The 70,427-nt window shown below is 45.1% G+C and overlaps 3 protein-coding genes across 8 annotated transcripts; all 3 read left to right on the top strand.

Annotated features, from left to right (window-relative positions):
* The first annotated feature begins 15,257 nt into the window (after positions 1-15,257).
* Positions 15,258-25,286, top strand: PRRG3 (proline rich and Gla domain 3). Of its 3 annotated transcripts, none has more exons than XM_084790468.1 (4): positions 15,258-15,323; positions 18,851-18,888; positions 19,527-19,687; positions 20,059-25,286. In XM_084790468.1, the coding sequence occupies exons 1-4, from the start codon at positions 15,274-15,276 to the stop codon at positions 20,584-20,586; spliced, it is 777 nt and encodes a 258-aa protein (XP_084646594.1). In that variant the 5' UTR covers positions 15,258-15,273; the 3' UTR covers positions 20,587-25,286. The 3 variants fall into 3 exon arrangements, with proteins under 3 accessions (XP_084646594.1, XP_084646595.1, XP_084646596.1); XM_084790469.1 differs by lacking the exon at positions 15,258-15,323 and adding an exon at positions 15,559-15,852; XM_084790470.1 differs by lacking the exon at positions 15,258-15,323 and adding an exon at positions 15,993-16,119.
* A 14,523-nt stretch (positions 25,287-39,809) lies between these two features.
* FATE1 (fetal and adult testis expressed 1) lies at positions 39,810-42,209 on the top strand. The gene is made up of 4 exons (XM_084789119.1): positions 39,810-39,980; positions 40,532-40,638; positions 40,911-40,986; positions 41,331-42,209. The coding sequence occupies exons 2-4, from the start codon at positions 40,547-40,549 to the stop codon at positions 41,460-41,462; spliced, it is 300 nt and encodes a 99-aa protein (XP_084645245.1). The 5' UTR covers positions 39,810-39,980; positions 40,532-40,546; the 3' UTR covers positions 41,463-42,209.
* Positions 42,210-44,656: 2,447 nt separating this feature from the next.
* Positions 44,657-62,084, top strand: CNGA2 (cyclic nucleotide gated channel subunit alpha 2). Of its 4 annotated transcripts, none has more exons than XM_084789118.1 (8): positions 44,657-45,096; positions 54,265-54,400; positions 55,342-55,477; positions 55,861-55,956; positions 56,805-56,975; positions 58,034-58,141; positions 59,555-59,661; positions 60,025-62,084. In XM_084789118.1, exons 3-8 carry the CDS (start codon positions 55,368-55,370, stop codon positions 61,422-61,424), a joined length of 1,992 nt encoding a protein of 663 aa, XP_084645244.1. In that variant the 5' UTR covers positions 44,657-45,096; positions 54,265-54,400; positions 55,342-55,367; the 3' UTR covers positions 61,425-62,084. The 4 variants fall into 4 exon arrangements, with proteins under 4 accessions (XP_084645244.1, XP_084645242.1, XP_084645243.1 ...); XM_084789116.1 differs by having other exon boundaries at positions 55,292-55,477; XM_084789117.1 differs by lacking the exon at positions 54,265-54,400.
* Positions 62,085-70,427: the final 8,343 nt, after the last annotated feature.

Genomic DNA, 70,427 nt, shown 5'->3' with positions numbered 1-70,427 from the left:
TGCAGTTCTCTCTCCCTGGACAGAGTACTCCTTAACACACACATGCACAGCGTTGGTGACTACAACTTCATGGAACCATCTTTTGTCAAAGAGGATGGAAATCAGCATGTTGCCAAATATTTCATTCACTCCAATGTTCTTCTCAATATTGAAGGGAACCAGACTCAGAATTTAGTTTTATGTATATCTTTTTACACCTGAGGTGATCTCTCCTCTCTCTCTCTCTCTCTCTCTCTCTCTCTCTCTCTCTCTCTCTCTCTCTCTCTCTCTCTCTCTCACACACACACACACACACACACACACACAGAGAGAGACCTCTTCTCCTAGTATAAGTTATTACTTGTAGCTACTTACACTTTACCATAAAATATAGATGCCTGAATGGCCTTTCAGTTGTAATTTGCATGGAAGAAAACTTCACCACTTGCCATTATCCTGAATGTTTCCACAGATAGAACTGGCATCTTTCCAGTTACATTACTTACAAATGTAGTTTCATGGTTTAAAAGTATGTTCATGAAATTCTTGTGTAAATACAAAGCCCAAGTATGTCAGGAAGTGGCCTTATTTGAAAATCAGGCCTCTGTATCCCTACAGCACTCTTCCCTTATCCAGAGAGGAATGCCCGAGGACCTACAGCAGATTCATGAAACCATGGACAGAAGTTGCTACGAAGCCAATACGGTTTTTACAGCCTCCAAGGCTTCATTCTGTTGAAATGCATTCCCCATTGTGAAGTATAAAAGTAGAAGCCTAATCTGAATACATTGTTTAGGTGACTTTTTGAGGTGATTAGAAACAGATAAACTCATTAAGGTTCAACATGTTGGTGAGCACTGTGATCTTACATTACTCACAGTGTGAATATGGCCAAGGGTGACCACTCCACACCTCTTACCAAGCCATCCATTCACTGCCAAGAGACTCTGCCTGCAAGCTCAGCACTCATTTCCTCACCCTTGCATCAAAAATGTGAGCCTACATCAGATTGCTTTCTTTGCAACTGATGTGTTTGGTGATAGTCTGTTATCAACAGAAAATGGAACAAATTCAGTTCCTATCATCCAGCTTGGGTGTCTCACAGCTGCCTCTACCTCCCGCTCAAGGGAATCTTGACACTTTTGTGGTTTCTACTCAGACCTGTATGCATATCCTCTCTCTGTCTCTGCCTCTGTCTCTCTGTCGCTCTGTGTCTGTCTCTCTGTGTTTCTGTCTCTCTCTGTCTCTCTCTCTGTCTCTCTGTCTCTCTCTCTCTCTCTCTCTCTCTCTCTCTCTCTCTCTCTCTCTCTCTCTCACACACACACACACACACACACACACAGAGATACATACATACATACACACATAATAAAATCAATCTTATAAAGCAAAGAATGTGTGTGTGTGTGTGTGTGTGTGTGTGCGCGCACGTGTCCTGAGGTTTTGCTATATAGTACAGTATCAATCTGTCTTTTCATGTTCTATGTCCTGTGGCTTCTTTATGTCGCTATTCCTGATGCTATAGCATTGACAATGTAAATACGATGGACATTCCCACCTTGCTTAGGAAATCATGAGATTTTTCTCAACATATTCTGAATAGCACACAGACCGAAACTTAGGAGCTGTGGGAAGAAGCGTAGGGTGGACCATCCCCTGCACCCTCAGAACAACCAATGTGATGGGAGGAAGCTCAATGTCAGGCTAGCCTCTCGACCTGCAATACAACACCTTCCTCTTCCACAAAGCCATGGGCTAAATTGTGAGCTTCAACTTCCAATGTTTTACTGCGTTTGTAACGGGATCTTTGAGCAGGTAATTATGTTAGGTGAACTCAGAGAAAGGGGGCCTTAATGCAGTAATTAGGGTGTGCACAAGAAAGCCGTATTAGCATAAAAACTTGGTGCTGGATACAAATCCTAATCAGGAATGATACTTGTGGACGCTGTGGCCATGGAATTCTAGCATTTAGCAGCACAAGAAAGCACATTACTACTGCTTGAGTCCCTCAATCTGGGGTATTTTATTAAATGTCCCAAACTAATAATTACAGCTGCTCAGTAGGTAACAGTTAGGTGGCTCAAGGAAAGTAGTACACCTAGGATATCTCTGGATGCTTCCTTTTCCTTAGCTCCAAACAGCCAACCACAAGGTATATCCTTTTGGCTCTGCCTCCAAATTCCGATCTAGAACCTGTCTGTACTCTATCTCTATAGAGCCATTGACATTGTTCACCTGTGTTACTGCTATTTCTGCAACGTTTCTTTGACACAGGGTCTCACTGTATGACCCTGGCTGTCCCGGAACTCGCTATGTAGGCAGGCTGTCCTGGAACTCACTGTGTAGACAGGCTGTCCCGGAACTCACTGTGTAGACAGGCTGTCCCGGAACTCACTGTGTAGACAGGCTGTCCCGGAACTCACTGTGTAGACAGGCTGTCCCGGAACTCACTGTGTAGACAGGCTGTCCCGGAACTCACTGTGTAGACAGGCTGTCCCGGAACTCACTGTGTAGACAGGCTGTCCCGGAACTCACTGTGTAGACAGGCTGTCCCGGAACTCACTGTGTAGACAGGCTGTCCTGGAACTCACTGTGTAGACAGGCTGTACCGGAACTCGCTATGTAGACAGGCTGTCCTGGAATTCGCTATGTAGACAGGCTGTCCTGGAACTTGTGGAGATCCTCCTGCCCCTGCCTCCTCTGGAATTCTGGGATTAAAGGCCTCTGACACATTGCCCAGGAAGTTTTGTCACTTTTAAAACAGGTCTCTTCCTACAGATTATGGCATTTAGAGATTTTTTTTTTATTAATTTAAAGATTTTTTTTTTTTACTTGAAGCATGTCAGCTCCTACCAATACCCTCGGCCAACCTCAACAACAATGATGAGCCTCATAAACTCTCCCTTCTGTGATAGCTTCATTAATGGCAAGCTAGCTATTAGGCAAACATGCCTCAGCTCTATCTACAGACAACATGCTGTCCAAAATGGACAAGGCTTGGACACAGGGTGAGTTGACTGCCAAGCTCTGCCATGACAACGTAAGCAAGCCTTTCACATTTCCTGGTTCTCGATTATGTCTGCCACATACACTGGGCCAGAAGGATGAAGATGATGCTCCAACCTTATAGAGAGTTTTGGGTGACTCTTCAGGCAGTAAACTGCCCCTGTCGTCTCCTAGTTCTGGAATCTGTTTGTCTGCACTTCCAACTTAAGGAATAATTTTATTCCTTGAGTAATCTCTGATGGGGTTGACTACTGGATAGTTATAGTTTCACAGTTATGTTTAAGTTGTGTAGGATTTAAGAAAATGTGTTAATGTCCAGATGTTATTTAAGTTGTTAAATACATGATAGAGAATGATTTAGGTACAACACTTTAGACCCACCTAGGTAGGATAGATAGTATTCAAGGTTGCCAAATACAATTGAGCTAAACATATTGAATGTAACTTTTACATATGGCTTTCCTGATTCTTTCATAAGTGTCCTTAATGAATGTAGTTTACTGTAAATAAATAAAGTCCATATGCATTTGGAAAGAAAACCTGGTCTCTTTTCTTTTCCTTCCTTCCTTCCTTCGTCTCTTCTTTCCTTCTTTCTTTTTTTTTCTCTAACTCTTTCTATATTTTAATGTTTTATTCTGACCTCAGTTTCCTCTCTGTCCTGTCCTCTTACCAAACCCTTCCCCAGATCCCCTTCATTCACTCCTCCATTTCTCGTCAGAAAAGGGCAGGCCCCCTCTGTCATATCAAGTTGCCTCTCCTATTGAGGCTAGATGAGGGAGTCCAGTAGGACAACAGGGTCCCAGTGGCAGGCAACAGGGTCAGAGGCATCCCCTGCCACCATGTGATGAGTCCCAAAAGAAGGCCAAGCTGTACAGCTGTAACATAGGTGCAGGATTCCTAGGTCAGTCCCATGAGGGCTCCCTGGTTGGCAGTTCAGACTCTGTGAGCCCTGTGCGCTCAGGTTAGTCGATTCTGTGGGTCTTCTTGTGGTGTCCTTGACCCCTCTGTCTCCTACAGTCCTTCCTTCCCCTCTCTTCCACAGGATGCCCCCCAAGCTCCACCAGATGCTTGGCTGTGGCTCTCTGTATCTTTTTTCATCAGCTGCTGGATGAAACCTCTCTGACCATGATTTTAGTGAGCTTTGCAGTCTCATTGACTATATAGTACCCAAAGCGATCTTTATGAAGCCTGCCATATGACTTCTTTGTCTGACTCTCTCCATAGCATTGTGTCATACTGACCGGTTATTGATACTCTCGCTAAAATTTTTCTTAATTTTCAAAAAATCCCTCAAGTTTTGTCTTGTACTACTTTCAGTATGTGTGCCTCTTGCCTCTCGTTCAACTCTTACCACATTATTTTAAGTATGGTTCCTTCCCTGATCAAAAAGCATCCTAAGAACCTAAACAGCATGTCTATTTGCACATCTGTTTCGGTTTTGAATAAGTAAACAAGCAAATGCACTTAAGCAGATGGGCTATGTGACTAGTTCATGCCACACTCTGAACTAAAAGCATCATCAAGTGAGAGTACAGATTGGTCCTTTCTCTCTCTAAATTCCAGAGAACAAGCTGGATGATGGGCACAACATTTTTGTTGTTGTCGTTGTTTTAGTTTTACTTTCTTCTTCTTCTTCTTCTTCTTCTTCTTCTTCTTCTTCTTCTTCTTCTTCTTCTTCTTCTTAAGAATGAAAGACATAAAACTATAATGGAAGCTCATAGTAGATTTAAACTGAAGGTAAACATGACGGAAAGGCCATTTCTAGCTAGATTTTGCAGGCTTTTCCCGGATTTAGACACAATAGCAATATTTCAAGGAAAAGAAGCAAGGTGGGCTTCAGAGGGAGAGGCTATTTCAGTGAAGGCCCAGGAGCTGTCAACGTGCTATGAAGCCCGCATGCCCTTTGAGCTGGTATGCCTTTGAGTTGGCTGTTTTCTCCAACTTTAAAGGCAGGTAACAAACATCTTTCTGAACTTTGAATGGAAAGACAAGACTTTCTATGTTTAATATAAACATTAAGACTTACCATGGAAAAGCAAAGTAATGCATTTATCTACATTAAGATCATTAACAAAAATATTTTTTTAAAAAGCCAAAAGAAAGAACCAGATGGTTGTAGTACATGCCTTTGATCCCAGCATCTGGGAGGCAGAGGCAGATGGATCACTGTGAGTTTGAGGCTAGCCTGGCCAACAAATCGAGTCCAGGACAGCCAAGGCTACAGAGAAACCCTGTATCAAAAAAATCCTTTAAAAAACAAAACAAAACAAAAGAATGTCAAGGAAAGCTGTTACATATGTGCTACCTTCTGTATAAAAAAATTATGAAAAGCCAATAAGGAACCTAGATTATTTAACTAAGGAATTTTAGCCAGGGGATCCATATTCCTCTTTAAGAGGTAAATGTATATATACTGTGCATTATCCTAAACATTAATGAAAAATGGAAATACAAGTTGCATGGAAGCCTCTATGCAAAGGAATAGTTTATAACCATCTTAAAAATCTTTCAAATAGGAGAGATAAGCTCAAAGTACAGAGTATACCTATACTAAAGTATTTTTTGTATAACCCAATAGTATGTACAATTTATACTGACAAATAAAATTTTGTACATTAAAAATAAAATCCTTAATAACTGGGATTATTTAATAAAATATTTGTAATTTAATTATTAGTATTAAATTATGTGTATACATGATATTTTAGTATAGATGAGGAACTTCGTCATTATTTGCAGAGTCTATGATCATATTTTCAATAATCAAAGATGAGTATAAATTATTTTTACAAAATAAAATGTTTCTCAAATCCAGAGATAACTAAACTGGTAAGAAATCTTACAATTGTGACAAACATATAAATATATGTATATATCTTAATTATATAGAATACATTTTAACATTAAAAAAATTTAGTGAAAGACTTTAAATAAGATGTGAAAATTCTAAGGTACATTATGATCTTGATGGAAGGGAAATGTGTGTGCGTGTGTGTGTGTGTGTGTGTGTGTGTGTGTGTGTGTGTGTGTGTACATATATACATGCACACCTGTCTGTGTATTGGAGATATATTAAGACAGGGTCTTGCTATGTAGTCCTGGTGAGGCAGAACTTTGCTATGTGAACCAGGCTGACCTTGAACTTTGGTGATCTTCTTGTCACTGTAGCAATGACTGGGAGCAAGAGCAGAGTGGTTGCGGCTCTCCAGATGAGAGCAGCTCTGTTAAAAAACCATGGCCTCTTTCTTTGAGTGCCACCAGGCCTCCCCACCAAGGGGAAGTGGTCAAATATGGAGCACCAGAGTTCATGTCAGAGTCAGTCCCCACTCTCCACATAACTGTGGAGAATGTCCTGTCCATTGGGTAGATCAGAGTAGGGGTTCAATGTTTACTACTTGTATTAACCTTGTTTAGTGCAATAGTTTGAGCAGACCCCCCTGGGCCCCGATCCACCCATCATGATATTCTTCTTGTAGGTTTCTAGGACCCTGTGGGACCTTCTATTTCCCCATTCTCCTATATTTCTCTTTTGATAGCCTATGACCATATAATGGGGGAGGAGGTCCCCCTCAAGAGGGGAATAGAGTGAAAATGGGAGGGAAGGAAGAATGGCAGGATACAAGTGATGAGATAACAATTGAGTTGTAACCTGAATAAATTAATAAAATTAAAATTTAAAAAAACCCATGGCCTCAGCAGGCTGCTGCCAGCATAAAAAGAAACTGGCAAATACCATCAAGCTAGGTGTTGAAATCCGGAAAGATCAACATTTCTAAAGTCTTACGTTTACTAAAGATAAAAATCCCAAATATCATAGTCTGGGAAGATTAAGAATCTTGGATACTAAAGTCCTGCAAGGTGAAGCCCTGAAAACTGCAAATTTTGCAGTTTTAAATAACAACAACTATATTAGAGTGTTGAGAGCTGAATTTCAGAGAGGTAATTATGCATTTTCCATTTTATACAGAATAATTGCCCGATTATTTAATAGGGAGCTAGTTCAGTCCCTCCACAGAAAGTATCATACTTGCTTGAGGAAACAAACATACAACAAAAACAACAAATTACCTTTCAGAGTGAAGCTAGTCTAATAAGCTGAATGACCACCTAATGTTTTGAAGTCCAAGAAATGTTCACCAGTGCCAGATTAACATGTGTTGGGAGGCAGGCAGATCTCTGTGATTTCGAGGCCAGCCTGGTCTACAAAGCAAGTCCAGACAGCCAGGGCTGTTACACAGAGAAATCCTGTCTCGAAGCCCCCAAAAGCTAAAACTAAAACCAAACCAAACCAACCAAACAAACAAAAAGGAGTTTGTTGAGATGAAAGAAGACAGTTGTCCTCACCAGTGAATCCGCTTCTTCATTTTGGTGTTTTGTTGACTGAACCCAGGCCTCATGTGTGCTGATCAAACACTGCCTCACATATCTGTAGCGTCACTCTTTGTAGGCTCTTCTCGGTTTTCAGATTTATTTACTCTATTACTGTATTTGTGCGTTCTTCCTGCATGCATGTCTATGTACCACATGCATGCCTGCTGCCCAAGGAAGTCAGAAGAGGGAGTTGGGTCGCTCCTTCCCTCCCCTCTCTTCCCCTCCCCTCCTCTCTCTCTTCCCTCCCCTCCCCTCTCTCTTCCCTCCCCTCCCCTTCCCTCCCCTCCCCTTCCCTTCCCTTTCCTTTCCCTTCCTCCCTCTCTCTGAACTCCCTCCATTTTTTCTTCTCTTCCCTCATTACCAGTAATGCTTCTGCTAAATCTGTGTCAAAACAACCAATTGACACTGCTCACAGGACTGGAAACTTTAGTAGAGATTGCTCACACCCATGCACACTGATCCACAGAAACTCTTCCAGAAAGAAGAGCTCCCGGCACAGACTGCTGCTTCTGTTCACTGTACAAAGGCCCTGGTATGTCCCCCAGTCCTTCCTGGCCTCTAGCTCTTACAACATCTCTACCTCCTCTTCAAAATGGGGCTCCCATAGGTCAATGCAGCCCTCTCGGTTCTCATCAGAGAGCGTTCTGCATAATCTGTCCTAGCTGACTGTGAAAAGAAGCTTCTACGATGAGGGATGGGGGCAGCACTCGTCTATAGCTATGAGGACAGGGAGTTTTAAGACACCTTGACACTATGTCTATTCAGCAGAATAATAGTGGTGGATGTTTCCTTTGGTCCTACAATCCCCTCATCCCCCAGTTCTTGGTCAGGTTAACAATTCCGGGCACACGTTATTTTTCTCAGTAGAGTGGGCCTTAAATATAACTAGAAAGCTGTTGATTAACACGTAACAGTCAGCATCCCTGCATGGGTTGAGGAGGGACTAAGGAGTTCGCTTACCTGAGAAGCAATTGGCAGCTGATGACTGGAGGAGGGAGAATACATTTTCTTCGGGACTGTGACCCATGGTAGTTACCCATGCTTCAGTGGATGGCTCCAAGTCCATGCACACACCAACAAAAACTACCTACACACAGGAGGTTATAGAATGAAAAGAAAGAAGACGACGACATGAGGTTAGCAATGGAAAGAGAGATATTTCTTCACGGCACAGGGAGGGATTGTGAAAATCATCTGCCCCTGTTGCCTGCTTTCATGCCATTGCCCTTTCTGTGTCTCTGTAATGCGCCCGACCACGTTTTTCTTTTGTTCTGCTATTTTAAATAGTAGATATTAGCTTATGCAATGTGCTATAGTATGCATTTCATCTTTTCATTATTCCCACTATTTGAAGTGTGCACTGGAGAAGGACTTTTAGATAGCCCTAATTTCTTTTTGTGCTTCCCCCCCCAAACATGACATGTCAAAGGTGCATTACCACAATGTTGAATTAGTGTGCAAGAATTCCAGGATTTCCCTGTTAAGAAAAGATTGTATCTTTCAGGGCTATTACCCAGACGCCAGACTAAAATCCTCCCCAAGTAATATAAGTAAAAAAAAATCAACAAAAGTCACCCATAAAATTACAAAGATAATATTAGAACAAATAGTTTAGAATTTCTTTTTATGCATGTTTGTGTGGAAAAAATGTATGTGCATGAAAAAACATACATACAGGAATATAAGCCACCATATTACAGGGTTTTTATCAGATTATAGCACTTAGGGGCTTTAAATTTTGTTTTAGTCTATTCTTCTTTGTGGATATGGTGTGTGTGTGTGTGTGTGTGTGTGTGTGTGTGTGTGTGTGTGTGTGTCTGTGTGTAGGTGTGGCAACCAGATGGCAACTTTGTGACTGATTCTTTCCTGCTGTTCTTTATATGGGCTTCAGGGACAGAACTCAGGTCTTTCAGGCCTGTGCAGCAAGTGACCCATTTTTCTGGCCTATATGAAACTTAATGTGATATAAATATCACACTTAAATATTTCAATATTTTTTAAATATTATGTAATTCCATTATTCCCTTCTTTACTTTCCTCCCACTAACCCTCCCATGCACCACCCTTGCTCTCTCTCAAATTTGTGGCCTCTTTTAAAAATGTTTATTATATATGTATATATGTTAACATGATAACATGGAAGGAGGAAAACTTGTGGGGCACCAATCCTAGAAAAAGAGCTACAGGCAGCTGGAGGACTTTGAGCATGGTCTTCATGTGTTCATATAGAAATTTTTTTATAATTTGTACTTTGTGACTATGTATTGTTTGTTTTTATATAGTCTCTTGTATCCCAGCTCAACTTGAATTTTCTATGTAGCCAAGCATAACCTTGAACTTCTGAGCCTGCTGTCTCTACCTCCTGAGGGCTGAGATTAAAGGCTTGTGTTACCTTGCTTGCTTTGTGGGGTGCTACAGATCGAGCTCAGGGTTTCCTGCATGCTAGGTAAGTACTCTACCAACTGAATTACATCTACTGGTCTGTGTCTTTTTACATTAGAGAAAAAAAGCAATAATATAACATATTGCCTGATTGTTAATATTTAATATAGATTTATCTTTTAATAAATCAGTGGTTTCTCTTTAACACAGAGAGTCTAGGATGTATTCAATTAGCCTATAGCACAATGCTGTGCAATAATTACTCCATCCTAAACCTCCCAGCTGGTCTAGTTTCCTGTCATTCAGATTTCTCACGCTGCACTTGCTTTTTACTCATATCCTAGGTCTGGCTCATTGCTCCGGATGTTTCCTGGTCTTCTCCACATGCATCCCTCCTGTCCTTCCTGCTCTTTCCCCACCCCTCACTCCCCAGGGTGTCCCACCCTGTTCTCTGTTTTGCTCAGCATTGGCCAGTTGGCTTTCATTGGCAATACAGAGAACAGCCTTGGGTCATTCCACAGACAGTCCTGGACTCTCGAGGCCTTAGCCCCTCCAATGAAGGCTTTCCAAGGAGCACTATAGGCCACACGTGTGGAATGAATTGTTGAAAAGTTATACAGTAAGGACTGGGAGAGGCAAAAGCTGACCTAATAACAGTAACCCACAATTTCTACTTCCTTGCCTCTTGAGCCTACTTATTCTACTACTAGTGTTTGTCAAGAGAAGCTCAGAGCTTGTTGGTGGTATATCAAAGCCAGGCAGTGGGGGAAAGTAGAAACTCCCCCATACCTCCAATGACACGAAGTCTTCCAGGCTTATTTGAAGGCTGCGATATCAATAAGGATTACAGATGCCATTGTATCTTTCAGCCAGAATGGAAGAAGGCAGATACTCTGATTTTACACACAGTAGGTATCAACTAGAAGTGTATGGGTTTTCCATTTCTTGGCTATTGTAAACATTGCTTCAGTAAATATGAAATTACAGGGAGTTCTGTTGAGTATACACCCAGTATCGTTATATGCTATGGAGGATAGGACAATTCATGCAGAGCTATGGAGAATATTTCAATTATTGGAGGTGACTCAGTAATGACTCAGCTAATTTATAGTCCCATCTACAGTGTTTGAGAGGTCTTCTTACTCCATGTCCTTCCCAAACTTGTTATCAGGACTATGGTGTGTACACACAATGAAATACTAGTCATAAAAAAGAGGAAATCCTACCATTTGCAACATAAGGCATGAGCCTAGGAGAAGTTATGCTAAGGAAAAAATGCAGGCACAGAAAGAAAAGTATCACATGCTTTAACTTATATGTGGAAACTAAGAAAATCAAACTTACAGAATCCCTTAGAGTCTAAAATGGTGGGTACTAGGGGTTAAGGTGGCACAGGAAAAGAGAATGGACAGATGCTGGTCAAAGGGCACATGGCTATTTTGGTGTTGTTTTTGAGAGGAGGAATTATTCTGGGCATCCACAGTGTGTCCTGGTAAGTACAGGCAATAATATGCATTGTATCCTCACCATATACTGGAAAATGCTAATAATTAACTTTAAGTGCTCTCACCACAAACAATTAATTTATACATTAGCTTCATTTATTCATCCCTTGTGTATATTATTTGCTATATTATTCATTTATTTTAAAAAGATAAAAAGACTCAAGGGCATGAGTGAAGAAGGGATGAGAAGTGCAGCTGACGGAGGAGCTTATGTGGTGGTAATGCTCAGTGTTGGGGTGATGGACAGGGCAAAGGAGCTTAAGGGAGCAGTGAGGCTGTGGGGTAAGGGGACAGTCATGGGCGTGGCATCTCTCAGCTTCGCAGTGAACCCAAGGCATGGGATGTACAATTTCCTGGTGATTTTGTGTTGACACATGCTTTGTGGTCCTAGTTGGCAGCATACTTCTCTCCTCACTACCACAGCTGCTTTCTTCTCTGTTCTTCCTAGTTTCCATTCGGCTCTCCAACAGCCAGGTACAGATTCTGGGTCTGGTTCACCAAATCCTGGCTCTTACCAAATTATGGCTTGGACCTTAATTATGCAACCAGAAGTCGACACATAGTTGTTTGAATGTTTTCCTTGAATCCACATACTTTTTTTTTTTTTGGCAGTCCTGTGTCATTTCCTTATATTCATCTGGAAAAACCCCAACTCTGAGTCTGCACCTGTGCAATTGAATGTGGCTGCAGAAACCCACACAGACACCCTGAATAAATACTTTCTCTTTAAAGTAAGGGCCATTAATCCTCAAGTGGGTTCTTGATGTAGCCCTGCAATCATGCCAAAGTTCCAGAGAGCAACCACCCTTCCTTCTCCCAGGAGACTGTTGCAAGTTTTCTCCCCTCAAATCACTAGACTATACCCTCCACTGCTGAATATCTGCCTGGGTTGGCACTCCTACCAAGCCCAGGGTATTCTTAAAGTCAACCACCTGTATAAATCTCCCAAGGGAGGGTTTCAGATTACAGGTGCCTCTCCTTTCCCCAGTCTTCATTCTACCATTGGTTGGTTTCCTCCATATCCTGGTGGTTTCACTTCTTGTCAGCCCATCCTTTTGCATTTCCTCCTTGTCCTCTATTCTGCCTTGATATGTACAATTGTTCAGGACCTAGTTCTGAAGGTGCTTCTCTTGTATCACATACAGGATCTTGCCAAGAGCCTGTCTTGTGGCTTAATATTAATTAAATGATAATCTTCCATTCCCACTTCCAGCCATGATATTGACTCAGGACTCTAGACCTTTCTATGTAACCAGCTCTACCCTGTCTTCCTCATCTCAGTCCAATCACCTCCATCATTCATGTTTCTTTGACTAATACTCTGAGCACCCTCCTTGACTCCAGTTTGTAAGTATTCATTAAATTTCATGCTGTCATCTAATATTCACATTTCTTCCATCAAACTCCATCTAGAATTTTATTTCCTTCCCACTGTTTGATACAAGTCAGTGTCACGTTTCTCCTGAATTGTTCCAGCAGCCCCCCCAAAAGTTTCCTAGCTTCCATGCCTGACATCTCATTTTCAGTAGGAAATAAGTCTGACGGTTACTTGAAAATAGAAAAGATTTTGGTGCTCCCTCATTCATAGCCTTCAGTTTCTTTCCATGCCATTTAAGCTGATGGTCAAAGTCTCCTGTGATGGCCTGGGAGGCTTTGCATGATTCCCACCCCTACCTTAAAACATACTAGAGGAAGCTGTGCTTTGGTGGTGCTTACTCCTGTAAGTCTGTGTATCCAGAACAAGATAGTTCCTGTCCTTCAGATTTCAGCAAAAAGCGCATCCTCTCAGTAGAGCCCTCAATGGCTACCTTACTCTGCTCCACTTTTCTCCATACAGCCAGTCTTCATTCACTCTCCTGCACCAGTGGTCGGCACCTAGCTACCAGCAATGTAGCAGCTCTGCCATCTCTGTGCCTGCCTTGATCAGCAGTCAAGCCCCAGGCATTCAGTGGTGATTCTTCCCCAGAATAAATGGAGCCTCAGAAGATCAAGGTAGAAGGATGGCGTGAGCACAAGAGAACCAGCCAGCCAGCTGACTTTTATTTATACACCTTGGGCAGTGGGGGAGAGGTCTGAGGGTGAATGTGCCAGGGCACTTGATTTACATGCAGTGACACAGTACCTCAATTACATGCAGTAGCATGCGGTCCTATCACAAGAAGGAAAACACAGTACATAATTATCCTATGGATGGGGGGGGGGGGAGAAGAACTTCGAGGTAAGATTGAAGGTCATTTGCTGGAGGCTAGGATCTCCTTAGCATAGGGTGGGTTAATCTCCAGGTGCTTGCTGAACAGTTTCTTACCAGGAAACAGTTGTGTTTGTAATCTCCCTGAGGGCTACATGATACTCCTGAGAGGATCTGTGGGTCCCAGATCAGGGGAAGAGAGAACCCCACTGAGAAAGGGAGTCCAGTGTAATGGACTGAACTCAGTTGGATATCCAGATATGCCAGAGCTTGACCTCTCCAGTAGCACCCCACAAGCCCCGGTGCCAGATTCCAGTGATGTCGAAAGATACATGGTCCCTATTTCCAAGAAAGAGGAGGCACCCAATGTACAGAATGCAAGTCAGAGTCACTGTGTCTTAAGCTCACTGGTAAACACCAGGCCAGCTTTAACTGATCACTTCACAGACTCACTGAGCAACTCTTTGAAGCAGGCACTTTTAGCCTTGTTCCTATTTGGCAGATAAACAAACTGAGGCACAGAGATGCCAATTCACTGGCTGAAGATCAGAGAGTAATATGTGGTCCTGCCAAGAGTAAGGTCTTGCTCTTGAGGTCCCACTTGTCCTTCCCCTCCTTTGCCATAACAGAGCTCCCATGCCTCTAGTCCCTGTAGATAATGCTGAGAACTCAAAGGTCAGTGTGGGAGCGGGTGGAAGGCCTGGCCAGGATGCTAATGGTGCTATGTGGGCAGAATGAACGCAGTGCCCTGACTGATGGTGGGAGGATAGGCATTCTGAGTGGAGAAGGAACTAAATGTAAGCTGTTGTTGCTGGAGTATGAAGCTCCAGTGCAGGTGCTGGTGGGGGGGGGGGGACGGTAGATATCACATACTCGATTTGTACACGTAGCTATATTCCACCCTGTCACCTCCTTTGGGTTTGTGTACCCACGGGCCTGTGGTTGAAATGAGACTAGGAGCATGCTGATGATCTGAGAGACTAAGGTTAGCTCTGAAACTGCCTTAATCATTTTCCCCACTGACCATGATTCCATGCAGCACTCTCAGCCAGCCAGCACATCTACACACAGTCGTTTGCACCAACCAAAGGCATTCTCATCCCCAGGGCATCCGTCCTGCCCTTCCAAGGTGTAAAGGTTACAGAGGTTCCTCTGATGAGTCTAGGAGGCAGGTGAGGAGTAATGAGGGTGGGTCAGGAAAGAGAGAAATGTAGGTCCAGGAGCAACAAAGAGTCAGCCCTGGAAGCTGGAGCATCAGGGGTCATGGGACCTTTTCCCATCCATTGTCTCATAATCTTGGACCTATTCTGACCTACTTTTATTAAATGCAGAGCCTGGGGTGGTGGTGGTGATGGCAGCCCTAGGTGCAGGGCTGTGCCAAAAAGATCTCTCGTTGTTAGCCCAGTAAGGCACATTGAACACCTAAGTTTTCCAAGATCCAGACTCTAACCATCTTGCCTCTCTCTGTGGTCCAACCTCAATTCCTAGAATAATGCTTTTCTGCTACCAGAGCTTTCTCTAGCCAGGCTGAACCTCCCACAGAAGGGATTCAGGTGTACTCTGCCCAGTGCTCATGCAGGCCCACAAGCTTGTGTCTTTTTCTTTCTGCTCCTTTTCGGGGGCCCATTTCCCCCTCTTTCTAGCTCTAGACCTGTGAGGAAAGCAGGATTCTCCTCATTTCTCAGATTTCACAAGAGAAAAGCCTGCATTCCCAGGCAAGGGAGGCGGGATGTAAGTGTGGAAGCCAAGTCACTCAGTCTCTGGCAGAAGGAATGGGACCTCAACTAAGCCTGTTCTCTGAGGACCCAGGAGTCTCACTAGGTGTCCTGGGCCCATGGTCACATGCGCTCTCTTATCCACCGGCACCAGGGCCAAACTGGCTGGAATGGCAGGTGAGCCTGGGTGTGGCCCAGGAGGCAGTTCTGACTGTGGGGCTCCAAGATGCCTGGAGCGTGGGCCTTGAGCACCGCAGCTACTGAGCTCAGTCTTTTCAGGGCTTGTGCCCTGAGTCACCACTGGGCCACAGAGGTGTCCGAGGGTCCTTAGAGAGTTCCAGGCCTGCCGGTCAGGCCCCGCCCCCCCAGCTACACGGGCGCGGGCAGGGGCGGCGCCGGCGGAGTTGGGCGCGGGCGCGCGGTGCTTGGTGCGCGCCACCGCCCCTCGGTCCAGCTTGCTGGCCTTCCCTACCTAAGCCCTTGGCTGGTTCAACCGGCCCCACCCCTTCTTCCCTTCCTGTCCCGGAGGCCTGGTGCGCGGTGCAGCGCTACGATCGCGGCCTGGCACTCGGGGCAAGGCGGTTTTGGCGCTGGAGGGTGGCACTCCAGACGCGGGGCGCGAGGCCAGAGCTGGCTCGGCAGGGTGCGGGGGGGAGGGTCCGGAGGAGCCCCCAGAGGAGAGCAGGGGCAGGCAGGGGGTGCCAAGGTAATGGGCAAGGCCTGCGTGCCTGGTTGCGAGGGGCGGGGGCTCCAGGCGCTGTTTGGCCCGGGCCTGGCGGGCTCTAGGGCGCCAGGGGCGGCGGGAGGGAAGTGGGACAGGGAGGGACTAAGGGAGGAGACCGCTGGGATGGGCCGGGGGCTTGGAGGACAGGAGCAGGTGGGCGGGGACAGGGGCTCTGCTTGAAGAGGCGCAGCAGAGAGGTGGCGGGCTGCGTGAGCAAACAGGGCGGTTGCCTCCTGGGCCTGGAGAAAGGTGAGGCCATTTGGTTGAATGCCCCCAGCCCCCAGGGTATGGTTAGGTGTTCAGGGCCACTGAGCTGGGAACTGAGCACTGTTGGGGAGGGAAATTTGGAGGTCAGGCTGGCCAAGGTGTTTGGAGTCTTCAGTAGATCCTGAGAGAAGTGTGTTGCTGGGCCAGAAGCAGGAGTTCTTCACCAGGGCGCTGGTGTCCATCAAAGATGGGGAAGCCAGGCACTTTTAGGGCCTGCATGAGTGAAAGGGGACAAGAGACCCCAGAGTTTGAGTTTGAGCACAGTCTAGGAGTTGCCTTATTACTGGGTAGATTGATGAATCATAAGATTTGAAAAGCGCAGAACCCTTTCCTGGCATGCAGTTCTGAGTGGTGAAAATCATAGGGGCTTAGGATTTGGAGAAGTGATTTTTGGAGGCCAGGTCTGGGGACACCAGGTGCTCCAGAAGGCCACCAGTCCCTGTGGGAGGTACTTTAGGAGTTTTGACCCAGAGAGCTGGGATTTAGAAGCCTCAGCCTGGGGTGGGATTAAGGAAGGTCTTTGTTGGTAGCAAGTTTCCTGCCTTCCTTCCTTTCTAGAATGTCAGGATTCAGCTGTGTTCCTGTGGGGAGTGGGTTAAAAATTCTTTCAGCCTACAGTCAGCTGTATAGTATCCACCAGGGGCTGGAGGGTCATATACATGCGTGACTGCAGCTGCGTTTTCTATAGTGGATTCCTCATGCTCCCTCACTGTTGCCATAGTAACTGCCTATTGATGGTGTATTTATAGGGGAAGAAGCAAGCGATATATTTTGGGGGAGGGAGGGGGAGAAGCCCTCGTAGCAGCAGCAGCAGCAGCAGCAGCAGCAGCAGCAGCAGCAGTAATGGTGGCTACAAAATTGTTAATGGAGTGGGAGATGCCATGTGAACTGTCTGGGGGGGGGGAGAGTCTGGCTTTTCTGAGGCTCAGAAATGAACTAATGGCTTTTCCAGGCCAGGATAACACAAACATGGGGCTATGATGCATGTGTGTATGAATACACGGAAGTTCATGTGTTTGATTGAGACCAAAAATGGCTGTATGTAAAGCTATTATATAATTTACCATGTAGATTTTCTTGAAAACTCCGCTGTTCACTCCAGTAAGCAATGAGATGTGTTTGCTTTCTTATTAGTGAAAGCTTTGCTCATTCTTTTCAAACTCTGATATGACCACTTCATTTTTTTTTTTTTTTTACCAAAACACCCTGTTCCTAATCCAAGTTCTCACTGCATCCTCATCATAAGGACTCCATAGACCTTAATGAGGCCAGGTTTTGCAATAGTTCCCTGGTTGTCATTGTGAAAATAGTATTTCAGTGATGTAATGACTTGTTGGTAGTTCTCCATGAGTCCTAAAGAGAAAGCCTCTTGATACAGTGATTCTTCAGATGTCTGATTGGTCACTTTCCCCATCATTTAAATTTTTTTCATGATTTTTATCTTCCTTATTTTCCAAACAGACTAGAAGCCATATTTTTAAACACACAATAGGAATAAGACTCTGGAAGAATAAATAGAAGACCATACCAAGTTGTGGGGAGAAAAGCATATGTGCATAACAGCTGGTCTTCCAGAGCACTTGTATTCGGCCATCAGTGTTAGCACTGAACTTCCTGGCAGCCTAGGCAAACAGAGGAGCATAATGGGCAACAAAGCTCATGTGTCTTACATCCCATTAGTCATAAAACATGAGCTTCTGCTTGGGGAGGGGAGCTGAGAGGTGATTGCTCCCAGATGTTGATGGCGTAGACGATGCTTGTGAGTATGTGTATTAGTAGGACTGTGTTAGCAGAAAAAAGGCTTTATGGCAATATTTCTCAATAGTGGCCTCTCCTCTAAGTGACCTTTGCAGACATATTGTACTGTACTGTATTGTTTTTACGTGCTTGTGTGTTGTGGTCCAGAGTCTTAGATATGCATAATAGATGCCATATGAACAAGCTATACCCCCAGACCTGTGTCTTCATACTGATCTTTTAAATATGTGTTTATGAAGGTTCTCTGCTGCAGTACTAGTTTATGCAAAGAGAAAATATGTGATTGCTTCCAGAGAAGTTCAAACATCTCATCTCTCTATCTGGGGAAGATAAGCTGAGAAAATTGTCTGAGTCTGGGTCCAGTGGATTGGACCAGGAAGTGTAAGAATATGTCTATGTTGTAAGTGCTGGGTCTGACCCTGTACAGCACATATCCATAGAAGATTACTGTAGATCAGCCTCAGCTGGGCTGGGACATTTGAGATGGCTGTTGCTACTTAAGTTTGGTGTTCAAGGAACACAATCATCTATTGAGGTATCTGGGACTCATCTTCACCCTCAAATTCAACTCCAGGTCTTGTCTCTGTCAGTTTGCTTAACCTAGCCCCTACTCAACTTCATATCTGGGCTTGACTTCTCATCTGTCTCTGGGCTTCTTTCCTTTCTGAACGGACAGACATCCATTGAAGGGATAGGGAGTAGTAGCTCAGTCCTTTAACTGTTGTTCTTTGAAACTCACAGGAGTGTGTGTGTGTGTGTGTGTGTGTGTGTGTGTGTGTGTGTGTGCGCGTGTGTGTTTGAGAACAGGGCTCTGCTGGGCTTTGGGGAGCTCTGGAGGTCTTTGGGAAGTTAGGAGTGGTGGTATGAGGGTGCTGTGCTTTTTAGCCAGATTGGTGGGAGATCACATTCCAGACTCCAGTGGGTTTCACCACAACTTTCTTTTCCCCCTTGCCAGGCAAGTGATACCCTGGAGCAGAAGGAGCATCATGGCTGGTGAGTGCTTCTGGAACCATCTGAGTTACGCAGGTTCATGCAAAAGCAGCACATCCATCTTTTCAGCTTTTCTTTCCTTGGGTGGCTCTGGGGTGCACTAATGCAACAGCTCATGGATCTTGTGAAAGAGGGCCACAGGCCACACCTGTGAGCCTGGGCATAGAGGGGCATCACTTCCTGTGGGGAGTAAGCAGTCTTACCATTGGGTGATTGCTTTCACCCTCCAAAGCCCAGCTCCTGCCTGTTTTTAGTCCCACCCACCGCTGACAGCCTGGAGGAGGGGCAAGTTCTCATGGTAAGAGCTCTGTGTTTCCCTTTTCAAGACAGAGGCAGAAGCTACTGGACATTTTCTATCCAAGCCTACAATACATAGAATTCTTGCTGATCTTTCTTCCTGTTCCATGTGAAGTTCCTTCTCAGTTGGGTCTTGGTTTCCTTTGTATGGTGAAGGACCTGGCTCATGTTGGGACCCTGAGGTCCTGCTGGAGAGCACAGAATCATAGAAAGTCAGCCCTCCTATCCCTATTGCAATAAGGCCAGGTTGGAGTCCTGGCTTTAGGCCTGCAGGATTTGCCCAATTTCCCGTCATAATTGGGCCAGTCTGGTTTGTAAGGACAGACTTGCTGTTCTCTCCTCAGTGTTTCTGGAAGCCAAGAATGCCCATGCAGTCCTGAAACGGTTCCCTCGTGCCAATGAGTTCCTGGAGGAGCTGCGTCAGGGCACCATTGAGCGGGAGTGCATGGAAGAGATCTGCAGCTATGAAGAAGTCAAGGAAGTATTTGAGAACAAAGAGAAAACGGCACGTACTGCCCCGGGGCTGGGTTCTGGGAGGAAAAATGAAAACAGGGTGGAAAGAAGGGAAGGATACTACCCCAGCCTGCATCCTGCCTGTTGGAGCCTGAAAAGAACACTGGGTGTCCCTCTAGGTCTGTTGCATGGTTCATGTGGACTTCCTCATCTGAGAACTCCGTCTTTCATCCTTGCTGGATTCCCTAAGCTCTCTGAGGGTTCTTTCCAGCCAGTAAGCTAGCTCAGGGTGGAGAAGGAGTCACAAGCTTGTTCTTGGGGCATGACTTGTTGGAGGCCTCAGATGTCTAGAGCATGGATCTTAGGGGAACATCACCTTGTGTCTGGCTTCCTCAGCAGTGAGTGGCCCTTCTTCTTTTGCAGATGGAGTTTTGGAAGGGATACCCAAATGCAGTCTACTCAGTCCGAGACCCCTCGCAGAGCTCAGATGCCATGTATGTGGTGGTGCCCCTTCTGGGGGTAGTCTTGCTGATTGTCATTGCCTTGTTTATCATCTGGAGGTGCCAGCTGCAGAAAGCAACTCGTCACCACGCCTCCTATGCTCAGAACCGGTACCTAGCCAGTCGCGCCGGACACAACCTCCCCCGAGTCATGGTTTACAGGGGCACTGTGCATAGCCAGGGAGAGTCCTCTGGGCACCGTGAGGCAGGGAATAACCCACAGATAGTTCTGGGGCCCAGCCGGGGAGGCAGAACCACTGTCAGGCTGGAGAGCACCCTCTACCTCCCTGAGCTCTCTCTCTCCAGATTGTCTAGTGCTACCCCTCCCCCCTCCTATGAGGAGGTGACTGCACCCCAGGAGGGCAGTGGTGAAGAGGCCAGTGTCTCTTACAGTGACCCTCCTCCAAAGTATGAAGAGATTGTGGCAGCCAGCCCCAGTGCAGACAAATAGCTAAGCACAGGCCCCAGCCTGTATAAAAGCCTCTGCCAGAGGTAGCCTGCTTCCTTTTGGACTTCTGAAAGACTGTGCCACCACAAAACAGCCTTAGCCTCTTTGTTGCCAAATAATTCCCTAACCGTGAATTTGTAGAAAGTCAGTTGGTAGAGATAGTTGGTGTGTGTGTCCTCAAGAGTGTGTGCGTGTGTGTGTGTCGGGGTGGGGAGCACATAGGGCAAATACCTGATCCCCCTGGGAAGAGCTACAGACTTAAGAGCCCAGGTCTTCCAGACTGCCCCCCTCCTCCACTAGCAGTCCCCACTATCCTCCCCTCTCAGTAGGGACTGGCTTCTCTTATGCCAAAGGAACCATCCCATGGTGTTGATTATGGCTAGATTGGCCACAGGCTCATCCCCTGGGCCTGTAAGGCTTATCGCGGATCTCTGCATGTCTGAGGACCTAGGACACAGAGATGAGGGGGTCAAGCCAGCCCTACAGTTCCTCCTTTCTAAACAGTTCCATGCTTACTGTTCTCACTTATATTATGAGGACAGAAATAAGGATTGAACTAGGAACAAAACACAAGTAATAAATAACCATAGATGAACCATAGATGAAAACAAGTGCACCTGGACCATTTTAGCCCTCCAAAAGAAATCAACTAAACAGACCTTGGCACAGCCTTCCTCCAACACCCACCTCTCTGCTCCCGAGCAGGGTGAAATATTTATGTAAAGCAACCTGGCAGGAGGACAGGGCATGGGAAGGAGGGGCACTAGGTGGCAGAGCTCCTTTTTCCAGACCAATCAAGGGGCCCACTTGAACTCTGCCATCTTGTTTCTGATGTGTACCAGCTGTGCTAAAACCACTCCTGGCTGGCATAAGCCCATGTGTAGCTTTGGAGTACTCTGTTGTGTGGGAAACTGATAACCCCTTTCCCCATGGAGCCCGGGGCCCATCCTTGGGCTGTTACAGACTGGCACAGGGAGCTCAAGATTCCTCCTTTATGAGGTTGGTAAATCCATAGGAGAGTTAAAACCATGAGCTCCACCTCCTTGGCACTGTGCTATCTGACTTTGAAGTTTTAGGATAGCTCCTGTTTTGTAAATAGGTGCACTGAACTTGAACTTCAGATTGTGATTTCTCCTAATGATGGTGCCCATACAGGGAGAGGTTCCCGAATTGTATCTTAATATTTCTCTTTGTGGGGGAGCCCATGACCTGGGGTCTAAAGCCCACCTGGGATTTGCTCTGCTGTGGCTGGGTGCTGTTCTATTTTCAATGAGGCTTTGGAAGACATTAGGCAGAGGTGACTTGCTATTTACCTGTCAATGATGAAGTAAAAGACACTTTTGATACCATCTCTACCCACCCAGATCTATTCTCCTGGCCTCTGTGCCATATCATTTTCCCTCTGTGGTGCTTTTAAAAATGTAGCACATTTTTGTGGGGCCCAGAAAGAGTGCAAGCGTGGGTCTGTTGGCAACTGTAAAGGCTTCCAACCCACAGAGTTGATAAGCTTCCTTCTGTCTAAACAGCCCTCCAAGGCAGACGCTGAGACACATTCCTTGAATGCAAACCCTGCCTTGAGGCCACAGATGACTTTGAGGGCTGTTCCAGTGCTAGGGACTTCCCCTCGGGTGTGTTTCTACTCAAGCTTCTGTTCTTACCCCAGTGAGGCTGCCAGCTTCACTGGATAACCCAACCCTATGGCTCCCCTACCTCACCAGCCCATTGGAAGTGTGTGGAGCTAATGCTTGTGAGGGGCTTGAAGCACCACGGAAGCAGTGAAGTTTGCCCTTCACAAGATTCTCCTAGAAATAAGCAGTACCTGTAAAAGGCTGGTTCTAGCCGAGGGCTTCCATGCCTCTGCTGTTCATTTGACCCTCAGTTTCCTGACACCAGAGATGCTCACTGGTGGCATTTTTCCTACTTTCCCTCCGTGTTGACCTCCTTCTTCTGTCCCTTCCTGCTTTCTTTTCTTCATGTCTTCCCTCTTCCCTTTTATTTCCTTTCATTTTTTTTTCTTTTTCTTCTTTGTCTTCATTGGTCTTCTAGTATTGCACTCTTGCCTTTCCTCATAAAGGAATTTGGGGCCCAGAAGTCCCCTGCTTTTTCATGATGGAGATGGGGATCAATCTCATCCAGACATGTTGGAGATACCAGGGAAGCTGGGCCAGCCCAGAATCTTCCAGCATTTTGTTAAGCTGGTGCCTGGCTGTGACCCAGATGCTTCACAGAGCTCTTCCAGGTAACTTGTGCCAAGGCCTCTGCAATGGTTTTTGCAGCACAGTGTTTAGTACATATAAATGGGCAAAATTCCTCAAGGTGCACACTTGGCTTTTATGAATTCCCTGTACATATCTTTTCAAACTCTGTCTTTGTATAGACATTGATTTGATACAATGCTAACACTTCAGTAGCCACATTTCTTTTGTTTGAGATGTGTGTGTGTGTGGGGGGGTGTGTGTTGTGTATACATGTGAGCATGTTGTCTTTTCTCATTGCTTCTATGAAATGATAGCTGGTGTGTGGTTCTATTTGTCCCAGGAGAAATCTGCTCTGTTGGGAAGACTGTCTTCGTCTTGTGGGGCCTGCACTCTGTGGGACCCCCTCCCATTCACATGCCTTTTGGTATGGTGCCCCCTGCTTCAGCTCCTATTCTGTAGGCATCAGCAGTTGAAGGAAATCTGAGCACGTGTGTGTGTGTATGTGTGTGTGTGTGTGTGTGTGAGAGAGAGAGAGAGAGAGAGAGAGAGAGAGAGAGAGAGAGAGAGTGTGTGTGTGTGTGTGTGTGTGTGTGTGTGTGTGTGTGTGTGTGTGATTGTTGACTTTGGGAATGATTGGGGCTAGTTACTTAGATATTTTTCACGAAAAATGAAAAGGCTTTAAAAATTCCTTAAAATATGACTGTCACTTGTTTTCAACCAAAACCTTTTAAAGACTTTTTAAACAAGAATGGCAACCCTGTCAGTCCCCTCCCAGAGTGTCCAATTACTTTGAGTTTTCAAAATGAAAGCACAAGAGAAAGACTGGGGCGCACAGGTGCCTGGCATGTGCATACTCCTGCACAGCTGTGTTGCGCCCTGGCTGCAAGAGGTATAATCCTGAGCAGTGGACCCAGGAAACTTAGGCCTCCTCTGCTGCTTGCCAATCCCACTGCCATTAGTGTGAATTCCTTAGGGTGCTCCAGCAAACAAGCATCTGCCCAATTGTTTGGACATTGTCTTTTTGGTAGTCCAAACATTAGGGATTAGGGACAGCAGTGTTTTCTGTTTAAGCAGTTAGAGCCAGATGCTTCCTCTCTCCCACTGGATGATAACTCCCCAGATCCCAAATTTGATGGATCTTTTGACAACCAAATGCATCCCATGAGAAAAACAAGAAAAAAATTCCAACATTGTCACTAGATTGTCTTTTAATTCAAGTGAGAGCAAGATGGCAGAGAGAGGCTGAGATGCCATGACTGTCTTTCTGGAACAGTAGGTGTGCTCTGACTGTGTGTCTGCTGGGCTGGGCTGCTTCTCAGCTTGTCAAGTACTGAAGCTCCATGCCCAGGCATCACCAATTCTGAAACAGCCACATCTTCCCCCACTGAAGCCTCCTAATACTAATCAGTATAATTAGCTAATTTTAGACTGCTGCAATCACAACATTTCCAACTACAGTAAAAGCCCATTAATTTGAGCCCACTAATACAGAACTTAGAGGAAATCCAAATTTGAAATAATTCGCAGTAACTGCTGTTCTTGCTACATACAAATATTTGCAAGTATCTTCCCTTCAGTCAGGCTTCAGGGGCTTCTGTATAAAAGGACTTAGGTTTAAAATGGGTACCCTTTCCAAAGGAGAAGCTTGAGGTACCAAGGATCCCTTCATTGTGCCTTCAGCTTGGAGTTTAACAGTTCTTGTGTGTAAGGCTCTTTCTGTGTAGGGTGATTCCTTGTTCTCTCTCCATTGTGGGGACGTTAGATTTTGCAGCCTTTCACTCCATGTCTGTATGTATCCTGTGAATAACATAGTGTATGATCTTGACTGCAGTTTAAACAAAGTATGTGTCTTTTACGTGTTCTATAAAGCAGATGTTGCACTAGCAGACTGCCTGCTCTCGTTCACTCCCAAGTCTTCAGTCTTTGAGCTTCTCCTTTCCCAGGCCATGGGAGGCGAATCTCTCTCTAGCAAGAATTTCTCTGACAAAGATCTCCAAACAGCACCCCGCCCCCAGCTCAATGCCTCCACAGTTGTTTCACTGACTGCTAAACGTGCCTGCCCTTCTCCAGCCCCTGCAAGCACTAAGACTGATATCAACCCTCCAGCTGCTTTTTGCCACCCAACCTGTCTTGCCTCACTGATGCCATTTTCCCAGGCCTGAATCTTCATGCTATTTTACTCTGTCGTTGTGAATTTGTGACAGTGGCGCTCCTGACACGTGCAACTGAGCTTTTATAGAAATGATTGCTGTGAAATGGATTAATTTTTGTACCATTTGAAACTGTACTAGCATTTATGTGTTGTCTGGTGTCAGCTGGGGCATCTGTATATTCAGTCATGTGTTGAGATTTCACACGGAGCCTGGGGCAACAAATCAACTTGCTTCTGACCTTTCTCGCACACGCTCTCTGGCTCCCTTTGTACAATTGTTGAGTTTAGCTGTAAACTTCTGTCTCTTTCTGTATAAGAAATAATGAGTAAAAATAAAGATCAAATGGCATCCATTTGTACCTTGTCCTGGTCCATCATAGAAAGATCCTAGATGACTCCCCAAATTCTGCAAAGCATGGAAGTCTGGTGGTCAAACTTGTGGAATCAAAAGTCAGACTGTATAGATAAGGAAACAGCCCAAACCAGTTTAGGAGCCAGTTGGAAGCAGTGGTCATCTGCATCCTAAAGTTTGTGCTCAGGGTGTGTAATAGGATCTTCTGTCCCATCCCCCTGTGGGAAAAGGTTAATAAGATTTGTCAGAGATCTTGTTTAGCAACTGCTAGACACCTGATCCCTGTTTAAATGAAGGCTCAGGTTTTGAAGCTATAGGTACTCCCACCACCCCAGCCAGAGAAGGGGTGCCTTCAACCTTAGAGCTGCAGGCTAGCACCTGCAAGGTAGCTAATATACCAAAAGTCCCTATACTTTTTTGTTTGTTTTGTTTTCTGAGACAGGGTCTCTCTGTGTAGCGTTGGCTGTCCTGGACTTGCTTTGTAGACCAGGCTGGCCTTGAACTCACAATGATCTGCCTGCCTCTGCCTCCCCAAGTGCTGGAATTAAAGGTGTGCACCACCACGCCCTGCTGCATAGGCTGTTTCTAAACAATCGCAGCCAGAAATTATTGAACTTAATTTGTAATAGGGCCTATACCTGTGTGAACTGAAAGAGTCTTCCCTTAAGATATGGGATTTATTTCACAGCCGGAGGAAGCATAGCCTGATTAGTCAATGCCATTTGACTAAGGGCTTATGGGAAGTAGGTGCTAAGCTCAATTTATAATTGTAGATCTTTCCTCATGCTAGTTCAAGGGCAATCTAGGGCCTCCCTCAGAGAAAGGCTTTTCCCTCAAAATTTGGTTTGGTGTTGACTGTCCATTCCTTCACCATGTTCTGCTGTTAACCTCAGATGTGCAGAAACCATGTCTAACCTCTTACCACCTCTTCCGTAAAGCACAGCATTGTGTTCAATTAAAAGCAAATGTGTTTTTCAATTAAAAAGTCTTGGTGCTATGAATTAGCTTTCTAGGGCTGCCATCACCAACAACCAGAGTGTGGTTATTTATACAAGAAGTTATTTCTTCACAGCTTCAGAGATTGGAGGTCAAGAGCAACACGTCTGCAGAGTTAGCTCCTTCGAAGGCCTATCTCCTTGAGGACTCTCTTCTCCCTGTGTCTCCACATTGTTTTCTTTATGTGCTTATCTGGCCAGTCATACAGGCTCGGGAGTGCCTTAGAGAGCTCAGTTTACCCAATATATCACTTGCAAGATCTTTACTTCTAGTAGTGTAACTCAGCACATGAACTGGGGCTACTGTGCAATCCAGACCACTCCACTCATGACAAGGGGAGCCTGAGCACACCACACATACTCCAAAAAAGGCAGTGTGGTGAATAGCATGGCTTCTCTTTGATGTCAAAGAAGTGTCTGCCTTGCTAGGTTCAATTCAGATTCTGGAACTGTCCCTTGCCTGATACTGGTGGATGGACTCCAGACAACTACCAAAGATCCCTTGGGGCTAGTAAGGCTGGGGAAGGACAAGTTGAACTTCAGAATGGTTTGTGCCCTCCAGTTTCTCTGAGGATTAAAATGTGAGAGCCTAATACCCAAAGAAAAGACAAAATATTTGGAAACCCCTCCTATGATTTTTCTAGATGACAAATACTGTTTTCAAGGATTCGCAGGAGTATGAACTCCAATAATAAACTGACTTCCTGCAATCTTGCCAAAGAATTCAAATTGTGGGATTATTCCGTTCAACTAGTATGTGTGTGATGTAACAAGACACTAGACTAAAGAGATGACTCAGAGGTTAAGACCACTGGCTGCTCTTCCAGAGTGCTCAGGCCTAGGCACCAGCACCCACGTGGTGGCTCACAACCATCTGTAACTCCAGTTACCGGAGATCTCATGCTCTCACCCTTTTCTGGCCTCTGCTGCCACTGTACACATGTGGTGCATATAGATGCAGGCAGGAAAAAACCCCATGCATATAAAATAAAGTAAAATTAAATAAGAAGAGAATGCTTTTTCTTAGGTTGGTAGTACTGGATCTCAGGATCACAATGGTTGGACAGTCAATGATGATACTTTAAAGCTGAGAGCACATACACAATTAGGTGCTGGTCGAGCACCAATAAGCTAGGATATTTTTGTCTCAAGAAAGGCTGCAAGGCCCATAGTGCAGCATGCCAGTTCCCAGCCACCAGTAGCACTGAGGACAGCTTGGGGTAGGACATCAAAATCCACAATTATGGTTTACATTGAACTGAGAATGTAGAGGAGACTAGCAGGACTGGTTATGAAGGCTCGGCGAGAAAGCCTTCTTGAGGGCACCATGGCCAGCTCAATAATTATTAGATCTCCAGACAGAAAGACACGGGGATGAAGCCAATGACAGAAGGAAAATTTGAAAAATTACAGGGTCTAGCAAACCCACACTGTTATTTAAGGAAACAGGCAGCCAGGGTTGTATGAGTGAAAATCCTGTACAAGACAAGGTGCACAGCCATTTAGGCCATGCTCAGAGTGGCTCTGCCCTAGTGACAATGAGAAGACACAAAGGAGCACTTTAAAGAGCAAGAACGCCTGTCTAGGTGTGCTCTTATCTGCTATATGGAGAAAAGGCTGGAGAAGAGCAAAAATCAAATGGCCAGGTGTTTGTAATCAACCTGATAAGAGGCATCAGCTAGAGGAGTAGACAGTATGGCCATGCGGCCATTTAAGATGAAGATTATGAAGATTTTGAAACCACAGGAGGGCCTTAGGGCCATGAATATGCACTGTTACCCACGCAATCCCAGTTGATTCTTTTGTTGGGATATTTGGGTCACCCTGGGAGAAATACTGTAATTATGAGGCAGAACCCTGGAAGGAAAGTAAGAATTGGAAAGAAGGGAGGATACATTCAGATATAGATGGTAGGGACATTCACCGTCAACAGTTTCAGTGGAGGAGCAACAGGTTAGGGGAAGCACAGACTGCAGATTCATTCTGACATCAGTCATGGGTGTGATGTGGGGGATGTGGAGCTGAGGAAGGAATCTTGGCTTGGAACAGGAAAGATCAGTGTTGCTCAAATTACCCAAAAGATAGCACAGATCTGAGGACAGAAGGCAAGGGAAAACTGGGAAGAGCTCGATGTTTTAGAAACCAAGGAAGAAGACTGTTTCTAGAAGGGAAGCTTGCAGAATGATGTGAAATGCTTCCAAGAAGCCAGTAAAGGTGACACCTACAGTTGATTTATCATACTGATTCGGCAGAGGTATCAGAATGAATCCAGCAAGGGCTACTATGAGCTGCATGACAAAACAAGTAGATTAGAGTGAGCAGTGCAGTGCTTGGAGAGAGACAAGTAGAGACAGTGTGGATGGTGGAGGCCTCAACTTCAGAGCCTGAGAGAGGCTCTGAAAGTCATGCATGAGCAACAGGTGTCATGACTCCTCCAGTGGAGCCCGTGTGACAAACGTTACAACAGAGCCCAAGGTGATGACTCCCACTCAAGGGAGAGTCTCCTGGAACCGGTCTGATGTTTCTGCCAGGAGTAACTGATTACAGTGCTCATTGTTTTGGGAACATTCTGACTGTTTTCTTTTTCTGCCTTTGTTTTTACTTTTCTTATCAAAGAACTTTTGGACATAACTGTGTTGCTAGGTGACCCTTTACTTGAAACTGCAGCCAAGGGTCATTCAGTCAAGTTTACCACTGAGTTCCATTCCACTTGTTAATAAAAAGATGGCTAAGAATTAGTCACTAGTGAATAGTTCATATTATGACTTACAAATAAAGTGTTTCAGTAAAACTCCAGAGAGTGGCAGATGAGTTAAGAAAACAAACTGTTTTGACCCACAGATGTTTGGCCTGAGAGAACATTGACCTTTGATAAAGAGGGTACATGCACTGATACCAATCTAATGACCTATGAATGATTGTCCAAGATTGATGACCACATAATTACATTGCATCTTGAATTTTTGAATTGTATGGAAAAATAATGTAACAATGAAAGAACACCCCCACCCCACCCCCCGTTTCAGGAGATGTGTATGAAAACCTGGCTTGCTTGTCTCCAAAATACATTCAGACTCAAACGTCCCCTGAGTTTGTCTCTGTTTGTCACTTGCCCATCTCTTGCCCACTGATGCTTTGAGAACTCCCAACCCCAAGGACCTATAACCTGACTGAGAAGGTCCGCTGCAAATGGGTCATCTTTTGACATCACTAGGAAGGTTTCATGCACTGGGTGAAACAACAATTCACATGCTTAAGTGTTAGGAAAAATATCAGCTCAGGACCCTCAAGACCAAGTTTTTACCACAAAAAAATGTGTTTTCCCCAAAGGGATAGAGAGCAGGGAGTAAGAGACAAAGGACAAGAGACAGAGGATGATACAGAAGGGGAAGGGGAAAGGAAGAAGGGGTAGGGGTGTTTTGTCCGAGGGAGACATAGGACTGCCTCTGCATGGAGAGGCCTATGGCCCATAGGCAAATGGCAGTTTATAAAGGTAAAAGGGGAACCCCCATGTTTTGATGAGGTGTTTAATTCTGATTGGGTTTGTTAGTTAGGTGAGCCAAAGAGAGTTTCTGATTGCTGGACTTCAGTACTTTGACAGCTGGACCTTGGTAGTCATCCTCAGGAGGAAGAAGTGGCCAAGCAAGGGAACAGATCATGGTGGTTAGCTTTAGAAATGTAATCTAAGGTTTTCTAAGCAAGGTAGAGGGAATTGGGAGAAGGGCAGGACCTGCCAGAGCCGTGCTCTCAGTGCTCAAGCTGGCCAGAATTATAATGTGAAGTTTGGAATTTTTGTTTCTTTGAAAACACAGAAATATTATAAGTATTTGTTTTCATTTTAGTCCCAGGTGTGGGGCTATAGGACTTCTTCCCAGCAGCTGACTATGGTTTGCTTCCTGCTCTAGTGGGGGCATGGCTTGTAACTTGAGTTTGCTATTTTGGGGGTTCTTCTTTCTTAACCCTTCTCTACCCCTTTCTTCTTCCCTTTCAACCTCCTAACACTAGATATGAGAGAAAAAAGAATAGAGAGGAAAGGAAAGAGATCCCTGAATTTAAAAAAAAGAGGCCAGAAAGAGATCAACATTATCCTTAGACTACTTCCTGTTGATTGAGGTGTTGAGCTCCTTGGGGAAAGTTTGGTCTTCACTAGCAGGGTATCTAATTTCTTCCTCATCCTGTTTCTTCTTTGTGCAAGACTACTTAACAAACTTTGACCAACCACAGCCAACACTCCCCCACAAATCCTACAACCACCACCAACCCACACCATCTCTTGAGGTCCTAGCATTTTATATAGCTGTTGAAAAGTCCCCAGAACTCCAAAAGTCACACAATCATAGAAACTATCTGCAGCTGGAAAAAAAGCATGCCTCTGCTAGAGCACGACACAAATCATGGTCTGCTGCTGCAGAGCAGCCCCACATCCCCACACCTGGAATTAAAATGAAAACATATTCTTATACTATTTCTCTGTTTTTAAAGAAACCAAATTCTCACTATAGCAATGGTCCTTCACTAAGCATGATTTCTGTGCTAGGAACAGAATGCTTCATATTACATGGACCTTTATCTAGCGTGTTGAGTTAGGATTATGGAGGCTCAGAGAAGACAAGTGCCCTGAATTACTCAAGGTGAATCTAAAAACATGTAAGAATCTAGCAGTGAAACCCAAAGGCTGGGAATGACTTGAGGTTCAGAGCTGTGACTCACTTCACTCTTCGTTTGTCTACAGGGTATTGAGTTCCAATCTGTTTCCTCACCTCTAGTTTCCAAGAGTGAGAGGCAGATAAGCACAGAATAGAGATTGAAACAAGTGTCCTTAAACTTTACTGAGCAAGCTCTTCCCCAGGACTTCCAAATTGCCTACCCAGCACACACTATGACTGATGTGCCACTGAATCTCCATCACATCTGGCCCCTATGGTAGCCCTCCTTAGCTTTTCCATCTGCAGATTGGAGGGATATTTGACAGAGCATTAACTTTAGAGATGGATGATGTGATGGATAATCTTCATTGTTAACTTGACCAGATTTAGAAAGAGCAAGAAGAAACATCTTGTTGGTGTGTCTGTGAGGGTATTTTCTGACTTTAACTGAGGTAGGAAGAATCACCTTGAACGTATGTGATACAACTCTATGGGCTAGGGGTTGAGGTCCCAGAATGAATAAAAAGTCAAGTGAAGCAACAGTATTCATCCCTCTTTGCTTACTGACAGAGCTATAATGTGACCAACAGCCTCATCATCCTGTTGTCAGATCTTCTGCAGCACAATGACCCATTTTCAGCATGTTTTTGCCATGGCAGTGAGACAAGCATCCAGTACAGGAATGTCTGTTGTTGTGAATCTTATGTATAGGAAAATGTGCAAAGCTTCTCCACCTCTTTGAGAATATCTCTGTCCAGGTTGCTGGGGGCAGCTTCTGCTTATCCTGTTGAGCTGCTAGTGTGAGACAGTTTTTCCACCTTCCTTTGCCTTCTGCTGTTTCTGACTTTTTACATACACATCACATTTCAGACATTGAGCACAGAAACAATGGAAAGCAGAACCATTTTCATCTGAGAAATCACCATGTGATCAAGGATTCCACAGGATCCCTTTACCAAACCATCTTCCTGGGGACCAGCAAAGAGGCCTTCCACCATAGGCTCCAGTGGTTCTTTGTACACAGAGGCCAACACTTAGAGAGAGGTGGACATTGGGCCACTGTATGACTGATAGGCAGGTGACTGAGCCTATTCAGGTTCCAAGATCTGCTGCCATCTGGGGAGTAAGGATTTTTGTGCCAATAGAGAGAAAAGGAGAAGCTAGACAATGGAGCGGGAAGTGTCAGAAGTTGTCTACACTAGGATGGAGTGCCTCATCTTCTTGCTCAGTATGTTAGTGGCAGAAGACTGGGAAACTCTGACTTATCCCTAACTTGGGAAGCTCCTTCAGTAGCTGAGCCAGCTTCCCTCCCCAGAGGGAGCCCTAAAGTACTGCTCAGCAGGGATCTAGAGATTCAACAGAGGGTAGTGTAGGTTTCCTTGCGTTGAGTTCTAGCTCCTGGGAGCTAAGCTAAGACTGTGGCTCTGTCTGAGGCCCCAACTCACTTCAGTGGGATAGTTCATCCCCTCCCCTGAACTCATTTACACTCATTGCAGGGAAGGTATTGCATGATTGAGCAAAAATGTCCCTTTGTTCTCTCCATTCTGCTGAGAAAGTTCTAGTTAGTACCCATCATATTCCAAAATCAGCAGACTTAACTGCCACACAATCAGTTCCCTGCTACTATCCTCAGAGATCCACGTTCCTTCTCTTTGGCTGCCTGATGCTATCTGCCCATAGAACATGGACTCTGCAAGGACAGACTCCTATCCCTATCCCTAGCAAGTCGCACACAGTTAATCTTGGTATAAGACAAGCATGCTGTTTGTGTCTGAAAGCTAGAAATTAAGGTGGAAATTTGAGTGGTCCAAGGTCCACTCCAGGAGGTGTTCTCACCTTTTCCATTCAAAATGGTTTATTTAAAAAACGCTTGTACATATTTAATTGTGCAAACTGATTAGGTTTTACAAAGACATGTACTTTAACCTTACTCATTCCCATTGTAACTTGAGTTTTTCAGCAGAAGCCCCAGATCCAAGCCTCAATTAGCTAGTTTTGGCCTCTGGGCCCTAAATACCAATTAAATAGTATTGATGAAAAACAGTGAAAATAAATTTAATCAAAGCAGGGAAAAGAAACAAATATAGATGACCATTTACTCCAAATTAATATTTATGGTACTGATGTGGACTAGGTTTAAATAGAAAAAGAGGGTCAAGCAGTGTGCATGATTAATCAGTTGTGCACAAAATAGAGTCCTGCCTATTATTGTGTCAGCTCCAGTCTTACAAGTTGGCCCTCTTAAATTCTTAATTCTGTTAACCACTGTCATCATCAAGCTGGGGACCAGTCTGGTTCTGGCCATTTAAACTGCTCTGGGTGTAGTATTGCCGTCAGAGATGGCCTTAACTTAGGCACTGCACAGACAATTGTTTTCATCTTGAAACCAGCTTTTCTTTTTAAAAACTTAATTAATTCACTTTACATTCTTATTGTAGCCCCTCCCTCCTCTCCTTCCAGTCCCACCCCTCCCTCTTCCGTGTATCTTCCTCCCCTACTCCTCAGAAAGGAGGATTCCCCACTAGCCACCCACCCCCAGCTCATCAAGTTACATCAGGACTGAGAGTGTCCTCTTCCCCTGTGGCCTGTCAAGGCAGCTCCACCAGGGGCAAGTGATGAAAAAGCAGGCAACAGAGTCCACTTTGGAGACAGCCCCCACTCCTTTTCCTAGAGAATTGCATGAAGCCTGAGCTGCCCATCGGCTACATCTATATAGAGGAGCTAGGTCCAGTCCGTGCATGATCCTTGGTTGTGCTTCAGACTCCATAGGTCCCTCTGGACCCTGGTTAGTTGGCTCTGTTGGTCTCCTTGTGCAGCTCCTGTCACCTCCAGGTCCTTCTGTCCATACCCCCACTATTCCACAAGACTGAGGAGGCCAGCTTTTCCTTCACTGTTCTTGGAACCCAAGGTGACTGCAGGTTTAGAGGAAGGACGTATTTCTATGTCTGCAGTCTTGAAGGAGGATGAGTAAGCTAGGGAGGCTAGTGCTTCTTGAGTGATTAACTTTCACCCAGAGTCAAGCAGAAGTCAGGGTCAAAGTATACAAGACAGACACAAAGTACAGGTAGTGATGCTAGAGCTTTATCTTGCTTTTTTAGTCACCATGTAGGTCCAAGTGTGGACAGTGCCTTTTTATCAAAAGCAGCTTCTGTGTGTCTGTTACACAGTAACTTTCTTCTGTCCTCCTCATTTCTAGTCATCTTTCTTTTCCCAAATCGTGTTTCTTCTACTTTCACATCTTTTTTCTACTTTCATATCTTTGTATGTGTGTGTGTGTGTGTTTCACATGTGAGAGAGAAAAACCTCATATTTATTTTTCCAAATCTGATGTATTTCTTTTAGCAAGGTAGCACACTGCAAAAAAACAGCCTACAAATATCCAGTAGCTTTTCTATATATCAATAACACACATGCTGAGAAAGAAAAGAATCCCATTCCCAGTAGCCTTAAAAACACCTTACAGATAATTGAGCAAGAGAGGCAGAAGTACTTCTACCATAAACTTTTAAAATACTGGAGAGATTGAAAAAGACACTAGAAGTTGGAAGACCTCTCCTGTTCATGGGTCAGCAGGATCGCTATTATGAAAAAGGCCCTGACAGTTTTTGTTTCACTGCCTCTGGTAACAAAGACCTGCCTTCTCCACGCTGACTCCAGTTCGTTGCACCTTGACCCTGGGCCCTTTTGTTTGTACATCCTGTCTCTTTAAAGCTTCACTTGGCCCCCTTCTCTTTCCTGTCCAGCGCGGGTAGCTGCTTCCAGGAGGCTGAAGAATTGTTTACTGGTCTATAAACCTCATTAGCAAGCAGAAAGGAAGCATCCAGCCGCCTGGAAGATATGATCTTGCTTGAGTTGGTGGGTGCAGTTGTCTAAGATGGGCTGTGAGCAGGCCTTGGAGGCAAGAGGGCATTGCAGGCAATAATGTTTGGGAGTTCTCTCGAGGCCTTTTGTTTGAATGAGTTAGCACAGGGCATGATGATCCACACTGTCAGCTTGACACAGCCTAGGATCACCTGGGAAGACTTCTTGTCAGGTCCCAGCCCGCGGGAAAAATTGAATCAGGGTTCACCTGAAAGCGGGAGTGGGGATTGAATGTAGGATACAGAGACACTAGAAATAATGAATCAATTCAGGACATTTCTGATCAAGATTCACTTTATTGCCGACTCGCAGGAACATATATAGGGCAAGGTCAATAGGATCTATTCTTATCTCACTCACCCTAGCCCCGGGGCAAGAATACAATAGCCTAAATCGCTCCCTGTAGAACTTCCTAGCTCTCTGAGTAGTTCCTTGTAAACTTCCTAGATCCTCTGGGTGGTTCCAAGTTGAGACTTCTCTACTTCTTTCAAAGGTAAATAGCCCAACGATAGCCTAGAACACGAGACCTCATGGTGAGGTAAAGGTCAACAACTCGAAGGTCAGAGCATACAGCCTAAGCACAGGCTTTCTGACATGGCAGAATTTGGCACGGCCCCCACAACTTCTCAATGAAGGACTGCCTGTGTTGGCATGGCCTGTGCATGGTGTTTGCGGTGGATCATCTAAATGAACTTAGTTGATGTAAGAGTGCAAGAATTGCACCAAGCATGCATGCATTCATTTCTCTCTGCATTTCCCTGTGGATATGATGTGACTAGCTGTTTGGGGTTCCTGAGTTGAATCCCCCAATAATGGACCCTAACCTGAAATTATAAGTGAAATAATCATCCCTTTTTGCCCTAAGTTCTTTTTTGTCATGGTATTTTGTCACATGAACAGAAATGAAAGTAGAACTTATAGGAACCCCAAAGAAGAACGTGGTAATAGCGCCCTGCTCTGGAAGGAGAGAGCCTAGGATCTGGTATGGAGCCCTTGCTTTCTCCCACTGCACTTCCCTGAAACCACGAAACACGGTTTGTGGTTTGGCTCAGTTTTCCACATGAAGATGGGAACCTGAGGTTCAGAGAATAAAAAGAAGCAAGGAAGCCCCATTGATAAGCCTAGGAGTCACTTCCTGGTAACTGACTCTGTGCCTGGGCTTCTGCAGTCTCCCACCACTGCTGTCAAAGCAGATGGAATCAGGAATCCAATCAGATTACTCAGCTTGTTTAACAAGGAGGAGGCTAATGAATGAGAGACATTATTGAAAGTAGGTGATGAGGCAGCCAGCACGGACAGACAGACACATGCACAGAGAGAGAGAGAGAGAGAGAGAGAGAGAGAGAGAGAGAGAGAGAGAGAGAGAGAGAGAGAGAGAGAACACACACCTTCTCTTTGTAGGAGCTAAATTCTTTCAAGGTTCAGCCTGAATCTTGCATGTAATTAACTGGATGTGTTTGGTCCCAGTGGAGGAACACCTTAAGGAAAAAGACGATATGTTTGCCATGAAGAAACTTGAAGGGAGAGACAGCTTTCACCCCCGGCCCTTTGTGCTAATAACACAGCTCGTATTTTAATAAAGATTCAAGCCCTCCAGCAGATAGTTCGTAGGTAAGAAATGCAGATCAATAAACAAATGAAAATGACTCAGGTTTATTCATAATTAAAGCATTATAAATTAAAGCAACAAGATAGATATCATTTTCACCCATTATAATGATGCCTGTTTAAAAAGTCCCACTTTGTGCAGTCTCCTTGGATGCACTCTTTTTTTTGTCAAGACAGGGTTTCTCTTTGTAGCCTTGGCTGTCCTAAACTTTCTTTGTAGTCCAGGCTGTCCTCGAACTCACAGTGACCCGCCTGCCTCTGCCTCCTGAGTGCTGGGATTAAAGGCGTGTGCCACCACGCCCAGACTTTGGGTGCTCTTTGATAGTATTGGCCAGTACATCTTAAAGTCATCAATACACATGCCTTTAAACCCCACAATGCCACTTCCTGTTCTATGGACACATGTGTGCGAAGAGGAATACCCAGAAACACCCAGTTCTACTGCTTTGAAGAAACCAACAGCTGGGGACACTCATGGTGTTCACAGGTTGGGAAGGAAAGTTAGTGGGCTGAGTTGAAAAGAACTTTGATATTCTTTTCTGACACAGGTAGTGACTCTGGCGCATACCATTCTCTTACAAAATAAGCTGGCTAATAGCACACTCCCCAGACGATTTCACTTGTGTGAAGTCTTCATACACTGCAAACTTAGAGACAGACCTCTAAACAAGAAGTGCTCTGATCTCTTTCTTCCCATTCCCAGAGACATTTATTTGTCTAACTTCCATGTAAGAACTCCTTGGCTTCTTCTCTGGGAGCCTACCATTAAAGCACTATCTTTCTGCAGCCCACTTTGCACACTTGGCCATGGCCATCTTTCTAGACCCACCCAGGTATGATGGAAGACTTGCAGAGCTGTAGACTTTTGAAATTCCAAGATTAGCACAATAGAAGAAAGTGTAAGACTTTCAGAGTATTTGGATTACAATTCTGGGAACATTTCAGATGGAAATTATGATATAGCTAAAGTAACATAAAGGTTAGCTAAAGTAACATAAAGGTTAGCATGTCAGACATGTGCTATGGAACAAATTTAAAGTCATGCAGAGGGTTGTATATTTTCTTCAAGCTACCCTTGGCACCCAATGCAAGAAAAGACGGTGTGGTAGACAGTAGAGTGCGTGTGAGTAACCTTGGGAGCCCAGGAATGGGAAAAGAAGTCTCTCCACTCTTGCTTTGATTCAGGTGCTGGGCTACTATGCCACCAGGGGGCAGTGCCTCTACATGCACACCGCCCATTGTTCCTGTTCCCAGGAAGCCCCAGTGGGTCAAGTCCAGTTGTGAATCTGGCCAAGGAACCTTAGCTCAAGGCTATGTGGCAAGTCAGTGTAGCTAACTTCTGAGCTCTTCCCTCCATCCAGCCACCATGGAGGGAAAGAAGACTGTTAGCTCCACTGTCCTTCAGAAAGACTGGGGAACAATCATTTGTTCAGCCAATACTGAGGTATTGAGGAAGGGCAGGACATGGTTGTCAAATAAAATATAGGATATCAATTTACATTTGAATGCTGGATTAACATGAATAAATTTAATGTAAGAAGATTCCAAAAGTTCCATGGAGCACAAAATTGATACTAATAATTATTTTTAAATTTAAAGTTCAATTTTATTGGTTAATATATAATTTTATTTGCTAAATCTGGCAGCTGTGGCTAAACACAAATGTAAGACCCAGCCCCGGGAGTGCCTAGGGTTTACTGGAGGCACACAGTGCTTTTTCTGCTGCTCAGAGGTGCTTCTCCACAAAGCTCAGGTTTCACTGTGGCTCTCCCAAGGGGAGAATTGCTCAGGCCCTCAGGAATGCAGTCAGGATCCATTTATATTAGGTCTGAGCTGAGCAAGTGAGATGGAGGGGTACCAAAATACATTCTCTCTATTAGTCCTCTTTCCTCCCCCTCCTTACTCCTTTTCTTCCTCTTCCTCCCCTTGTCTTACTTGTCTCTTCCTCTTCTTAGCTGGGCCCAGCTGTGATTGATTCCTTTGGCAAACAACCTCTTCCTTCAGTGGCTCTGGAACTGTAGAGCCAGGGATAGACCATTCATAATGCTATCAGCCCAAGGCGCTACAGAGGAACATAGCAGACAGGATGTACGTGCAGATGGCCAAGTACATCGTAATTCACTTAAACAATTGGCTCTTGGGACTGTAGGGAAAGTGGCTGGTGAGTTCAGGTGAAAATGGTTGCTGCAATCCTGGTGCAGACTTTTGTCTTCCTCTTGGAAACCTTAATGTGTGCACTTGATTCTTTCAGCAAATTGGTTGAGTACTAGCACACGACTGAATGGAAATCCCTTCATTTAAAGCCCACTCCGGATAATATGCACAGCTGCAGCATACCTTTGTAGTCATACTGACAGATGGGTGTCTGATAGAGTCACTGGGAACCAGAACCAGACTAAACTGACATATTCAGTAGGATAACTGAGGCAGAGCTGACATTTTTATCAGGGTACACAAGGCCAGCATGTCCTTCTTTCCCCTCCGTGCATCCTGCCCAAGTTTAAGATCAGAGAAGCATCTACTTTGCCTTGTGACTCTGCATTGGAGGAGGCAGGATGTTTTGTACGGAGAATCTCCTCTGATAGAGTGTTGTGCCCTAGATTATTGGGAACCACGATAAGCCTGGGACCTGACATTGCTTTGGACACTTACGGATGCTTGGGCCCTATGCCAGCTCTTGTCTCTTCCTAGACCATGATGGAGCATGGGCCCAACCTACCCATGAGTAGAAAAATCAAGGGGTAGTACATCAGGGCAGTTCCCACAAGTAGCATATCTTGGAGCCCTATCTCATCTCCTAAATTGCTTACACAGCAGCAGAAAAGAAGGCCATGGGCCCAAACAACAAGATACAGTGGGAACACAAGGTGCGGATCCAAGGCCTGAGCACAGAGAGGGAGATCCAGCCTCACCCTCTGTGCCAATATATATTCCTTGCATTTCTACCCTCAGAAAAGGAGAGCTTCTGAGTGTCTTCTCTGTACCTTCCATTCTTACAAATACTTACAAATGAATACCTGGTGGTGATGGCAAGAAGCTCATCCAATACCAAAGAAGACTTTGAAATGTCCACTTCTGAAGATCTGGGGAATGGACACTTTGACAAAGGTCAAGAGAAGCAGGTCACACCAGGTGAGAATCCCCAATGACCCTTGGCTATAGTTAATCATGTGGACCCACCTATGCTTCTTCTGCAATACCCCATGGCCATTGTGTACGCTGCTCTTCCTTAGTCTTTTTTTATGTCCTTCAGTGTTGACTCCTGCTTATCTCCTGAAATATTAGCCTGTTTTGCTTTATAATCTTTCATGGGTCATTTGCTTATCTGAAGTTTCACTTATGGATTATATTTTTATCTGTATTTCCTATTCTTTCCTATACAGAGGTGGCTGGTGTTTGGGATTTTGTCTGTTGATCATCGCTCACTCTACGGAATCCTAGGCCCAGAGCCAGGTCTTCAGTAAATACATACTGAATTGTTGAACAGATGAATACATAGGCTGAGGGCTAGAAGTGAATGGGTGTTGAGTGATTTCTAGACCTTTTGGGCATTCTTCTGCTGTCTCCAATGCCTAGCAAGTCCAGGTACAACTTTTAAGAGTATTCATGCAGTCTCTGTTCTTCTTTTTAGGAACAACGAACCATGGATCCCAGTTACTGGGGGGTATCCAAGGATGTCCCAGGGCAGAGCAAAAGCCTGCTGGATATGGTTCAGGCCAGTTATTTTGGAATGTGACTGGACCTGGTCCCAAGAAAGGGGTATTGACACATGGTTGCTAAGTTAGGGTGGGGAGTACTTACTTTTGGAGTTCTTGGCTGCCCATGGTAGATCTAGCTAGAAGTTGATTGTTGGAGGAGGGGAAGCTTCTTTCTCCATACCAAGAAAGCAAATGAGAGCAGTATAGTCCATTGAAAAGTTGTAGCTTGGCCTTTCAATGGATGCCTACATGTAAAGACTCTAGCAGAGCACAGAGAAGTCTGGCACTGTGCTTCCCTTGTCACTGCATGCAAGGCTGTAAGCTATCAATAGGCATAGTGTGGGTGGGTAGGAAGATGCTATGAAGTCCACTGTTGATTCTAGGACACTGTGGGAGCTGAGCAGGTGACTTGGAATGGCATTTCCTTCCTTTCTATAGGGACATCAGGTGCAGATGCCCTGGGTGCCAAGAGAGCAAAACCATGCTGATGCCCATTTCCAGGAGTCTCCTGGAAGCTTCCAAGGGGGAAGGTTCCCTTATGAGCGGTAAGGGCTGAATTGCTTTGTCCCTGTCCACTTGGGGAGGAACAAGCTGGGATGGGGTCACAGGGACTGGTGAGCATCTATGTCAAGAAGCAGTTGTACATACATGAAATATTGGGGTACTGTTGTCTCTTGGCCAGTTGGCATATTTATATGATCTGGCAGACCCTCAGGCCCTACTACACAAAAGAAAGACTGGAGGATTTATCTGATTGCTCTATATCCTGCCTATGATCATCAGCACCTCTGACCCTTGTATCTTTTCCTCCTAATAGTCTGGAGGCAGGCATAGTGGCAGAGACTGGCCTGGAAGAGCTCAATGGCCTGGAGATGGAAGTCATGAGAAGGCAGGTGAGCATCTGCTGCACAGGTCGAGGAAGCAGCTGTGAGCAGAGCCACCCCCTGAGTTTTTGTAGCCTTTGTCATAATCATAGCCATAATGAACGAGAAGAGGTTGGGCCCTTTACTCCTCAGGCCTCATGGCCCTGGTACCTGATAGGGATGCTCACCCTTGACTTTCCTCTTTGTTGGAGATACTGCATGGGAATTGGGGAAGAGAAAAGGAGGTGGAAAGGGGAACAGAGGCAACAAAAAAATCATTCTGTTTTCAGGTTATACTTTCCCCTTCCCCTTATGTCTTGTTTTTCCCACAAGAGCAATTTCTGGTCACCAGCCTTGTGTTTGGCCCTCCGCAGATGCAAATGATTTCTGGGTGGCTGCGTGCCCTTGAGGACCCGGATGCAACTTGGCGCCATAAGGAGGCTGTGCTCTTTAGTCTGCTGCTGTCGGTCTGCACAGCCAACCTGTGGCTTTTAATGCACAACTGAAGTTTTACAGGCATCACAGCCCCGCTGGAGCCAGCCTCTTTTCTCCTCTTCTCTTTGCATCTGTAAATGCCCTTGCCCAGCCACCCCTATCTCCCAGTAGCCCCCAGGTAGCGGTTGTGCCATTTTATACCTCTCCTCAGTCATCCTGCCTCAAGATGGAGCTCATGCTGTTGTGAGATTCTAGCTGCTGGGAGGCAGCTGGATGGCACCATACAGATGTGCCTGGGTTGGGATGTCACTCCTTTGGAGGGATAGGAGGATGGCACCAGCCCTGTCAGAAATACCACATAGGCACCACCACCTGCCTGCTTATAGAGCTGGATTCTGTGGGCCTACCTCCTGTTACCCACCCAGCATTTCTTCTCTCTCATCCTCCATGGGCAGAATTTAGCTTTGTATTCCTCTTTGTTTGCTTCCACTCTGCTCATGCCTTTGCTCAAAGAATATATCAACAAACGCTTCGTGACTGCAGCAAAACCTGGCACCGGAGTCCTTCATCTAAAACTCATTTCTGGCAGGGCTGGGAAGGTATACTACAGGCTAGCCCTCTGGTCCCAACCAGTGTGTCTGGATTGGATTGCTGCCCTGTCCCAAGATCTGTGGTGTTCTCCATTACCTACCATTCTCCACGTTCACTGTCTTTAGCCCAGGCGAGGCTTCATACAGTCCTTCCCACTGATGGCTTGTCAATTATTGATTGTAGGACGACATGTCAGGCAGTGTAGAGACTCAATCAGAGGAACTGTCATGGAAGGGATCCCAAATCTTTCCACTTTCCTAGGGAAAAAAATTGAGTTCCTGAGAGGCAAGCCATGTCTCTAGGGTTTTCTAGCAAGATGGAAAGCATCTTGTCTAGGCTAGGAGTGGCCTGCTTCTTACTAAGTGTCTGAAGATGAGGTACTGAGAGAGCTCTGGAGGCTACAGACCTGCCTTTTGCACCTATAGCCCTATAAATCACCTCACTGGACAGGCTGCTACTCCTTTCCCTAGGACCAAGTGATTGACAAACATTTGAGAGCTTTAAGGTTGATTGTCATCTGGCTTGGACTTAGCATGTACACTACCAGAGTCCAACTCTCTGTGTGTCTGTGAGTTGTTTCCACGGATGCTTAGCTCCTGAGGAAAAACATCACCATATGTAGGAGAATGTGTGTCAGCATATCTGAGGAGAACTGACTGAGTATGGGGGGTTAGTGTCCACAACACACAGGACTGTTAAGAGGAACGAGTAGATGGAGCCATCCGTCTGTTCACACAAAGGCAGAGTGCGGCACTTCCTGCCACCATCACAATGCTCCCACTGCCCTTGGTGATGTAGAAGGCCAACCTCGGGGAGAGATGGGCTTATGACCTAGACACCTGGAAGTCTTTCCTCACATTGCCATCCTAAAGGTGCCACTTTTATTCCGTCCCAACTGAGCTCCACAGGGAGACGCCAAGGAAGAGAGACCTGTAACCAGGCTGAGCCGAATCTGCCCATTGGGGCCTGGGTGCTCCTGTGCCAGCGCAGACAAGACATGTTTGCAGAAAAGGTCTGGTTGAAAATATGTTGTGAAACAAGGGCACCCTCCTGGGAGCAATTTAGCAGAGTTTGCAAACAAACAGCCTGGTGGCCCCCTGGAGGGACATCTCCTGAGCTAGGTAGGCACAGGTGGAGTCCTAGTTGTCCTCTTGGCCTGCCTGCAGTGTGGCTGCTTGGTGGCTCCTGATGGAGACTGAGAGTGGGCTCTTTCTAATTCCCCAAGCCACCTGGGGCCTTCCCAGTTCAGACCTAAATGCAGCCAACACTTTCCTGGTTGAGCTTCCATGGCAGCTTGAGAGCTCAGCGCTGAGCCACTCTGTACTTTCAGAGCCACAGGGACAAGGTGGTTCAAAGGCAGGACCCTTGCTTGTCCCTTAGGGTATGATCCGCTTGAAGCATTCGTCCCCTGTTTATACTGCCCTCTACTTAAAACGGCAACTCTCCATGGAGAAGCAGTGTGTCCAGTGTGCATACATATGGGAAGGATCTCATTTACACCTGGCAACAGACACACAGACACACACACACACACACACACACACACACACACACACACACACACACACACATATACTCTTCTATAGCATGCTGCGAATCACTCTGAAACATCTCCCTTACCACCCAGGTCTGGGATTGGAGGAACACACAGCATCCTCCTGCTGTATAGTGACTTAGTTTTCACAGCCTTCTGCATCACTGATGCATCCCAGAAAGAAAGGGCTGATAGGAGGCCCAACAACGCCCCTAGAGAACAATTTTGTCCAAGGTGATATACTTTTTTTTTTCAAGACAAGGTTTCTCTGTGTAGCCTTGGCTGTCCTAGGCTCGCTTTGTAGACCAGGCTGGCCTCGAACTCACAATGACCCGCCTGCCTCTGCCTCCTGAGTGCTGGGATTTAAGGCTTGTGCCACCACGCCAGGCTTGGTCTTTAAGGAGCACTTTCTATGCAAAAACCATGTCCACTGAAGAATGCTCACTCTAACTACCACTTTTCTGTGGTACACCTCACTATGTGCCACCCATGCTACCTTTTCAAAATATTCAATTTTATGTGCCACACATGAATACAGTCTTCTGAAAAGGGTAGACATCACCTAACACAGCCCTTAACTCCTACTGCCTTGCAAGCCCTTCCACATGGCTTAGTATATGTCCTACAAACTCTCCATACTGTTCCATGCAGATTTTATATGTATCTCAGGGTGTCAATTAGGGCTCTCATGGCTACCCCTTTTGGCTAATCATCCAAACCACCTGTGCAGTTGTGGAAACTAGAGACTAGAAGTCTAATTCCAGGTCACATCCAGCCCTGGGCAGAGGCCGAAACTGTATATTCCAACTTTTCTTTCTCAGGGTGGCCTCCCAGCAGCTACAGGAAGGAGGGAGAAGACAGAAGTTTATGGGAAGGGGAGAGCACAGGGCAGGGGCCTAGTACACATCGGAACACCTTGGAATCCGATCTGTTGAAAAGGAGCCAAAGGCTTACTTGCCCCTTTCAATTCCCGAATCTTGCCCCCCCCTGGATGGCCCCACCCTGGGTTTCTCTTATTGTTCCCAGATTTCTCCTATATTTAGCCTCCAATCAGGTGGGCTTCCTGGAATGTTCAGCACTTTAAGGCAGTGGTTTGGTGGCCCTGAGCTTGCAGGCTTCAATTTACAAACAAAAAGCTTTGCACCTGCTCTGTGCAAGGGAAAGTCCCTTGGGGAACTTGGGAGGGGCCAGAGACGCAGCTTCCACAGGCAGGCAACCTAGTATCTAGTCCTCAGCTGCCGACAACCTGGGGTGCACAGACCACACCAAAGAAAGCTTCTCCAGAGGCCAGGAGCACCCTTAACTAGGCTCTCAAGCTCACCTACCTGTGGTTACGTGCTCTGTTGGGCCTCTGTTGGCTTCCTGGGCTTGTGTCAGGAAGTGTGGAGCAGCTCTCTAATTGTAAAGCTCTTTGTTGGGGTCTCAAAGAACCTTGCCTGGCTGGGCAGCAGAAGGGAAGCAGAAACTCATTGCTGGTTTCAGTGCTCATGAGCTCTCAAGAGCTTGCCTTTGATTGGAGCTGGTGTGGACCGAACAAAGGATGCTGACCGTGGCCCCAGGACTCTGAAGCCATCTGACTGGTGAGCAAAGGCGGGGGGGGGTGGTGGTGCTGAAACTTTGCTGTGTCCATGGGCTAGTGGCTTCTCTGGAGGCCAGGGATGGAAGTCATGAAGAACAGTCCTGCAAACATTCACGCTGTGATGAGCAAGGACCCTGCTCTGTGTGGCTTCCTCAGCAGGGCAGAGGCAACTGGCTCCATGGGGAAATTGTGTCCCCTATCAAAGCAGCAGAGTGAAATATCTGGTCCTCTAAAAGAGTGGTGGCAGATGTTACACTAGACTTTCCCCCAGATACCTAAACTTTGTTCTCTAATAGGAATGTGTTGAAGAAGATGACAGAGAGCTTGGCTAGGCGTGGTTTTTGCAGGATAGTTGGGGGCTTATAGACCTTCCTGCAACACTGTCCTCCTCTACCTTCCTGGCCTACAGAACTTCTGGGCCTTAAAGCCTTAGAGCACGGGGAGTGTGCAGCTTGGAGCTCAGTGGTTATCTGTGTAAGAGATGCCATAGTAGGGGGAGGGGTCACATGGTGCTTGTCCCAGCAACACTGCTGGGATTTCAGTCTTTACTTTGGCTCTTGGAGAGTCACTCAGGCTTGCCCAGTAAATCCTTAGAGTCAATCACCTACCCCAGGCTCCTCAGACTTGGGAGCAAGACTCTCTGCCAGTTAGACCTATGCATCTTTGGAGAAGTCCTTGGACCTTCTGCTTGTAGGAAGGTTTTGGAGTCAAGCCAGAGGCCTAGGGCAAGAACAGACTCTCGAAGCTACAGCCGACTCAGTATCTTGTTTTGACCTTCTACCTGAGTCCAGAGAAGGACGTATAGGTCCTATTCATGTCAGACTGAAGCCATAAGAGTTGGCTAGTGTTAGAGTGGTTCTATTTCTAGACTTCCTATCAGTGGCCAGGACCACAGACTCCTTTGTCTCCACATTTGGATCCTTCCAACTTTCTTTAACTCTACTTGTTAGTGTCTGCCAACTTCAGGAAGAGGGAAACTGAGAGCTTTGATGGCACATATTTGTATGCTTCAAATTGAAGTCCAACTCTGGTAGATCAAAAGCAAGTACATCTTAGGTCATGGTTAGGAGATATTAAGTTTATCATATAGATGTGGGGGAAAGTAGGCATGAGACAAGATGTGGAGTTAGGAAAGTACAGAGCAAGTTTAGGGAGTTCATTCAGTCATTTATTTACCCAGTCATGAGTTCATCCACTTGTTTACTATATATCAGGCTTCTATTGTATTGATTGTAATGGAAGCAGGCCTAAAGGAAATAGGCCAAATGGAACAGAACTGCCTCTGACTTTAAAAAGCTTCTTTTCAGGGTGTTTTTCTGAACATGGCTTTCGAAGTGGGAGTGAGAGTTGGGCCCAGATGTGTATCTACTGCCGCACCTGGCAGTGGGGAAGGTAGCGAAAAAGAAAAGCTGGGATCTGAATATGGAGAAACATGGAGCCAAAATCTATGCCATGGATGCAGATAAAACCTCAGGTAGCAGTAGTCAGGATGGAAGGGGAAGAGGATATAGATTTCAGCAGTAGATCAAGGACAATTTGGGAATTAGTGGGAGGTATCAAAGATAGTGCCTAAGTTTTGGGACTGGGGACATGTAAGAAAAGATGAGATTTTCTTGGCTGGGACACAGGAGAGATAAGAAAGGAACATGGGCTCAGAAATACAGGGTCATGCCAGGCTGGGCTCTATGGAGGCCAGGGCCCACTGTGTGTCCCCAGGAAACAGACAGCCTGGGGATGTGAGAGCAGGAGGCTTTTCAGAATAAATTCCAATTGCTGGGGCCTAGCCTGTCCTGAGTGGCCTTTTAGAAAGGCCTCCCCTCTGGGCATAGACTGTGCACTGCTGATGCTAGATATGTCACTCCACTGTCATCTTTTACTATAAAAACATGAAGTATGTTTTGTGAAAAGCAGACCAGACACTGTTTCTGAAGAATCCACACTAGAAGTTCCAACTGTTTGTTAAAGGAGTGAGTAACTACATTTGGCCGCAACAACACTTGGGCAAATCCTCTGTGTTGTGCTAAGGGTTTTGTTCATCATACACAGAGTCAGGTGGTGTCAGTCTGAAGCCTGGCCTCAGGAACAGCTAATGAAACTGAAGGAGGGCTCGGCATCAAGGGCTTTCACTGCTCTGCCACCCCAGCTTTTCCAGCTATCGTCACTGTTGAACCCCAAACAACTGTCCCTACTGGGTCCTGGAAACTTCATCTCACCCCTCAAAAGTCAACTTCAAGAGCCTGTCGCCCTTTGTACAGTTCTGGCCCTAGTTCTATCCTTGCTACTAATAAGCGACTCCCTGACTCTCTGTACTTTCCAAGTTAGCCCTGTGGCTGAGTGTGCTTTTGGAGCCACATTGTCTAGCTGTGCAGTGGGCCTCATAACTTCAGGCTAGCCTAAGTCAATGGCTTAGCAGAAGGCAAAAATGCACAGGTAGTGTGATCTTGACTCTGAATCATGAGATTCCAGCTGCCTGATAGGAAGTCCATTGCTTCTATTTGCTCCCCTGTATTGCTGTGTGCCTGCCAGCTTGCCTTGATGCCCCATTGCTTACAGTGTGAATTATGTGGCACTCAGTACCACCACTTGCTCACCACTCAGAAATTTTCAACTATAGTTACTGGAGTTGGGGGCCAATTTCTAACTGAGCTTAGAGTTCACCTCTTTATGTAAGAGATCACAAACGTCAGCCGGGCGTGGTGGCACACACCTTTAATCCCAGCACTCAGGAGGCAGAGGCAGGTGGATCGCTGTGAGTTTGAGTCCAGCCTGTTCTACAAAGCAAGTCCAGGACAGCCAAGGCTATACAGAGAAACCCTGTCTCAAAAAACAAAACAAAAAACAAAAACAAAAACAAAAAACAAAACAAACAAAAACAAAAAAACAAAAAAGAAAAAGAGATCACAAACACCATGGAAAATCTTTGGCTAGACCCAGTATTAACTTGAACTAGAAGTCAGGGTGAGCTGGATTGTGAGACATTCTGGAAGATTTTGTCACCTAAAGAGTCTTATGACATCCTCCAGAAGACGCATCGTGACTACTTTCCCTTATCCCATGGTTCATAATCAACATCTCTATTCTCCAAAGGCTGTCTTTTAAGAGGCCGCAGAACCTCGTAAAGTTCTAGTCTTTATACCTCACTCCCTCTGTTCTTCCTTATCTTCATGCTACCTTTCTTTACGTCCCTTCTCCTTTCAGCAGTGTGCATGACGATTTCCCAGGAGGCAGCTCAAGCACTGGGTAGGGCTCTTTGCCTCCAGGTAGTACATGAAGGGTACTGTTTTCCTTTTCTTCTTTTCTTCTCTTTTCTCTTTTCCTCCCTTCCTTTATTTATTTATTTTTTTTTTTGAGGCAGGGTTTCTCTGCATAGCCTTGGCTATCTTGCACTTGCTTTGTACACCAGGCTGGCCTCAAACTCACAGATCTGCCTGTCTCTGCCTTCAGAGTGCCAGTATTAGAGGAGTGCAGCGCCACACCCAGCCAAAGGGTTCTTTCAATAAGCTAGTATGGTTTGGATGCAACCTTCACTATTAGACCTGGAAAACTTGTTTAAAAAATTTTAGATATAGAGGAAGAGATTGGGTATTCTCTTTATGGAGAAGGTTGCATGCCAAACCATCTTGAAGGGTGAAAGTTAAAAGCCTTGAAGCCCTAGCTACTCGAAAATGTCTGCCTATCAAAGCTCTGAGGTGTACGACCAAATTCAGTGTGACTTGGGACAAGATGAACTATAGCTTTCCACAGGCAAGAAGAGAGACATTGTTGATTGAAAGTTGGAAGGAAAGCCTAAGGTTTAGGGGAGACATTTGTGTTGTCCTCACTGAACGCGACGCTAACATTATGCTTGCCATTCACAAATTATCTTAAAACATTTCCCATTATGTGGGGTGAAAGTGGGAGGGAGGGAGGAATGGGAGGATGCACGGGATGGGGTAGCAATTGGGATGTACTATTGGATGTAATATGAATGATTTTATTTTTCAATAAAATATTTTAAACAAAGAAGGAGGCCACCCCTTCATCTCACAGCAAAAAAAAAAAAAAAAAAAAATTCCATTATCAGTGAATTTGGACATTTAATTATTCTTTGCTTATGTGTAGTTTTCTTCATGGTGTGTATGCATGGGGGGTTGCAGGGCATGCATGTGTGAGCATGCACATACATGAACACTTTAACTGCCATTGAGCTAATATCTGTAGATTTATCTTTCATCAAGTTTGGAAAAAACTTGGCCGCTATTTTTCAATTTATCTCTTTAACTCCTTTTGCCCTGGGAACTTTATGGACTCCACATCAGGCCACTGAACTTGTCCCATAGCTTAATGATACTTTGCTCTTTTCTTGGATTTTTATAGCATTAGCATTACATTATATTATTATGATTATATAAAGATTTGATATAATCAAATATATAATATGATTATATTATAAAGAATCTAGAAACAGTTTAAGGAGTGTGTGTAAGGGGGACTAGACAGGTGGCTTAGCAGCTACGCGCGCTTACAGCTCTTGCAGAGGGTTGGGGTTCAGTACCAACACCTTGCATTGTGCTTTGCAACCATCTGTAATTTTAGTTTCTGGGGTTGCAACACTTTTTTCTTTTTTGACCTCTGTGGTTACCAGGCATGCACGTGGAAAACATATATACATGAGGCAAAACACCCATATACATAAAATAAAATAATTTATGTTAAAAACAGTTAAAGAATATGGGAGAATCTGCCTGGTTTATATGCAAATGCACTGCTAGACCCTTCCTGTAAAGAATTTCTGACCCTCAGTGGGGCCCTGGATCCAATCACGCATGAGTACTGAAATAACACTGTGGTGTTTTTTAATTTCATAAATTGTGTTATAAATCTCTAGGAGTCTGACTTGAGTACTTTTTAAAAAACACATATTCTATACAAAAATGTAATTTTTTTCACTACAGAAAATACAGTTGCAGTAATTTTTAATGTGTAATCTGTTAATTCTACTAGGCTTATTTTAATGAATAGCTTGTTTACTTCTTTTTTATGGGGAAATTATTGTCATATCTTGTCATTTTAAGTGGATACAGTACACTATGAATTTTATCACACACATACACACACACACACACACACACACACACACACACACACACACAATCCTTCTCTCACATATTACATCCCAACCACAGTTTTCCCTTCCACTTCCCCTCTCACCCAAATCCTCTCTGTTTTCTCTTCAGCAAAGAGCAGGTCTCCAAGATATAGCCAGCCAAACAGGAAAAAATAAGATACAGTAAGACAACTCAAATGCCTCCACAGAAATTTGGACAGATCAAAAAAATCAATGAAATGATTCCTAATGGTATTCTACTATGCCCCACAGATTGGTGCCTCGTTCAGTTGTCATCAGAAAAGCTTCCTCTGGCAGCAGATGGAAACAGATGCAGAGACCCGTAGCCAGGCATCATGTGGAAAGAGAGTCTAAATTGGGTTGGGGTATCCCCACTGAAGAGAGGGAGGAAAGACCATAGGAGTCACAGGGGATGGGGGACACCAGGAGAACATGGCCCACCAAATCACCTGAGCAGGGCTCACATGGGCTCACTGAGACTGAAGCAGCAAGCACAAGGCCTGCATGAATAAGCACCAGGTCCTCCGTGTAACTGTTGTGGATGTTTGTGGTACTCCTAACAGTAGGGGCAGGTATGTCTTTCATTCTTTTGGTTATTTTTATAACTTTTTCTGTGTTTTCCTCACAGATGGCATTGTAGTTACTAGGAAAGAGTGTAATGCATTTGGGTTTTACTTTTAAGAGTTTTCAATAGGATCACAACATTGTTCAGTGTAGGAACTACTCATTCCTCATTGCTGATCCAGGCCCTTCTCGGTATTCTAACCAAGACCACACAAACACTTGGGTTTTCAAGTCTGACAGGTGCCCATCGCTGCCCATCTGAAGACTGAGACCTGTACTATTGGATTTAGGAGCCAATGTGTGTGTGTACTAAGCTGAATATGTGACAGGGTCCACCTTCAGGTTCCAAGGGCTTGCTTTTCTCTCTGTGTCTCTCTATCTATGTCTATCTGTGTTTCTCTGTCTGTCTCACTCTGTAAGTCTGTCTGTGTCTCTCTCTGGCTTTCTGAGGTCCACTCCTCTCCCAACATTCTGCTCTGTAAACTCTTGCTCCTGTGATCTCTCTGGAGTCTCTGATCTCTCTTCAATCCAGGGAATCAATTAAGCCCCACTTTCATTTTTCCATCTGTTATGGCCTGAAAAGATCACAGGGAAAAAGAAGGTTGACTCACGTTATTCGTTTCCTTCCTCCTAAAAGTCACTGCTATTTGTTGCCTAATGTTTAAACTCTTGCAAAATGTCATGTCATATCTTTTCTAAGTATGATTATTGCTATTCTGGAGTGCATATTCAGTCTCTGTTACTCCATCTTACCCAAGATAAATATTACACATTTTTAAAGTAACCTATCTAAAAAAAAAAGTCATAAGGTGAGCTAGAGAGGGGGATATATATATATCCCAGAAAAGGTGGAGTAAAGGGACAATTAATCAACTATCTACCCAAAGCTCATTCATTGATTATCTACAATGCCAAGTACTAAGAAAAGTTGGTAATTTGGATTGATTTAATTATGATGGAGATAGTGAGCTGCAATACTTAGAATGTGGATTCTGTGTGCTTTGAATATGTAGTGGGACAAATGTGAACAGAATGAAGAAAACTCAAAGGGTTTGGATCCAACTTAGTAGAAGAATGACTTTGCCTTCTCTGACGTGCAGATTAATATGAGAAGATAGTGTTTGGAGGGGAAGATCCAGAGCTCAATTCTGGACCTATTAATCCTGAGGTGCCTATTCTACATCAAAATGTTTATGTCAGGGAGGCAAACTCAAGTTCAGAGAAGAGGTTCAGCTGGTATTAGAGGCTTTCAAGCTGCTGGAATTCAGATGAATTAAAAGCCACCACACTGGGGAGGAAATGGTAGAGATAAAAATACATGCTCCAGTGAAGGACTCAGCTCACAACAACTAAAGCTTTTGTGTTGGTAAGAACAAGGGAAACAAAGGGTAGGGAAGGAAGAGAAGAGTAAGGCAAGAAGAACTTTTTATTTCAAGGAGAGAGGGATTAATTGCTGACATGTTAGCCAGAGTTCAGGCAATTCCTTATGCCAGGCTGGGTATCTATATACTCCCGAGTACTCAGCTAGTGAGAGCTAGTGGATGAGAAGAAGCCCAGAAGGACCTCATAATTGAACCTGGGCTTTTTTGAAAATGGCATTAACATGTCTTCCTCTAGGTTTGAAAGGTACTTTTCTTGGGGATCTCACTCTTCACCTAAGATCCCTGTCCACCATTTGTCTCTGTGGCAACTAAGTAGCCTGTTGTCTTTCTTGCCAAGCTTGGTTTTCCCTTAAAGTCCTTTGAATTTTATTATTCATTCCTACTGCAAATCCTGTCTCCTGCAAAGTTTGCACTCAAGACAGCCTAGCACCTCTCAAGACAACCTCATCTCACTTCGCTTATAATACTGGAGTTTTGCAGAAGTAAACCCTTTCAACTGTTTCTCACTATATGCCTACTTCCACTAAATTAGCTCTTACTTTTTTTGGTAGCCCTTGGTGATGCACTTGTTAAATTTAATCTCATTTTTCTGGCACCTGACCCCACGTAACATATCCACCATGTTCATGGACTCTATCTAGTTCTAGTGGAATTGGTCTCAAGCACAAAAATCAATTTTTTACTGAATCCCTTCTCAAAACTGCTAAATGCGCTTTTTTAAATCCTTGATGTTAAAAAAAAAAAAAGAACAACGGCAACACAAAAATAAAAATTAACAATAGCTACACAAAGAGAACCTTTCTAAATCCTACAGCCTCTTTCCATTCTCACTGTGTTTTTGTCCTTTCTCAGCCAAGATTGCAGACTTTGTTGCAGTTGTGTCTCTTGTCCCTCACCTCCTACTCCTCACCTCCTGAAACATAATTTCTTGATTCTGCTCTTATTGTTCTCCCACAAAGGATATGCTCTCCCCAGCTTCTCTTCCACCTCTCATCTCAAAGGACAGAAGCAAGGACTGTCAAGTCCATTGGGCATTGGCCTTGAGGCATCAATGAGAGTCTTCCCTGAGAACTCTCTTCTCACGCTTTTTCAAGCTTTCCACTTGACCTCATCCTTTTCTTCCTTTTTGGTCAGCTACTTGTACTATTTGCACTGCTGCTGCTCTTGCGAACCCTGCCTTCACTCTCCACCTTGTCCATTCATGATATGAGGATAGATTTGTCCCCATGAAAGGTTAACTCTCTTGTCAGCTAAACTTTGACTGTGTCCAGGCCAGACCCCAGGGAATGCTGACCTGAAAGAGCCTTTTGCAACAGTCTTTGGGAGCCATGGTGAAGGCTGTAGCATTGACAGAGGGAAATTGGAGACAGATGCTTGCTATTTTGAGGGACAAGGGATTAACTCTTGAGAGATGCTGGATGTGATCAAGGAAGCAAATAATTATGGTGAAATCCAGGTTCTGACTTGAGTGACTTGGCAGAAAGAAAGTCCTGTTAGGAGACTGGGAAACTGACAAAGTGGCTAATTTATAGGCGAATGTGTCAAATGTGGTTTTGATTGTGTGGGTTTTGAGGGTTAGAGGTGCCTCAAAGGAACTGGTTAGCCAGCAACTGGAGATATGGGTATGGAAGCTGATTAGAGATCTGTTGGCAGCAGATGCCTTGGGAATAGATGAGGTTTTTTGTTTGTTTGTGTTGTTTTGTTCTGTTTTGTTTTTTGGCAGAGTGCACCATTCAGAACTACTTCACTAACTGGGTGAGCTAAGGCAATGGTTAGGTGCCTGTCCTTGTTCTCCTAAGTGGACAGTTCTGATGAAAAAGCATGTGTGATTGGATGCTGTCATGAGGGAGGCAGAAAATAGGAGGCACTGTTCCTGTTAGAGAAGTTGTAAGGGTCACAGGGGAGGAATCTTCTTTTAATTCAGAAGCACAGAGAGGGGGCACATGTGTTTCATTCTCTCCTGATCTGAAAGCTTACACTTCAACACGACCTGTCCTGAAATCAGTCAGTGTGCGTGGCTCTGGATTTGTTTGCATTGCCTGGAACTTTTTTTATCTCCATGGTCGGCTGCCTCTAGGGTCCAAAGTACTTGTGGATGCTGGTTCTTTTCCCTCAGGTGTCCTCATTAGCATGCTGATGCCATAGTCCCACAGAGAGCACCAGGAGAGCATCTCTGAGGCTGCTTGACGTGACTGCTTGTCACCATGGTGACAGCTTCAGATGATGGAAGAAGTGAAAGAAGCTGCAAAGAGGTCAGCATTGAGGGGTTCAGGCATGACCTAGAGTGCATCCTTGTAGGTGGATGTCCTCATAAGATCTTGTAATAACAGGAAGCTCTTCCGGGCAAAATGGAGGTTGTGTTTAGTCAGGCTAGGCTAGCACAAAGGTTGTCCCATTCTTCCTGATTTCCAAATGGAGCCTTGACTCTGTGATGACAGTTTTGGGATCCTAAATGTAGGCTCTTCTGCTATGAAGGATATTCTACCTCCTCCAGTGCTGAGACATCCAACTATGAAGGAAAGCCTTCCCTGCCCACTCCCAGCTGGCATCACAAGAGTCTTGACTACTCAACTCTCTAGAGTCTGAAAATTTGCAGCAGTGATGTGGAGTCAGAGTCAGTGGTGGCTGGGACTCCAGCAGTAGAAGCCATGAGAAATCTGGGGGGCCTGATGACCATCTCTATCCACATCTGAAGGGGCACATTGGTCAGCTTCAGAACAGAAAATCTCCTGTGAGGATCTCTGACTCCATTCTTCCTACTGTGTTGGGAGATTCTGTAGTACGCAACTTTCTAACTTCTGGCTTGCTCTTGGTTCAGCTTATATTTCTCAGGCTATTTTGTGGATATGCTTTCTATTCTGAGGATACGTCAATTCTTCCATGTTTGAACAAACCTCATAACCCTCTCTAAATAATGACTGCTATAGCAATATGGAGCCATGGAGCTCAGCATGCTTCAGCGTCAGGCTCTAAGAGCTAAGAAAATAATTATACTCCCTCATTCTGGTGGGTTATTTAAAACCTAAAGAGTGTTAAACTATACAATGTAGGTTTCTTTCTTGTACCTTAGTGTTTTTTGTTTTTTGTTTTTTGACACCAGAGGTCAGTGGATCTGATTCTAGTCTCACTCTGTTCACCTCTAGCTCCCCTGGTCTCTCTGGATGCTAGAGTCCACCAGTTATTCCTTTGTCAGGTGAGAGGCCTGGATGTACATGGAGGATGACCGAAAAATCCAATGGTGTGAAGAGCTCTCCAGCCAATAACCACAACCACCATCCTCCACCCTCTATCAAGGCCAATGGCAAAGATGACCACAGGACAGGGAGCAGGTGAGTGCACTGTGGTTGGGTGACTTTTGTTTCCCTTCTCTTCTTTCCTCCTTCCCCTTCCTACTCAACCCTTTCTTTCTTTCTTTCTTTCTTTCTTTCTTTCTTTCTTTCTTTCTTTCTTTCTTTCTTTCTTTCTTTCTTTCTTTCCTGTGCCAGACTTAGCATGGAAACTCAGGGTTTTGTATATACCAACAAGGCACTCTACCCCTGAGCTGCACTCTCAGCTCAGAGTGGGTGATTTCATCAATAGCCCACAGTCTATACTACCCATTTGGTGCTGTAGGACATCTTCGAAAGGGACTATGAGATATTTAGGCATGTCCTAAGAGGAAAGACAACTCATACTGAGAGAACTTGTGTGCACTCTGTTCCTTTGTCTGCAGACCACAGTCTATGGCAGCTGATGATGACACTTCCTCAGAACTGCAAAGGCTGGCGGAGATGGACACCCCACAGAGGGGGAGGGGTGGCTTTCGAAGGTGAGTCCTCCATTTCAACTGACCTGCTGCTACCTCTTCTGTTCTTGGGACCTGTCAAGTGGCTACTGTGTCCCTCCTCTCAGCTGCACTCGGCTTTTTTAATAAGACTCTACATCAATGGTTCTTAATCCGTCAGTCCCAACCCCTTTGGAGGGTCAAATGACCCTTTCACAGGAGTTGCCTAAGACCATCAGGAAACACAGATCTTTACATTATCATTCATAACAGTAGCAAAATTCCAGTTATGAAGTAGCAAAGAAAATGCTTTTATGGCTGAGGGTCACCACAGCACGAGGAACTGTATTAAAGGATCGCAGCTTTGGGGAGGCTGAGAACCACTGCTCTAGAGGCTCTTTTGAGGCAAGCTGAGAGTAGGCAGGCAGGAGAAGCTTCTCTCCATATTTGGCTGCCTTGGCCCTGGGAAGAGAGAATGCTTTACAGCAGAAGGGCCTATACATAGGGTCTCAAAGTAGTAGGCCTCCTGGGGAAGTCAGGAAGCCTGGGCTAGGCTGTACACTAGCCTGGCCTGATGCTTTACCATCTCTCTCTTGCTTTGAAGAGCTCCTGTTTGTGCTTCACAGTGGACTGAAAAGTCACATTACACAGGAAATCTTTGGAGGGCCACCCTCCCCCACAGGATACACTTCAGATCATGCCCGAGCCCTACTACCTGCCCACAATGCTGGCCTCTTTCCAGATCTTAGCATACAGGAAATCATGGCCTGGTCTATTTCCAGCTTTCCCTCTTCTCTGGTCTCCTTCAACAGGCAGTGAGAACTCTTGGACAGGTCTTGTCTAAACAGCACAGGTTGTTTCTTTGGCACATGCTCTTTATTTTTCCCCTCTAGGATTGCTCGCCTGGTGGGGGTCATCAGAGACTGGGCCAACAAGAATTTCCGCGAGGAGGAACCAAGGCCTGATTCATTTCTAGAGCGTTTCCGTGGGCCTGAGCTCCAGACTGTGACAACACATCAGGGGGATGGCAAAGGCGACAAGGACGGCGAGGGAAAAGGCACCAAGTACATCCATAGAGTCTTTGGGGGAGGGTTCCAAAGGCTCCCACACCTGCCATGGGAAACCTCAGTGGAGAGCCTAACCATTATCAGGGGCTGTCCAGGGCTGTGCCCAGCTTCATGATAGTAGATAGAGAACTGGGCAGAGATGACCTCCTATGTTTCTCTTTGCTCTGAACATTTTTCTTGTCCTCACCCATGACCTCTACAGCAGCAGTAATCTTCTTCCCATAGGAAACTGGAATATATTTTTTTCACCATAGCTCTTTTCTTGTCACACATTCTCTTGCTGCACATGAGGTGAATTTGGGTAGAAGAGAGGCTCAAGCAAGGGCATTCTACCTCAGCCCTAGCTCCAGGAGTCGGTACCTGATGAGCAAGCAAGGAGGTGCTGTCACAAAGTAATACTAAAGCCGTGTCCATTCTAGCTCCACCATGGCCAATAAAGCAGGATTTTGAAGGGGCTTATGTGGGAGCCTGGAGTCATGAGACCCAGGTGAGTGAGCAGAAGATGGGAGAAGGAAAGGGGAGGTTAAAAAAATATAATTGGAAGGTTTGACGTCTGAAGAATAAGTAGATGACAGTAGATGTCTGGCCAACATTCCCCATCTCTGGTCAGTGGAAGGAAAGGGCTCTTGCCAAGTTAGGAAGGAACATCTGGGAAAGTGATTTGGGGGCTGAAGGCCAGAGACTGGAAAAGGAGAATGGAGAGGAAGCACATACAGATCACTAGCCTGGAATTTCTCTCCTTTTCCAAAGGGACTGTGGGAACAGAACAGGCTTAAAGCTCTTTGACCATCCTGAGGTACACACTCCTCAGACCCCAGAAAGCCTCTCTGTGCCAAGAGCTCTGTCCTTGATACAGCTGGGCAAGGCCTTTTCAGAGGTCAAGGGCGGGAAGGAAACTTTCAATGGTCAGGATGGCCTGGTGGTAGGCTGTGGGTCATTGTGAAAGGGACCCTTAAGACAACCCGCACATCTTCGTAATCGTTGATGGTTTGGAGAATGTGGGGTTCTGAAACCTAGACTCCTAGTACCCTAGTGACCTCTACTTTCCTCCTCAGGAAGAAGTTTGAACTGTTTGTTTTGGATCCAGCTGGAGACTGGTATTACCGCTGGTTGTTTGTCATTGCCATGCCTGTTCTTTACAACTGGTGCCTGTTGGTAGCCAGGTGAGCATGGAGGGGCCTGAATGGGAGTTATCACAGCAACATAGCCCACAGGAACTGGGGTTAAGATCACAGCAATCCCAACTCTGGGCAAAGAGTATGCACTACTCCTGTGCCTTTTCTGAAGTCTCTGATTGCTAAACTCTCTTTTATCTATTCTGTTACCCCAGTGCTTCCCAATATTCGATATGCCATCAAGTTTTCATGTTGGTCCTTTTCATGGTCCTTTCCTGTAACCTTCAGCTACTTTTTCATGCATGTCAGTTCAGACCTTGGTAAGGCCATCCTCCTTCCATGTCTCTCTGGAAAAGCTACAGTAGTCTTTTCTGCTTCTATGCTTAGAGGTACATTTGACCCTGCCAGTACATCTGCCACACTTTCAACTAATAGTCTATGTAGAATCCAGGTTCTGGTCATACTACTCTCTCTTCCGAAACATTTAATGGGTCCCCATTGTTCACCAGAGAAAGCTCGGAGGTTGGTCTTCAAGGTCCATTGAACTTCATCTCTCTTTTCCTGACAGCAGTCCACCTAGCACGGTACCCTATGTCAGTCATCCACTCAGGAAGGATTACCTGCGTACTAATTGGGTATTGTGCTCTGCGCTTGGTGTACAGTGGAAAGCAGGACAAACATAATCACTTCCTTTTCAGTGTTCACAGCTACATTGAATGTGAACATGCAACAAAAGTAATGGGCAAGATAGTCCCAGGGACTAGAGAAATAACCATTACAACGGGCCTGCCAGAGACCTTAGCTGAGAACGTGGTAGGAGGTAGTGATATGCTCAAATATGTGTTGTCAGAGAGGGCATTCTGGGAAGAAGGAAGAACAGGAGCAAGGCTCCTATCTCCTGATGACCCAGTTTGGCTGAAGTTTGTGTTCCAGTTTGTGTGACAGTTTGGTTCTAAATATGAGCATTCTGCCCTTGGACTAGTACATAATCAAATCTCTCCCTTCCTCTGTCTCCTCCCTAGACCCTTCCCTAGGTTCTACCCACTCACTGCCCAATCCTGCCGAGTCTTCTCTAAGGCTCCTTTCTCTAGTCTCACCACCTCTAGCTTAAACTCCACTACTATCTATATTCTCATCCTGCCAGCGTTTGATGAGGTGTTCAGTAGGAATCTGTTGAAATATACAGAACAGTCATGAATAAGATGTAGTCTGTTTCTGGATCTTACAGTCTAGGGGACGAGGATGACGAGCAGTGGTCAGTAGTGATGCACATGCTGTGATGTCTATGTAGTAATAAGTGTTGAGGTAGAATTTACCAGTCATTGTCACCAAGCTGACTGTGACTCACCCTTGTCCCTGCTGGCCATAGAAACCTCTCCCTGCCAAAGTGAGTACACAGCTTGGGGCCAGTAGGGGATCTTACCAAGCTCTGTTAATGAAGCCAGCCCTGTCCTCCTACAGAGCCTGCTTCAGCGATCTACAGAGAAACTATTTTGTGGTATGGTTGGTGCTGGACTACTTCTCAGACGCTATCTACATTGCAGACCTCTTCATTCGACTGCGCACGGGTGAGTGAGCACATGGCTTGCACAAGCAGCAGTTGAACTCCTAAGTTCAAAGAACTGAATCCAAAATGTGAAAAAAAGAACCAACTGGACATGGTACCCATCTCCTAGGTGGACCTCTGCTAGAGTCCTCTTTAAATCTTATGGCCTCACATACTTATGGAGGTAAAATATGGCAGTGGTTTCTTATGGTTGTTCTGGCCAGCCTTGCTATGTAGGCTGTGGGAAGGAAGGCTAAGTGAGCATTGCTATGTAGGCTGTGGGAAGGAAGGCTAAGTGAGCAGTTTGTTATTTTTTTGAGAATTATCTTATAGGGAGAGATAAGACTGAAGATAGCAGTGACGTGTTGCCTTGTATTTCTACCAGGCTTCCTAGAACAGGGGCTGCTGGTCAAAGACCCCAAGAAATTGCGAGACAACTATATCCACACTTTGCAGTTCAAACTGGATGTGGCCTCCATCATCCCCACTGACCTCATCTATTTTGCTGTGGGTATCCACAACCCTGAGGTGCGCTTTAACCGACTCTTACACTTTGCCCGTATGTTTGAGTTCTTTGACCGCACTGAGACACGCACCAGCTACCCCAACATCTTCCGAATCAGCAACCTAGTCCTCTACATCTTGGTCATCATCCATTGGAATGCTTGCATTTACTATGCCATCTCCAAATCCATTGGCTTTGGGGTTGACACTTGGGTTTACCCCAACATTACTGACCCTGAGTATGGCTACCTGGCTAGGGAGTACATTTACTGCCTTTACTGGTCCACACTGACCCTCACCACCATTGGAGAGACACCACCCCCTGTAAAGGATGAGGAGTACTTATTTGTCATCTTTGACTTCCTGATTGGTGTCCTCATCTTTGCTACTATCGTGGGAAATGTAGGCTCCATGATCTCCAACATGAATGCCACACGAGCAGAGTTCCAGGCCAAGATTGATGCTGTCAAACACTACATGCAGTTCCGAAAGGTCAGCAAAGAGATGGAAGCCAAGGTCATCAAATGGTTTGACTACTTATGGACTAATAAGAAGACCGTAGATGAACGAGAAGTCCTCAAGAACTTGCCAGCAAAGCTGAGGGCTGAGATAGCCATTAATGTCCACTTGTCCACTCTGAAGAAAGTCCGCATATTCCAGGACTGTGAGGCTGGTCTGCTGGTGGAACTGGTACTGAAGCTTCGTCCTCAGGTCTTTAGTCCTGGAGATTATATTTGCCGTAAGGGGGACATTGGCAAGGAAATGTACATCATCAAGGAGGGCAAGTTGGCAGTGGTAGCTGATGATGGTGTGACTCAGTATGCCTTGCTCTCAGCTGGGAGCTGCTTTGGAGAGATTAGCATCCTTAACATTAAGGGTAGCAAAATGGGCAATCGGCGCACTGCCAATATCCGTAGTCTGGGCTACTCAGATCTCTTCTGCTTGTCCAAGGATGATCTTATGGAGGCAGTGACTGAGTATCCTGATGCCAAGAAGGTTCTAGAGGAACGGGGTCGGGAGATCCTGATGAAGGAAGGCTTGCTGGATGAGAATGAAGTAGCAGCCAGCATGGAGGTAGATGTTCAGGAGAAGCTGGAGCAGCTGGAGACAAACATGGAGACCTTGTACACTCGCTTTGCCCGCCTGCTGGCTGAGTACACTGGGGCCCAACAGAAGCTCAAGCAGCGTATCACAGTGCTGGAGACCAAGATGAAACAGCACCATGAGGATGATTACCTATCAGATGGGGTAAACACCCCTGAGCCCGCTGCCGGGGAGTAGTCATATGTACCTATCCAGCCTTGCTTTAAGCCCAGGCGTTAGAAGTGCTGTATAGAACTCCAAACTTACATACATTGGCCTCATGTCCCTCTATACTCTCTCCAAAGCCTTGCAGAGGCGTAAGGTTTTGGCTACATCTTGGAGTCCCCCTCTGAGTCTAGCTGACAGCCAAGCTTGTGGACAGTGCAGATCATGTGGGCTGAATTCCCAAGAGTTGGACTGCCTAAGTCTGAAAAGGAATCAGGGAGGAGCTGAATTGTCCTTGGTCAGGTTTTCTTGGGACCAGAAATCTAGACAGTGTTCTCTAAAGAACAGTGTGTGCCATGATGCCTGACGCCTCCTTTTGGCTTTTTTATGTCTAAGCACTCCCTCCTGCCTTCTGCCCCCAACGCCTTTCTAACATGTGCTCTGAACAGCCCATTTCCACTCACATGTATGCATTTAAAAGCTGGCCGTGGACGCTGGGCTCTGTTTCCTGTCTCCCAAGGCATGTATGGGCTGTGAAGGGAGTGGCAGGGTAGGTTTGAGTGTGCTTGCTCCTGGCAGCTTTGGCCACCACCCCTTTATGCACACAAGTACTGAAGAGTTTGTGAAGGCTACTGCTGGATGAGAAACTGTGAATTACAGGCACTTAGAAGTTAATAAATGTCTTTCAGCTCCTGTGGTTATTGCTTAACTCTGTTTTCTTTCCTCATACTTCTCTTCCCCTCACCCAAGAGTTTCCCTCCTGGCATATATTTGGGTACCTGAGCCAAATACATGGTCTTTTAGGACCCATACCTGGAACCAGATCCTTGTAGAAGATCCTTTTGCTTACACCCACTCCACCATTAGGCTGTCTTACTTCTAGGTTTCCATAATTCTCAGAGCACCCCCCCCCCATTTTCTGGACCTTATATTGTGTGGCCAGTTTTGACAGATTTGGTTCCCTTTCCAGGCTGTGGACTCTTGGAAGGTAAGGTCAAGGCAGTCTCCCTCACTGTTTTGGCTGCAGTCTTGGTCACATGTCTTTCACAGAGGAGGCATTCTGTGTTTCTTTATATAGAGAGTAAGGGAATGCATAAATGAATGAATATAGGAAAGAAGGACTACAAGTGACTGAAAGTCCTATGCATCTACGTACACATAGCCACATCCTTAGGGAAATACTGACTCTGGAGGGAAAAGATATGACGTGGATATTGCCAGATGATCACAAAGTAGCGCTGGCTCTTAGATACCCTCTACATAGAGATCCAAGTTCCGAGATCAGGCATGCTATTAACTTCCTCCCTTCCTCTCTCCCTCCCTCCGTCCTTCCCTCCCTCCCTTCCTCCTTCCATCCATCCTTCCCTCCCTCTCTCCCTCCCTCATTCACTCATCCACTCACCATAGGAAAAATAGATGTAAAATTTGCCTTCTTAACCATTGTGTAAAATCAACCATCAAAGCATTCTCCTATTGAGAAACTCAGTATCCATTAAAAAACTCCCTTTTCCACCCCACCTAGCTCATGACAGTATGCATTCAATTGTCTATAAATGTGACTGCTGTAGGAACCTCTCATGAATAAGATTCTGTAGTATTTGTTCTGTGTCAGTTTAATTCACACTTCACACAGAATCATTAAAATGCAGCCATGTTGCATCACAGATCATATTTCCCTTCTTTTTCAAAGGCCAAATGATATCACAGTGTGTGGGATATTACAGTTTACTTATTCACCCAATAACTGATGAGTATTCAGTTTCTGGCTATGACTTAACTATTGAAATACAGCTATAAACATGGGTATGCAAATATTTCTAGGATCCTGTTTTTATTCTTTTTGTTTGTTTGTTTCTTTTGTGCTTTTTTGGAGACATACATTTTTAAAGAGGAATTGTTGGGTTCTGCTTTTTTAATTTTTTAAGAACTGTCCCATTGTTTTGTTCAATTTTCTAATTTTCCATATCCTCACCAACATTTCTTTTTAGGTTTTGGGTATGAGCGCTCCTTTTGGGTGTGAGACAGTTCTTTATTTTTGTTTCAACTTGCCTTTCTCTCAGGAGTTATAAATATGCACAGTATTTTCACATGTTTGATGGCCATTTGGATATCATCTTTGGAAAAATATCTTTTCAAAAATTTTGGCCACTTTTGAGTCATCAACTTGTAAGTGCTATTTATAATTATAGATATTAAATCTTTTCTATATTTGCAGAAATGTTTCCTGTCCCTTAAGTTGCCTTTTCACTCACTTGACTGTGTCTTTCAATTTATGATTTCAAAATTTTTTTAAAACTGTGCTTCTTTTAAATTTAATGTTGTTTCTTGTCTTATTCTCTGCATTACAGTAAGAAGCCTTAGCTAAAGAAAGCTGTACCTGGAGGGGTCTGTAACAGCACAAGACCCAGGTCCTGGGCCTAGGGGGTAGCGATAGGGTTAGCACTGGTGATGGGCTACCACTCTGTGTGTACTTGGCTTCTATATTTTGGTATTATGCTGGAAAACAGACTGTAAGCCCTTCAGCTTAAGAGAGGTTCAGACAGATGGGTGCAGTGGTGCATGCCTCTAGTTCTAGCACTCAGGGAGGCAGAGGAAGGCTGATCTCTATGGGTTCGAGGCCAGCGTGGTCTACAAAGCAAGTCCAGGACAGCCTAAGCTACTCCTGGTGCTGTAGCCCTTGGCAGCTGCTTGTGACTATGCTTGTTGCTAAGACTGCACTGAGTTCACTTTTTTCAAGTGCTGGAGCCTGCCCAAGACATTACCCTTGCAAGCTTTGAAAAGCACTGGTGCCAGAAACAGGTGGATGACTTTATTGAAAATGCTTGTCTTCCTATCAGCAAGAAAGTGATAGTTTCTCCATGGAGTCTGGTTCACTGTCAATCAAGCCTTGCAGCTCCGTGCTGTGATATAGCAGGGCCCCTTTTGGTTTACTCGGTTGAAGACACAGACTTTAGAGCTCGGCTCTCCTTTCTCCAAACATCTTTGTATTTAATCTTCCACAACTTTCTGCTGTGTACCAAATGCCTATGTTCTCATAATCTTGAGTGAGGAGTGTGTGTGTGTGTGTGTGTGTGTGTGTGTGTGTGTGTGTGTGTGTGTGTATTGTGTTTGTGCATCTGTTTGGACATGGCACCGACATCCGGTGAGCCTTTGGACGTCAGCATTCTCAGACAGTGTCTATTTCTGACCAAGCACTATCCACCCCCTCTCCTCTGTTCTTTCAGCAAGATCCTGACTCTCTGCTGCCTGTTACTGACTGCCGCCCCCGCCTCTCTCCTGTAACTGGCTGTAGTGTAAGAACTGAAGCACATTTTCCATTATGTGCTGTGTTTATTCAGTACAACCTGATGTTCTCTGCTTTTAATTTACAAATGTTTAAATTAGAGTGGTTTTATTTTGCTCTGAAAATATCCACAAAGATAATTTGCCCCATTTGCATATGGCCATCAAATTTCTTCACTATTGGTGACCTTCTGTAGAAAACAGAGGCCCCCACTGCCTCCCACTGCTCCTCTTTCTGTCTGACCCTTGTTGTCCCCGGCCTCTCTTACAGACTGCCATTCTCATCCTGGCCCAGCTTGCGCTCCAGCCTCAGCAGCATTAATCTACGTGTTCCTTAGCCTGAAGTTGAAAGACAGATCACTTGTCACATCCTTCCTTGGAGGGAGGCCAAGATAGAAGGTTCTCTCCCCAACTGTTTAGTCCAGAAACAAGGAAGTCCTCAGGGCACAGACAAGGAACCCAACCACCAGAGGGCGCAATGACATAAAGAAAATGGGGTGGATTGTTCTTTGTTACACTTCTACTACAACACAGACAGACACACAGACACGGACACACACAGATGCACACAGACATAGACAGACAGACAGACAGACAGACAGACAGACAGACAGACACACACACAGATGCACACAGACATAGACAGACAGACAGACAGACAGACAGACACACACACACACACACACACACACACACACACACACACACACAGCCCTGCTTCAACAGTCAGGTGGCACCTTCAGGGCTTCACATGACTGCTAGATAAGTGTCTTTCCAGGACCTCCCCAACTTCTCCTCTTGTTGTTGCCTAGGCTAACCCTGGGTCTCTTTTGGACAGTTTCATTCACATCTAAAGAGATGTTCTGGCTTTTGACCTCATCCTTCTCAGTCTATTATCCACAAAAAAATCATATCCTGTCACTTGACTTAAAATCCTCCAGTAGGTTTCCTTTATTCTTACAATAGACTCAAACCCATGCCTCCAGTTCCATCAGCTTAAAAGATATGGCCCTGCCAGGGTCTCCAACCTTGCTGACTCGTTTTTGCAACCTCCCTCTCTCCCCCAGGCTTCCAGTCTCCTTTTGATTCCTCGTGCATACCAGACATCCTTCTGCCTCCATAGCCTCACCCTTGCTCTCTTTTTGGATCTTATCAAGATGGGCTCTTTTGCTTTTAGAACACTATAGGATCCCTTGGAGATTAACCAGGAAAAGAAAGCCTATTCCCCCCTGTTGCTCTGTCTCACTACCCTGTTTGACTTTCCTTTTGAGTACTTAGTACCCTTCATAAAATCACTACAAGGAAGGCATTGTGTTGGCTTCCCATTGCACCTCCAGCATCCAGAGCAGCCGCTGAAGTGTTAGTGCACTCTATCTGGTGTGCTACTAGCGTCTTCAGGTACTGGAGTCCTCTGTTCTCTTGACTGAATTAGACCCTACATCCTCAGCCTTGCTTCTCTGCCTGTTCTTAGTCCCGGGTCTTCATTCACACACACTACCTACCCCAGAACTCTTCTACAACAAACTCCTATTTCTTGCCTCCAATGTTTCCCTGAACCATTTTCTCATTCTTTAAAGTCAGCTCTTAAAGTCATTGTCTCTCTGAACCTTCCTTTTATCTCTTAAAAGCAGATGTATATTCCTCTCACGAGTGGTCATGGGTATTGGTAACTTTCTGTTCCTTCTTTAAGGAGCCATATCTTGGAAATTCCTACTGTCTGCTTGTAGCATACATTATTGTATAGTGTCTGTGTGTTGTTTACTTAGTCTCTGGAGGGTGCTGCTGATGGCAGAGTTCTTCAACCAGGACAAGGAGCTAGGATAAGCAAGGTTGGTTTGCCATCTGGTCCCAGCAGGAGGAATGGTGTGCCATGCTGGCTATGGGTTCACTTGCAGGTCATTTTTCCTCTGAAAGACACTTAGCTGTCAAATACTAAGTGATTTTGCTTCTCTCTGAGTTGGACGTTTCCCTGGAAGGGCAATCTACCTCTGATTTAGGGCCTGTCAGCAAGTCAGCTATAGCTGGCCCCAACAAGAAGGGTAACAACAAAGATGCATTTGTTCCTAAAGAGTTTGCCAAACACAATTCCAGAATGGGCTCAGGTTTAAGATCAGGTCCAGGACCAGTCATATGGAGGAGCTAGTAGGAGCAACATCTGAGGAAGAGAGCATCATCTTTATAGCCAATGCTTTTCATGGCTTCTTTCAGGCTTGGTTAGACCTTGCTATGTTTCACCATTTTTATTGTAGCTCAAAGTGGGGACATTCTAAGAGAGTCATAGAATGCTGCTGTCTTGCTCTGTGAACAGATTTTCTTGTTACTGAGAACCTTATACTGGTCTTGAAAGATGCAGTTTGGTAAGCCAGATAGAATGCCAAAGCAGGAAGCCAAAGAGCAGAGATGTTGGAACCAAGGACAAGGGATGGGTGGAGCCTGTGGCTGCTGGTGGTGGGGTGGAACATGATTTGAATTCTTTCTTAGTCTTCACAGATGCAAGAATTATCTTTGCTTCCCTGGTTGAACTGCACAAATCGATTTGTGTTTTGGGCTCAGAGTTTCTCAGAGCCTTTTGCAGCCCTCTCAGAGTCAGGAAGAGAATCTATTTGTTTTCTCTTATACCCTTCTTTCACATTGTTGAAGTGCAAACTTCCAGCAAGGCCTTTGGAGTTGCCAGTTCCTGAGGATCAATGTTTTTAATTAGATGGGTTTTCTTGTTTCTTCTTTATTGGATTGAGTAAGCAAATTAAATTGAGCAATTTGTTGTTAGGTCATTTAAATGCCAACTTGATTTCATAACCTGGTCTTGTGCCACATTCAAGTCCTTCCAAGTTCTCCTGGAGTGATGGAACCAGACAGCAGCCAGAGGAATGGGTATCCTGGAGGCATTGGGTATCCCTCTGGTTCTTGGAGGTTGAATCCCTGGGACTTAGCCCAGCTCTCTTTTGTGGTCTAGATGTACAGTTACACATCAGAAGTATTGAGATGCTGCTAATCAGATTTTTCTGCTGATGTTTGTGGTCAAGGAGCTGCTTTATGTGATGGCCTCTAATTGCCTGTTTAGGAGGTACCCCTTCTTAAGACTCTCTGGCATTTGAAATCACTGGCTCTGGGGCAGCGGGAAACAGTCCAGCATCACTAAAATGCTTCTGGTTTGTTTGGTATTGAGGCACAAATCTTGGGAAGTCAAGCCAGGGAGGGCGAGCATGTTGCTTGAGTAGAGCCAAACAACACTTTGGTCCCTCAACTAGCTGATTACCATATAGTTTACAGGTTCTATAAGCTCCAGAAAGCTATCCTCTGTGCTGTTCTGCTTCTGGCCTCAGAGTATAGTGGGGGCGCTCTAGCGCCACAAGTAGAGAATGCCACCGATGATTCCAAGCCTTAAATCTGCTCTCAACATTTTTGGAGCCCTTCTCCAAGACCTGGATTTCACTGAGGGGGCTACTCTAATAGCCTTAGTTATCAAAGCGTTTGGAAAGAACAGATGAGAGCACAAGGTGTGGCAGAAAGAAGTTTTCCAAATGTCACAGTATCCCCGTGTCTCTGGTTGTGAAGTTTTGCTCCTTGCCCCATCTTTTCACTTATGAGAACTCAGTCACATGTGCTAACATCATAAGGCTATGCTGCACCACTGTTTGTGACAGTTCATTCCATTTCTTGCCCTAGAACACAGATGACTTGTTTAGCTGGAGACCCTTTACCTCTCTGATCTATTCTTGGAAGGGATACAGTTGGGGTGTGTTCTGGGAAGGGGTAGGGCTGGTGTTTGTTGTTGTAGAATTGGAGAATCTGGGCTATATTCTTAGGATGCAAGAATGAGCAAGAAGGTCTGCAGACAGGCTGCCAGGACCTGTTGAATTTAGAGAGGCAGTGACAAGATGTGACATATGTACAGGGACAATGGCTGGAGGGCTCCTGCAAGGGCTGAGGACAGGCATTAGGACCATAGGACTTGGTAAATAGCATTAACAATGTGAGAACCGGAGCAGGCAAATTGGGAATGCAGACAGAGATCTGTGACTGCACTGGCTGTCTGCCTCTGAGTCACTGCTGCAGATCGATTTTTAGCTCTGAGCATTAGGATATGCAATGTGGGTCAAAGAGCTGCTTGATTGGAGCCCCTCCTTGAAATAGAGGAACAGGTTATGGGCCCAGGACTGGAAGCCCAGGAACATTGCTTTTTCACTATAGGCCTTAGTTAGGGCCTATGCCTTCTTACCTCTGTAAATGCTTGTTGAAAGAATGATGAACCCACCATGTTTCTCCACCCCCTCCTCTCTCTCTCTCTCTCTCTCTCTCTCTCTCTCTCTCTCTCTCTCTCTCTCTCTGTCTCTCTCTGTCTCTCTCTCTCTCTCTCTCTCTCTCTCTCTCTCTCTCTCTGTGTGTGTGTGTGTGTGTGTGTGTGTGTGTGTGTGTTTTGAGGGAGGACATGCTACACATGTGGAGGAAAGCTTTTGGGATTTGGTTCTCTCTTTCCATCAAGTGGTTGCAGGGACTGAACTCAGGTGCTTTTTGACCCCTGAATCATCTTGGTGACATCTTGATTTTTCAGTGTGTGGATTTGTTTGTTTCCTATTCCATTTATAAAATAAAAATATAGTCTTTAAAAAACAAATTATATTCACAACAGGAAATCCTTTAAGCAATAGATGAGATCTTGAAGATGTGGGCGAGTGGCTAGGTGGGGGTGAAAGAGTATAAGAAAGAATAAATTGGGCTACAAAGGCTCTGGGAACAGTTCATTTTGCATGTTCAGTACTGCCCCTTCTTTTCTGTTCTCACTACAGCTTTTCTTGGCTGAAGATAAGGTGAATAAGGTAGTGAGTATCCAAATGATTGAGGGCTGATAGTTTACGATGCAGATAGCTTCATTTCTGCCTGCAGTACATCCTTGTGAAATGGGCAACCTTGGATTATGACCTCCAAGCCCCAGATGACCCCAGGATGACAACTGTTTTGAGCCTGAGACCTGGATTTCTGATGAAGTGTTAATGCAATTGCAGCCAGATAGACTGCAGACATCTGGGGCTTTTGATTTAGAGCTGGTTCAACTTGATTTTTGTATGTTCTCAAATATTATCATGTGTTCAATCATTTTTGAATGCTGTGAAAGTCATGTCCACATGTTAATATGCTTTCCAGTAATTTAAAATTACTTTCATTTTAAAATTATCATACAAAGCATCAGGTTTCATCATGGTGTTTTCAAACATAATTTGTTTTTGTTAAACTCTCTGCCTTGGATCTTTTAACCCTCCATTCTTTTCTGATTTTATGTCACATGTGTGTTATTATTCAATATCTCTTTTCCCCTCTTGTGCTCACCCTTCTACACCTTTCTGCTTTCATAACACACACACACACACACACACACACACACACACACACACGTGCGCACATCACAACTAAATCTGTATACAAGGACAAATATGTGATACTTGTTTTTCTGATTTTGCATCACTTTGATAAAATATTTCACTTACCTAAAAATGTCATGAATTTTATTGTGTATAATTACTACATTTTCATTATCCATTCATCAGTTGATGGTCATCTAGGTTGAGTCCATTTCCTAGCTATTGTGAACAGAGCAACAGTAAATGAGGGTGTTCAAGTACCTCAGCAGTACGAATATAGAGACCTTTGGGAGTATGTTTAGCACTTGTTATAAATGGGTCATATGGGAGTTTTATCTTAAATTTTTGAGAAACATTTGTATTGATTTCTATATTTTTCTATGATTTTGAGAGCATT

The sequence above is a fragment of the Acomys minous genome (genome assembly GCF_964271855.1).
Source record: "Acomys minous genome assembly, chromosome: 7".
Taxonomy (NCBI): domain Eukaryota; kingdom Metazoa; phylum Chordata; class Mammalia; order Rodentia; family Muridae; genus Acomys; species Acomys minous.
Note: the sequence above shows the minus strand (reverse complement) of the source record. Positions and strands in the feature narration are given on the sequence as shown.

Bases quoted from the DNA above. Each gene is read 5' to 3' on its own strand.
- CNGA2 (XM_084789117.1), top strand. From the start codon at position 55,368: ATGACCGAAAAATCCAATGGTGTGAAGAGCTCTCCAGCCAATAACCAC. The intron at 55,478-55,860 runs GTGAGTGCACTG...CTTTGTCTGCAG, and splicing joins GACCACAGGACAGGGAGCAG to ACCACAGTCTATGGCAGCTG. The intron at 59,662-60,024 runs GTGAGTGAGCAC...TATTTCTACCAG, and splicing joins CTTCATTCGACTGCGCACGG to GCTTCCTAGAACAGGGGCTG.
- FATE1 (XM_084789119.1), top strand. From the start codon at position 40,547: ATGCCCTGGGTGCCAAGAGAGCAAAACCATGCTGATGCCCATTTCCAG. The intron at 40,639-40,910 runs GTAAGGGCTGAA...TCCTCCTAATAG, and splicing joins GGAAGGTTCCCTTATGAGCG to TCTGGAGGCAGGCATAGTGG. The intron at 40,987-41,330 runs GTGAGCATCTGC...GGCCCTCCGCAG, and splicing joins TGGAAGTCATGAGAAGGCAG to ATGCAAATGATTTCTGGGTG.
- PRRG3 (XM_084790468.1), top strand. From the start codon at position 15,274: ATGCGCTCTCTTATCCACCGGCACCAGGGCCAAACTGGCTGGAATGGC. The intron at 15,324-18,850 runs GTGAGCCTGGGT...CCCCCTTGCCAG, and splicing joins CAAACTGGCTGGAATGGCAG to GCAAGTGATACCCTGGAGCA. The intron at 18,889-19,526 runs GTGAGTGCTTCT...TTCTCTCCTCAG, and splicing joins CAGAAGGAGCATCATGGCTG to TGTTTCTGGAAGCCAAGAAT.